Raw genomic sequence first — 72,089 nt, forward strand, 5'->3', positions numbered from 1 at the left:
GCTGTTTTGGTGGGGCGGTGCTGGGGAAGGAGGGTTTGTTTCCGCAGGGCTGGGCGGCTCTGGGGCGGGGTGTTTCTGCGGGGCCGGGAAGTTTTGGCCCTCAGCTGTTTTCTTTGGAGGAATGTGGCCCTCACCGCTTTACGAGTTGTGCAGGCCTGCTCTACAGCATCAAATATTATAAGCTACTTGACTCTACCTTAACATCAGCCCTTCATGGCCTAGCCCCACTCTATCATCTCTCATTTACTCTCAGGCTATTGACTCCCACCACCAATCAGCCAATGATGCCAGCCTCTACCACCCACTGGTGGAGAAAAGCACTTTTGTGGTTTCTCCAATGCCATCCTTCGTGCTTGGGAGGAGCTCCCCATATACATCCACAAAACTACCTTTTCCTCCTTCAAATCTCTTCTTAAAACTCTTCTGTGCTATGATGCCTACAAAATATTTGACTATAGTTAGGGAGCAGGTGTGCTAAGACTACTTCCTACTACTGCCAATGTATCCTCATTGTTTCCTTGTATTCTGCTGTCTATTATCCACCTATTAGATAGCAAGCTCCTTGGGGGTATGGAGTATCTTTTTGTTCTGTTTGTACAGTGCCTGGCCCAATGGGGTCCCTGGTCCATAAATGGGGCTTCTAGGTACTACCACAACACAAAGAAATATTCATAATAATAAAATAAATAAATAAATAGTATGTTTAACTGTGAATTTCTTGGCTTTGTAATGCTCTGTCTAGGGATAATTACAACATCATTATAATGTATTTTACTCAAAACGACTGATATGTGCTCTTATCTGCAACTCTATGTTAATATAGTTATTATGCGATAAGGCTTAGTCCCTACTCTCCCCCAGCATCTTGAAATGTACTGTCCTTCCCCTGAAGTATATATGCTGGGGGAACAAGATGTCCATGATTTCCATCTTCTCTGAGCTCCATCCAGCAGGAAAACCAGGGCAAGACACGATTGCTCACAGGTGGCTAATCTTGACAGATCCTGCTTTGCTTCCCTATCAGGCTCTGCAGTGTTCTACAGCCCTTGCCCACTGTCTGGTATGCCACTCCTGTGTACATCCAGACTGACCAACATTGTCTAATTAATTTTGGGAGGTTTGTGGTAGAATGAGGCATATAACACTAACCTCCCTGATGCATCTCTGCTGGATGTCCACAGCAACTATGGTCCTGGCTGGGAGCAGCAAGGAGATGTCCAACACCACTTTGAAGCCTATCAACATCCCCCTCACTCATCCAGCTGCAGCAGACGAGGAGGGAGACAGACCGAATGGCCAGTGCATAGGCACATCTGGTGCAAGGGGCAGGACTAGCTGCATGGGCCAGGTGTGTGTGCTAACAAATTCAACAAACAGGGCACATAGCACATCCACTCCTCCATCCCAGCCAAAGAATAGACACCAAAGAAAGGGATTGGAGTGGCTGGGGCGGAGCAGGAGAGGAAGCATTGCTATGATGGGAGATAACATTATTATCTAACAGGAGTCCGGAGTTTTTGCTTGTAAATGGGAGTCTCCCTGACATACCAGGAGAATTGGTCAGTCTCTTGAAACTCCCCATTAGTCCCGCCCCTCACATGCTGGTGTATGATGTCACATGCTGAGAGGTGGGGCCTTTGGAATACCTGCATGTGTTAGAACCACTGTGTTGGATCACACTGAAATCCCGTGGGGTGCGGGGGTGGCATCTGTTGGAATCAGCAGGCATGTGCTCCCATTGTGGGCAGGATCATTGATGCTCAGCCAAAACATCACACAGGAGAAACCTGAAGGCTGGTGGTGGGAGCTGGAGCCATACCTCACAGTGATTCTAACTCAGGTTTGCTGCTACTCCCCTCCTTCCCTGTCTCCTGTGCTTGCACTCCCACCAGAGCCCAGGCCCCAGAGAGCTTTATTTCCCATTTGTTGGATTATGCCAGGTGGGGTCTCACAGGTGCAGGGGTGGGGGATGGTCCCTGACTCTGGCACTTCCAGTGGCCCTTCTCTGAAAGATAGTAGAGCCTATACTGAGGAATATAACTAGGGTGACCAGATATCCCAATTTTATAGGGACAGTCTCGATATTCAGGGCTTTGTCTCATATAGGCCCCTGTTACCCCCCACCCTTAGTCTCTATTTTTCACATTTGCTATTTGGTTACCCTAAATATAACATGAGCCTGGTCTCGCCTGCACCTTGGGATGGCCCTTTCTCGCCTGTGGTGATGAAGGGACCAGAGTCGGACGCTTAGGAAAAGGATTCAAGTTCCAGTCACACACAGCCAGGGGCAGCTCTAGACATTTTGCCGCCCCAAGCATGGAGGGTCCGCTGGTCCCGTGGCTTTGGCGGACCTCCCGCAGTCCGCCAAAGCCACGGGACCAGCAGACCCTCCGCAGGCACCCTAGCGGCGACCAGCAGAGCGCCCCCCGTGGCTTGCCGCCCCAGGCACGCGCTTGGAGCGCTGGTGCCTGGAGCCGCCCCTGCACACAGCTCTCACTTTCTCCCCACCATTCAGTGCACATATCCAAAAGTCCTGGGTCCTCTCTCCTATTTCCATCCCTTGCTCCAGGAAGGGCAGGTGTAGGAGTGATCAATTAACCCTCCCCACAGGATTGGAGGAGCTCAGGGTCAATGCAGACATCCTATTTCACCCCTTCCCCTTAATATAGCTTTTGTCTAGGAATACACACACACTATACGTAGGTTTGGAAGGATAAGATTTGTATTGGTAAATGTCAGCAAACGTTGATTTCATTGTATGCATACAAACTGACAAAAATATTTCCATAAAAATAATTTAAATTTACAGATAGGCAAAGTAAGAAAAATGCTGCTTGGTAACTTAGATTTTGGTTTAAGAATATTTACTTTGTATATTTTGACATATGATGGTGACAATTTATGTTTTAACAGTTACAAAGCTTTAATTTTTTGAATCTCAGTATCTACTACCATTAAATAATTATTGTCTTATCCCCCCCATTATTTCCCACAACTGAAAATGTAAAGAAAAAAATGCTGAAAAATAAACAATATTATCCATCAAAATTATAAAAAAATAAAAATTAAATTCTGCCAAGCCTAACTATATATTCAATATAAGTTTAACACACACACACACAGCTTAAACAATAAGAATTATCTGAAAAAGAAGTTTTCTTTTGGACTGTGAAGTTTGAGGTTGAAAGCAGATTATTTGCAAGCTATTTACAGAGGCAATATTCAATCAAAACAACTACTATCAACCATAAAATACAGCATCGGCTATCTACCAGGGGTAATAACTCTTGCATATTATTGCTGGGAATTCCTTCAATGCCCAAACCATTTTTAGTTTGCAAGGCTGCTTAATTTGTTTGACATGGTTGGGAAGAATCTGCTGCTCATTCAAAAATATGTAGTTTTACCCCCCATTATCTCTGCACATAAAGAGTCGTGGAGCTTCAGGCTAGAATTAACACAAGATAGGCTATTATGATTGTAAGAGCATTTAGCAGCAGTCCCTGTTGATTTTGCAGTTTGTAATAATAAATATCCCCCACATAATCTCGCTCTCTTTTTTTAAACTCGATGCCTTAAGGAGTTCTTGAAGCTTGTGATAAAATACTAACAGCATTCGCCTATTTAAGGTGATACCCTTGATTTCCATTTCTCCTTGGGCAAAGTCATTTAAAGACATAGTGTTTGCAAGTAAATGCCTTTAAAAATATAACTCTTGATTTTGTAAGTGCCCTACAGGCACTTATAAAATCCCCTATATGATTTCCTACTGTACCTGGTTGCTGAAGCTAAACTAAATCTCCTTTTTCAGAACAATGGAGTACTTTAAAAAGGATTTTTTCTTCTTTTTACTCTTTTAGAATGGAAGAAACTTGTAATCAAATTGATGGTTACAGAAAGTGCACTTTACAACCTGAGAGTTACTCTTTCTTATTAATATTAAAAGAGGCAAGTATTAAAATGAACTACTACACAGTGGACTGGGCAGTTAAACTGTTAATAAGGACTGCACTGTGCACATACCATAAACAATGAGAAAATATTATTTTTTCACTAAGGAAAGCTGTTGACAGACTTTTGAAACCAAGGTCCCATTCCTGCAGAGACTTATACACGAGTAACTCTATGCAATTGAACAGTCCAATGAGTTCATCAGAACTACTCACAGGCATAAAGATTTGCAGAAGTGAGGCCCAAAGGAACAGGGGAGTCATACATTAAAAAAAGACTAGAGATCACAGATTGTTGTTCACAGACCACATTAACTGAAATATCTGTATTAAACCATCAAGGTATTTTTCATATTTGTCGTAAAGACCACTTTTTTACTCACTCGGAAGCTTTTCAAGTGAATTTAGTGGATCTCACACCAGTTTCTAGTGGATACATGTCCACATTAGAGAAAACACCATCACAACTAGCTGTGTATAAAGAGAAGACTTCAGTCTCCACAGATGTCAAATCAGTAACTATCACAAGTATTGCAGTCACTGAAAACAATTTAAAAAAAAAATGCTTTTTACCCAATATTTCCCCCCCTCCATTCTGCACATCTTGCTTTGTTATTATAGGGCTGCTAATGAATGCTGGACTCATGACAGTGATTCCTTTTTAGAAAGAAAAAAAGGAGCAATTAAGCATTTATCACAAATACCTACAGTACGCACGCACACACATATTATAAATTCCATTGACTTGCTAATAGAGATCATTAAAACAATCAAATTTCAAACTCAACAACCTTACCGTGTCTCTTTAAATTACTAAAACAATCATTTAAAATGCTATTTTTCAGATAAACCAAAATTAGTTTGAAATTCTATGTAATTTCCAAATAGATAAACTCCAGATTATTGGGCCCAAATCCCATCTCATACTGGTTTTACATTGCTGTTACTCCTGCGTGACACCACTGAGCGTGAGAAAAGAATCAGGTCCTGTGATCCTAAGTATTTATCTTTATAACTGAAGTTTACTTTTTAAGAATGGTTTAATGTCTGAGTATTTGGTGACCCTAACATTTGACTAAATATTTTCTTTCTTTGGTAGCTTTCGGTTCTTATGAGCTTTCACCAGTTCTTAGATACTGTAAATTTCTTTTCTGGGAAGCTGTCCAATCTGTAAAATGAGAAGGTGATGAACTGCTCACAACACTATTTGAGTTCTTAGAAGACAGATGGGAGCCACTTTGCTTAATTTTAAGCAAAGTAGGGGAAGCTTTGAAACAATACCAAGCAAGCAGTAAATATTATATTAGTGACAAGACTTTGGTATTTTTCTGTTAAATAAATTCAGTAATCTATCTTTTATCATCCTTTTCTCCCTCTCACAAATCTTCATCTCTCCCTGAGCCTCCCCTGGTTTCTCTTCCGACGTGGTGCTGACCCCGCCGTCTTCATCCTGGCACTCAAACATACCTACATTCTCCTCTCCAACTCCTTCCAATCCCCCAAACTTTAGCCCCTCTAAATGTATTCCCATCTCCTCCCCACTCTGGAACACCCACTCCATCTTAAAGTAAATAAGTAAATTAAACAGTGGTTAAACCTCATCCAGACATTCATATGGGCCCCAGTTCAGCAAAGCACCTAAGCATGTGCTTAACTTTTTAGCACATGCCTATGTACATTATTGAGCAAAAGCAGTCAAAAATAAGCACATACTTAAGTGCTTTGCTGAACTGGGGCCTGACCACATATCACTGTCACCTCTGTCTCCCTTTCCTTTCTCTCTCCCGCTCTCATTGTGCCACTGTTTGTTATCACCAGTTACGAAGCCCTAACTAGCATTAGATCACGATCCAGCAAACATGCAAGTGCTTAACTGTATTACCGCTTGCAGTTAGACAACTCATGGTAGCAAATTAAGCACATACATAAGTATTTGCAGGCTCAGTGACTCGGGCTGTAAGCTATTCGGGACAGGGACCACGTCTTTTTATTTCTTAACTTCAGGCACTGTATAAATAATACATAAAATATTTATTTCACTCTCTAATCTTTTCTTTCATTCCACATCCCCTGATTTTCTATTTCCTCTTTCTCTACCTCTCTTACGTATGTGGGCAAGAAGCTTAAAATAGCCAGTGCAGAACCTATAGTATGAACAGAAAAAAACCTTGTGTTTGCCTCATGGTAACTCATGTGGTCTCCCCTCTTCAGTCTGCCTCAGCTTGTTAGCTAAGGTTCACATCTCTCATCTCGATCTATGTACCAATGCATATAGGGCTTCATCACGACAAGGGACTCAGCACTCTGGCCTTGATCCATCCAAGCACTTGAGCACATACTTAGCTACAGACATGTGAGTGGTTTTACTGAAATCAGTAGGAGTACTCATGTGTTTAAAGCTAAGCATGAGCTTCAGTGCTTGGGTGGATCAGAGCAAAGTACTCAGCACTTGGCAGAATAAAGTCCTTTTAAGGTACAAGTCACTGTGATATGTAGATGCCTCTCTGGGAGGTACAGCTGGCTCAATGGCCAGCAAAATCTCTGCCTTTCATAGCCACCACCTTCTTTTTATAATAGGCTGATTCACAAGTGTTCAATCTCAATTTAGCATGTGGACATTGCATCATCTTCCCAAACCCGTTTGGGTGACTCATTTTTACGTTGCATCCAACAAATAAGGAATATAAACAATCTCTGCTTTCTCTTTTACTGAAACTCAGATATAGAGCCATCAGGTGGGTTATTGCTCTCTGAGTGACTTTAAAGGTGACCTTCAATGGGCACGGAGAGGGTGAAAGTATCCTTTTTTGTCTTTATGATTTATAAAGAAATCATTAAAGGGTTTTGGGTTGGGGTTTTTTCCCCTCCTCCTGCTTTTTTTACATTACAAATTCATATCTTGTTTATGATATAAAAAGAAAATAAAAGGTGAGCTACTGAGTGTGGAAGTAAATTTTAGTTTAAAACTCTAGTTTTTATTAACAAGTATTTAACTCAAATACCTCACAAAGATGGGAGAAATGTTCTCTTTGTGTGAGAGTCAACACAATTACACCTTCATGTGACAGCTGAGAAAGCTTATGATCCAGTTCTGGGGTCTTCAAATAAGTCCTCCAGCATGGATACAATATTCCTAACAAAAACACAAAAAACAAGAATTTAGCATATAACTGTGTGCCCAGAAGGAGCTCTCTTACTATAAAGCACTGAATAAGCAGTTACCCCTTAATGTTAACCACATACTTAAGTGCTTTTTTGAGCTGGGGCCTATATTTACAAAATGGAGCTGGTGTTTTAAACCCATTATTTGTGTTCCTTATATCTAGATTCCATATGTGTGAACAAAGCATGTGACAACATACTACCACTAGCCTTGTGGCATGAATAAGTCAGTGGTTAGCCATAGATACTTTAAACATTGCAGCCACCTCAAGAATCCTAAAGCCTCTTTCTTCACCTTAGCACAGCAGGACAATAGGTCTGTTGTGCCAAAGAAATATAGTTTGCCTGCCTTTTTCCTTTAGTTAATTTGTTTAGTTTAAAAATACCCAGTGAAAAAGATACACAGCTGCAGAGAACCCAACTGTGTAGACAGATGAATGTCAATAGAAAAAAAGGAGAGAAAATAGCTAGCTGGCTGTTGATATATTAGAGAAATTTAAACACTGAATCCAAACAGGAAATGTGGATTTGAATCCAAATTATGAGCCCCCCCTAATCCTCGAGTGTTCAAAACCTAGGTATTGGTTTTACTCATTACAGTGATGTGGAAATTTGAAATCAAATTCTGTTTTTTCTTTCAGGCCCAATATACTGGTTAGTTATTTTTGTTGTCTCATAACCAGCATGCAAATACTGATAAACATTTAGTGGAAAAACTCCTGTATCTCCGCTTCTACTCTAAGTATTGGAAGGATATTAGCAGGGGTTGAGCAAGAAATTTGAAATGTGGACGTACATTGGATGATCCATTTTACCCCTCTCATAGTATATCCCTAATTTTCCAAGGAGGTTATGACATTACACACAATCGAAACCCTAGCCTAGTGAAAGCTGTTAAAGATACCTTGTAGTGTATTAATAAAAGGCCATGTGAAGAACAATGAAAACTTGTCAGTTGTAATAAAAAAATTATTTCCAGGAAATTAAACATATTTCATAAAGTAAATAGCATGTCTGCCTTCATCCATGTGCATTGTTAGGATGTGATTAAAATGTGAAGTTGCAATAGAAAAATTATTTCTATGCAAGGTTATACAGGTCTGGTTGATTATGCTATTAGAAACAGAAAATTAGAAAATGAATTATAAATCTCTTTCAGCGCAAGTTTGGATCTAGTGATGGAATTCACTGCTGTATTATGATAATATGTTTCCTGTTTAGAAGCCTATGAAGAAACCACTATTTAAAAAAAAAAAAGAGGAATGAAGGAATGCTATTATTCAGATCGGTAGCTCAGCAGCCTGTACAGTAGCTCCAAAATCTTTTACTTTTATGTTGTATATTGAGAAGCTTGTCCATGATGGACACTAATCCTACATCATTAACTAGATTATTAAGAATTATGGATGTGAATTGACACTGAAAAACAAGAAAATTGTTACTAAGTACTCTATACTCATTTATTTTATATCTTGCAGTATGTATTGTCCTCAAATAGGAGTTCATCTCAGAAAATTAATAAATATATTAGGTATAGTAATGTCTGGGAGCAAGGTAACTTAAAATTACCTTGTGGTTGTAAAGATTTCACAGACTTTTAAGTTTGTTTCTTCCATTTATTTAATATTCATATGATGTTATATCTTATTACCTGAGAGTATGATCCGTATGCCAACATTACGGATTTTATAAATCATACACATGAAAGCTTTATACATGACAATATCTCAAATTTGCAACTCCCTTTTGAATTGTACACAGCTAAACCATTGAAAAGGTATACAGACAGAAATCTATAACATGTAAAATGTGAAAATCCACAAAGTACAATATTTGTGTTTTCATTATACAAATAGGTCCCAGTAGCTGACCCTTGACAAGTATGACAACCAGGACCATTTCTGATATATATACATATATAATGATGCATAGAGTGAAATGATGGAATGTGTTAAAAAATGTAACTCTAAGGTTTAAATCAAGATGTTGATAAGAAGCGTGATGGTGCCTCAAAACTTCATTTTGCAGCACTATGTCATTACAGTCAAGAAGCACTCTCCCCTTTATACTACTGTGAGAGATTTAGACATGGGGCCTTTTCCCCAGCCCTGAAATGATGTAGGGACTCATGAAGGTCCAGAAAGCTGTTTTTGTGGGTCGTGGGATGATTCTATCCAAAAGTTGAGATGATGCTAGAAAATATTAGGATGGGTGACAACCCTGTGTTAAAGAGAGAGTAGTGCTTGATAATTTTAGTGATGGTTCTAAAATTACCAGGGGGCAAGTCCCAGCTTCTTCAATTCTCCATCCTCCCTTTACAGCAACAGAGTGCTCCAACTGCTTCACCCACCTTTTGCCAGTGGGGCTCCTACATCTTCTTCCTAATTAACAAAGTAAATCAGATCGCTGCCTCTCACAGACATGTGTCAGCCACCAAGTGGTTTTTACATGATAGTCCACCCCCCCCACACATTTGTGAATGAAATAGTTGCACTTCCTTAGCCTCCCTTGATAGAGGCCATCCTCTGGTTACAGACCCACTCTAATGTCCGAGTACTAGAGAGACACTTCCCGTGTTTGAGCAGGGGAACAGTGTTATGGGAATGGCAGGCTGCATTTGTCTCTTGGGTCTGTCTGACCAGACAGAATCTGTTTTGTGTCACTGACTCCTCCTGCCCCCTTGTGCCCATCCTGCCAGGCGCTAGTGCACCCCTCTCCCTAACATTTACATTGTGCTGCTCACCACCAGGGGCTGATCAGCTGGGATCAGCGCTTCCCCCCGCCCTCTAGTGACTCCAGCAGCACCTGTCCTTTCCCAACATGCCCGGCTGCCCTTTTGCCCCCCATAACTCTCTGCTCTGCCCCAGCGGGTCTGTAGGGGCTCCTGTTAGCGAGAAGCTTTATCAGCACCACAGTATTTGTGGGGGCCTGGGGGGAATTTGGGGGGAGGGCCGGAGGGCAGAGGAGTTAGGACGGAGACGAGCGGGGCAGGGCAATGGGGAAAGGGAAGGGAGCTGGGGGGCGAGGGGGAATGAGGACGAGGGAGCTGGGGGAGGGATCGGGACCAGCAGCCGGAGGAGGGCGCCGGGCGCGCAGAGGAACCGGCGGGTGCTGCGGGGGCCGCTCCCCCCTCCCGGCCTGGAGGCGGAGCAGGGCCCGGCGGGGCGGGGCGGGTCTCTGCGTCGGGGCCGCGCCCGCCTCCCGGCGGCGACCGGAGAAGCCGGAAGGACGCGCGGAGCCGGGTGCGGCGGGGGGCTCCGAGTCCGGCTCTCGCTGCCCGCGGCCGCCGCCATGGCCTCGCTCTTCAAGAAGAAGACGGTGGATGGTGAGCGGGGCTGGGGGGTGTCAGTGTCCGCCCGCCCCTCGCCTCCCCCCCGGTCAGGAAGGGCCTTGATCCCGCGGGCCGCCTCCAGCGGAGCCTCCCGCGGGCCCATCCGTCTGCCCGTTCCCGCGGGGCGGGGGCCCTGAGCGCGACTCCCCCCCCCGGCCGGGTCACACGGACTCGGTCCCGGCTGTGTGTGTGTTGATCTGGGCTGGTCGGAAAACAAGGGAGAGGGAAGGTGCAACTGGCGTGACTCATCTATAGCCGGGTGTGTGGGTGTGAGACAGGGAGACACACGTACCCTCCTCCCCACCTATTGAAAGCGTCAGGGGCAGCTGATATGTCGGTTGCAGGAGGCAGGACGCGTGTAATAAAAGTGGAACTTTTTTTGCCCAGGACAGTTTGGGGAATATGTCTGCTCGGTCTCTAAGAACGCGGGGTGACCCTCCTTCAGGGCGGTGCCTCGAGATAATATAGTTGGGTCGAACCTAAAGAGAACCTGGTTTTTGAAGGGGGGTGGTTGGTTGGTTGGTTTGTTGTCTTTGTTTTTTAGACCAAATATATTTTTAGCTGTTCGAAGTGATACAAAAATATCTCTAACTTAAACAATCAGGGGAGCCATGGAAACAAGTCGCTCTGTTCTCCGAGAACACTTTTCTGTTTGGGTGAAGAGACGAGCAGATAAACATTGCTACAGGTTCAAAGAGACTGGTGTCTAGCTGTGAGCTCTTGGTGTTCTGCAGTTATCAAATCACGGTTTACTGTCTATTGTTTGTATATAGAGATTTAAAGTGTTAATCTTGCTATTTTGGGGGATAAGTTTTACCGACAAAGTATTAAATCCAATGCAGAAATAAGAACGTCCTTTTAAATACTTAAAAAAAAAAAAAGGGCAGCTTAATTCCCCTCATAAGAACATTTCTTTCCTCATTGTATATTCTCCAGTAGGCAGGTGGGCTTAACTGAAGGAGAGTTGCTTGCCTGTTATCAGCAAGAGTTTTGAAACTGATTATGCAAAATCACCTAGCAAACCATATGCAGTCTCACTCTAAAACAGGTCACAAAAAGTGATGCTTTGTGTATCAGCCAGTTGTATTTCATCAAGCAAAGATTAGTATTTTCCATTTTTGTCTGGAAGAGATTTTGGGTGCACAGCAGGGAGGAGTTCAGAAGTGAATTTTTTGCCACCTTTTTGTTTGCTTTGATCATGAGGGCCAGTTCAGCCCCCTTGGGACAGTTGCCAGCCTAGGGTTTCAGGAATGGAAAGTGCCTCAAACGTCTATGGAATGCACCATACATTGGGCATGAAGGTGATATGAGCAGGTGGTATGGAGTTGTCCCTTTGTGCTACCTGGTGATCTCCATATGCAAGGAGAGGGAAGTTTCTGCTGTTTAAAACCTTTTCATCCCTTTTGTGCTTCTGGAACAGGGCTAAGGATCTCACCCTTTGTTTTATTCCCCTGGGGCAGTTTGCTATTACAAGCTCTCATTTTCTATTGGATTCTTCATTTGCAGAAACAAATGGATGTGCCTCTAGTTACTGTTAATGCTAGTTACTATCAGTTGTCTATTGCTGTAGTTCTTTTAAAGTAGCTGAGAATCTCCTGTGGTGGCAGAAATATAAAGAAAATGAATCTGCTCACTTTTTCCCTGGCTTCTAACTTGTTTAAAATGCTAGTGCCTTTAATGGGTTCAGTTTCTACTCTGCAAGTTTTCTAACAAAAAGGAATATTTCCTGTAGAATAAAACTATCCATGCTAGTCTTATATATAAATATATTTCCATCACTATTTCTTCTCAGTGTTCTTAAACTCAACTATATATAGCATAGTTAAATTTCACCTCTCTCCCTCTCCCTCCGGTAAAGTCCTTTTTTAAAAGTCTTTTTGACAGAGCTCAAGCTTGATGCTTATCTCTTGAATTTCTTCCCTTGTTTCTCTGCTGGGCCAAAATACATTGTTTTTATTTTCAGTCTTTATTTTTCATATATTGGCTGTCTACTCAATGTCCATTGAAAAGTGTTTCTTGAAAATGTTACTTGTGGGGTCTTGGGAGCAGTAACATGACTAAAATGGCCCCTTTCAATATCATTTTTCTTTTCAGATAATTTATTCTTCGGCTTAAAACAATTATTGAGCAGGAGTTTTTTGTGCAGTGTGTGTTCCTCTTAAGATTCCATTAAGATATTTTGTTGGAGTCTATTACTGCTGAAATAATTTCAGACTTAGATGGCTTGCAGTGTCTTTGCACATCTGGGAAGGAAGAATCTGAATAGCTACTCTTCTTTTTCCAGGAAGATTGATGTATGCTTTAAAATGAAGACTGTGGCTGCAGTTTCTGCTTATTGTTCATGCTTTAGTCATCTGACAGTAATTGAGCCTGTCTAGATTGCATTTCACTTGTTACCCAAGTAAATGAGGAAAATAGCAGCATACTGAGACAAGTGTGTGTTTGCTTTTGTGGAATACAAAACCATGATGTAGACTTAATTATAGGAAAATTATTTCCTTTTCAGACTGTTTTAAACATACTTTTTTAATAGATGGAGGTTGCCCTGTCTTTACAATATAAACCTGAAAAGGGTTCCTGATTTCTCATCACAGCACAACTTTCAGTAACTTATTCATCTTTCTTTTTATGTTACATTTAAATGTTTGAGTGTGAAACAACACTCAAACTGTGTTATTTATTATGCGGTTAAATCAGATGAAAAGTCATGTAAAGGGGCATCATTTCTGAATATGTTTTCAAATCCAAACTTGTTTGCATGTCTTACAGTGCGAAAATCAGATAAGCATATAAATGTAATTCTTATAAAATAGACTAGAAGAAGCCTTCTAACCATACCAAAAATCAACTGCTATTGGTATTAAATCATTCTAATAATACACTATAGTATGTTTAGGTATACAAATTCAACTCTTGTGAATCTTGGTTCATATTCAAGCACTTTTTTTTCTCTGTTAGGAAACCCAATAGCATTAAACTCCAGTACTTGCTGACTTTTTTACTCTTTAGAATTCTGCAAAATTAGAGCAATATAGGAGGCTGCTTTGAGTATGCAGTCTATACTCAGGAGAACTATTTGTCCCTCCAACAGCGGAAAGGGAGTTCTGCTTTAGGAATAAATTCTTCTGTACATTTTAATATTCACTGTAAGGCCTACGCAGCCTAACAAATGAAGACAAATCTTTAATGGAAGCTGAAATGACTGGTTTTATATCATAAATTGAAATTTGCTTTTAATATATACACTTTATCAAGTAAATTCCATAAAGCTTCTATGTATACAATAGTATGAAGAAACTATTTTCTTGCACTCACTGAAAGCAATTTGCACTGTCCTGTAAGGAAGATAGTTAAGGAACTGTCTCTGCCCTCAGATGTCATTTTCTGTTGTTTGTAGGAGCGGTATACAAAGGTCATCAATAGAGCATTGTTCATATTTGTTTCATAAAGGTCTTATATTAAGTGTGATGTTTTGTTATAATGCTAACCTTCAGTTTCTGTATGCACATGCTAAAATTTCATGATCTGGGCTTAGGGAGCTTGTATATGATGATAAAGTATTTCTATGACATCACATATTGATAATCTGTTGGCGAATGGAATCATAGGACCCAATCTAGTGAGAGACTCACTGTGGAGTGCCTGCAACACCTTACAGGATTGGGCTTTTAATGATGAGTGGGGAAGATTGACTTAAGTGTGCTATTTGTCTAACTTTGAATGTGTAAAAATAGGCTTTTATTTTGTTGTGTATGACACTTCACTACTTTGTTCCTTTTCTGGCTATCCTAATGGCTGGGGAAAATTTTAGCTAAATTTTGTTAACTTTTGGTTAAGTGGTAGGCACATCCTTTAAGTACTGCTATATATTTGTTTAGATTGAATTACTACTTTGTTCCTACTTTGTTCCTTTTCTGGCTATCCTAATGGCTGGGGAAAATTTTAGCTAAATTTTGTTAACTTTTGGTTAAGTGGTAGGCACATCCTTTAAGTACTGCTATATATTTGTTTAGATTGAATTACTACCTTATAGAATTTATCCATTCCTGACACCCTCTTTGAGAGGAGCAAAGACTTGACTAGTTTTCAACCAATTCTTTGTCACATCTCTTGTGGCTTGACTTTTAGTTGAATAAGTGCAGCTTTGTTGCATATGGGGAAGGGCAGGATCTTGTGGTGGTCTCTATGCACCTCAGTGAATAAGGAAGGAAGCAGGGCCTGGGGATTCACATCTATCACATTTTTCCCTGCTCTATAGAGAAGGTGCAACAGGAACCAATACTATTGCTCTGTTAAAGCAGCTCTGGAGCAGTTATTTGGGGGGAGGGAGGATTCCTTCCCCCAACCCTATCATCCCAAACCTTATGGACCTCTCCACTGAATAGTTTGGCTACAGTGGCTGAGATAAGAGTACTTGGCTCACATTGCTGTGAAATAGGAGTTAGAGATATGGTTTTCTGCATGGGGAAGTTGTTCTTGACACTTCCTGCATGATTAAAAGAAACATGTTTATGGAATATAGAAGTCTATTGTGCCAAATGCTTCTCTGTTACACTGGTACAAACTCCATTGAAGCCACTTAAGTTTCACTAGTATAAAAGGAGAACTTGGCCTCTAGTGTTGAAATTTAAGATAGTATTTCAGACATGTAAATTTATATTCTAACATCATTGCATATATTTGATATTTATAGTCCCAGTAGGAGATGCATGCTTTACTCTTGTAATAAAAATTTGATTTTTATCATATGTTTCAATACTGTAAAGCACTGGGTCTGAAGAATTATTTTACCAACTATAAATATTTCCTTTCCAGATGTAATAAAGGAACAGAATCGAGAGTTAAGAGGTACACAGAGGACTATAACCAGAGATCGAGCAGCCTTGGAGAAACAGGAAAAACAGCTGGTAAGTAGAACAGAGAATTTTAGTTTACCTTTTTAAAACACACAAGTAAATGTTTGTTTGAAATTTAAATAAATGGCAAGAAAATGTCTCATACCTGAATATCAGAAGGGTAGCCGTGTTAGTCTGGATCTGTAAAAAGCAACAGAGTCCTGTGGCACCTTATAGACTAACAGAAGTATTGGAGCATAAGCTTTTGTGGGTGAATACCTGGTTCTGACGAAGTGGGTATTTACCCATGAAAGCTTATGCGCCAGTACTTCTGTTAGTCTATAAGGTGCCACAGGACTCTTTCTCCCTCAGACTTTGAAGACTGTCATTTAGGTATTTCTGACTTTCCCCACTATCTACATTAGTTAGCTTATAGTGTTTCACCATTATACTTTAGGAGAAAGCCCCTTTGAAATCAAAAACTAACTTTAAAAAATTAAGGAAATTAGTTCGGGAAGTGGATTGGACTGAAGATCTTGTGGATCTAAAAGTGGAGGAGTCCTGGAATTATTTCCAAGTCAAAGTTGCAGAAACTATCAGAAGCCTGCATCCCAAGAAAGGGGAAAAAATTCATAGGCAGGAGTTGTAGACCAAGCTGGATGAGCAGGCATCTCAGAGAGGTGATTAAGAAAAAGCAGAAAGCCTACAAGGAGTGAAAGATGGGAGGGATCAGCAAGGAAAGCTACCTTATTGAGATCAGAACATGTAGGGATAAAATGAGAGAGGCCAAAAGCCATGTAGAGTTGTACCTTGCAAAGGGAATTAAAACTAATAGTAAAAGGTTCTATAGCCATATAAATAAGAAGAAAACAAAGAAAGAAGTGGGACCGCTAAACACTGAGGATGGAATGGAGGTTAAGGATAATCTAGGCATAGCCCAATATCTAAACAAATACTTTGCCTCAGTCTTTAATGAGGCGCTTAGGGCTAATGGCAGGATGACAAATGGGAATGAGGATATGGAGGTAGATATTACCACATCTGAGGTAGAAGCCAAACTTGGACAGCTTAATGGTACTAAATCAGGGGTACTAGTCTTCATCCAAGAATATTAAAGGAACTGGCACATGAAATTGCAAGCCCATTAGTAAGCATTTTTAATGAATCAGTAACAAGGGTTGTTCTGTATGACTGGAGAATTGCTAACATAGTTCCTATTTTTAAGAAAGGAAAAAGTGATCCAGGTAACTACAGGCCTGTTAGTTTGACATCTGTAGTATGCAAGGTCTTGGGAAAAATTTTGAAATAGAAAGTATTTAAGGACAGAGGTCAATGGTAATTGGAACAAAATACAACATGGTTTTACAAAAGGTAGATCATGCCAAAGCAACATGATCTTTGAGACGGTAACAGATTTTTTAGACAAAGGAAATGCAGTAGATGTAATTTACCTCGATTTCAAGAAGGCATTTGATATGGTTCCACATGGGGAATTATTAGTTAAATTGGAAAAGATGGGGATAAATATGAAAACCGAAAGGTAGATAAGGAACTGGTATAAGGGTAGACTACAACGGGTCATACTGAAAGATGAACTGTCAGGCTGGAGGGAGGTCATTAGTGGAGTTCCTCAGGGATCGGTTGTGGGACCAATCTTATTTAATCTTTTTATTACAGACCTTCCCACAAAAAGTGGGAGTGTGATAATAAAGTTTGCGGATGACACAAAGCTGGGAGGTATTGCCAATACAGAGAAGGACCGGGATATCATACAGGAAGATCTGGATGACCTTGTAAACTGGAGTAATAGTAACAGGATGAAATTTAATAGTGAAAAGTGCAAGGTCCTGCATTTAGGGATTAATAAGAATTTTTGTTATCAACTGGGGATTTATCAGTTGGAAGTAACAGAGGAGGAGAAGGACCTCAGAGTATTGGTTGGTCACAGGATGACAATGAGCTTCCAATGTGATATGGCCGTGAAAAAAGCTAATGCTGTCTTGGGATGCATCAGGCGAGGTATTTCCAGTAGAGATAATGAGGTGTTAATACTATTATACAAGTCACTGGTGAGACCTCATCTAGAATACTGTGTGCAGTTCTGGTCTCCCATGTTTAAGACGCATGAATTCAAACTGGAACAGGTACAGAGAAGGCTTACTAAGATGATCCAAGTGTAGTGAAGTGAAGACTCACTGGCATGGCACCCCCTGCTGGTCATCTTGGGAATTAGCTCTTTCCAGCCTTCGGAGCTCCCTGTACCAGCGGGTGTCTCGCCTGTCTCAGGCCCTGTGTCCCTCCTGGACCCCTGTGTCCCTTTCCTCAGGGTTATACCCCCACATTCTGGGTCTCTCCTTCCAGGGGAACCCCCAATCCTCTAAACCCACCACTACTGCCAGTCATCATCTAGCCCCTCACTCACTGGGGCAGACAGCTGTCTGTAATGGCCACTCATCATTGGCAAGGGGGTTAGGACCAGCTGCTGCTATCTGTTCCCACGCTGCACCTCTGTAGCCCCAGTACCTTCCTTAGGCCTTGCACAAGGCCTGCAGCCTGGGGAGTTGCCAGGCTGGAGTTCCCCTAGCTCCTTTGCCCTATTCCTTCAGCTCCTGGCCCTCAGCCCTCTTATCAGGGCCAGCTGGGCCCTGAATAAGCTGGCCACAGCTGTGGCTGCTTTCCCAATCAGTCTAGCTTGCCTGCTTTTAACCCCTGTTCTCCAGGAGTGGGGCAGCTGCCCCACTACACCAAGGAGTGGAAAACCTGCCTTATGAAAGGAGGCTCAAAGAGCTTGGCTTGTTTAGCTTAACCAAAAGAAGGCTGAGGGGAGATAGGATTGCTCTCTATAAATATATCAGAGGGATAAATACCAGGGAGGGAGAGGAATTATTTAAGCTCAGTACCAATGTGGACACAAGAACAAATGGATATAAACTGGCCATCAGGAAGTTTAGACTTGAAATTAGATGAAGGTTTCTAAAGTTCTGGAACAGTCTTCCAAGGGGAGCAGTGTGGGGAAAAGACATATCTGGCTTCAAGACTAAGCTTGATAAGTTTATGGAGGGGATGGTATAATGGGATAGTCTAATTTTGGCAATTAATTAATCTTTGGTTATTAGTGGTAAATAGGCCCAGTGGCCTGTGATGGGATGTTAGATGGGGTGGGATCTGAGTTACTACAGAGAATTCTTTCCTGGGTGTCTGGCTGGTGAGTCTTGCCCATATGCTCAGGGTTTAGCTGATCACCATATTTGGGGTTGGAAAGAAATTTTCCTCCAGGGCAGATTGGCAGAGGCCCTGGGGGGTTTCGCCTTCCTCTGCAGTGTGGGACATGGGTCACTTGCTGCAGGATTCTCTGCACCTTGAAGTCTTTAAACCATGATTTGAGGACTTCAGTAGCTTAGACATAGGTTAGGGGTTTGATACAGGAGTGGGTTGGTGAGATTCTGTGGCCTGCATTGTGCAGGAGGTCAGACTAGATGCTCATATGGCCCCTTCTGACCTTAAAGTCTAAGTCTAAGGCCTTGTCTACACTACCACTTTACAGCGCTACAACTTTCTCGCTCAGGGGTGTGAAAAAACCCTGAGCGCTGCAAGTTTCAGCGCTATAAAGTGGCAGTATAGACAATGCACCAGCACTGGGAGCCGTGTTCCCAGCCCTGGTAGCTACTCCCTTCATGGGGGTGGGTCTTTTTTAAAGCAGCGCTTTAACGTTGCTAGTGAAGACATACCCTTAGTCTTCCTGACTCTCTAATAAGTGCAGAGTCAGAAGCTGTGCCGTTTTTCATGATATAACCTGATTCTTTTTTGTCCAGTAGCACTGGTAAATTTGGGCCAATGTTTCATAACCTGTTTTAAAATATTAAAACATCAATTGCCCTATGGATGAATTTGTCTTGCAGAGTTCTTTGGCAGCAAGTGAATATACTGTTGACTCAGTAGCCCAGCATTAGTGCTTTGCATTCCAATGTGAGTTGTTGGGAATTCTTTCCCAGACATGACCCTTCAGTTCTCGATAGTAAGGGCCATGAGCTTTGGGAAGCAGTGCTCTCAGTTCTTAGGTTTAAATGAACATCAGTGGTGAGGGTTTCAGAGAGAATATTAGGGCTTATCTTCCGTAGGACATTTCATCATCTCCAAACACAACATGACTTCACAGCAACTGTAGACAAAGTCTAACATTGTTACCTGGATGTAGTTATTCCTATGGTTTTTGTAGAATTTCCCTACAATCAGCTGACTTTATTAAACATAACTGGGATAACTCACTCATTGAACGCTTGATTGTTGGAACATGTCCTTTAGTTTTATGTTACCTCATACCTATACTGGTGGAGATGTACGTCAAATTACATGCCTTGATAGATGACACACAAACTGTGTAGAAAAACTAAGTGACAGTCCGTTCCCTGGTTTAATAGTTAATAAGACATTGCCTCCTATGGTGGCAGGTCTTGTATATATCAGTTTTGGCATGAGAAAAATTAGAGAGCCTCAAAGATGACTATTCTTGGAAATTTTATCCTTTGCTAGGGATTTAAGATATGTCTGATAGATTGTGTAGGTGGTTAAGATACCATTATTTCTTTTAGTGCCTTGATTTCCATAAAGAAATTCACCTTGAAGCTTTGAATGCACTCATGTCAGTAACTTGCTCCAGAAATATATTATTTGTGCATTTTTTTTCTCCTGTGAAGGAAGAGGTGAAGAGAACAAGTCTTTGAAAGACACAATCTTCTATTGTTATCCTTGCAGCTCAGACTCTAAGGAATCTGAATTTTCAAAGCCTGGTACGCTTGTCATTTGAAAAGAGCAGGAAATTGTCAGTGAATCAGAACATTGTCCTGTAACAATGGTCTTTTGCTGCTACTTAAATAGAGAGGCAAAGCAAATATTTTTTAAAGTAGATGTTGCTCTGTGATAGCATTGTTACGATTATTTACTATTTTTATATTTATGTCTTTACTTGGATAGTGTGGACAGTTCTGATGTCTGATCAGTATTGTATCCTGCTTACTATACTGTTGACTTGCTGAATTTTGAGAAGTAGTAACATGTGACTGGCTGTAATCAACTGGCTTAAAATTTCTTCATAAATACAAGAACTGTGGATTAATCTTGTCATTTACTTTCAGAATTAGTGTTAGTTATGAATACATCAGCCATATAGCAACTTGATTCCTTGGCACAGATTCAGTTTGTAATTAATAGTTTAGTAATACTTGGCATTTACAGTATATAATGTTTCATCTTGAAAGTGTGCTTTTCATACCATAATGAGATATGTGGGCTACAAGAACTGATGTATTTAACTGGGAAAACTAGTGCTTCCTAACATTTGCTATTATAACACTTGGAAATCTGTGTCCAAAATATGCATTCCCATGTCACTCTTATCTTAAACACATAATACTGGAGTTGTATTTAAAAAGCATGATAGTTTCAGTGACATTTTTAGCACTCTGTAAAGTGCACTCATCTCTTATATGTAGGCTACAAAAACAGGATTACCATTCCATTTCATGCCCACAGTACTTTTCTATTGATCTCATGTACTTCACTTGCACACTTGTATTTTCTTTGGTAAAATTGCAAATATCTCATGAAATTTAGTTTTGTCAAAAAAAAAGGGGGGGGAGGTTATATGAAGCAATTTCTGCCAAGCTATTGTACCAGTTTCAAAATATTATCTTCCTATAATACTTCAGTATTTATAGTTATTTCTTACACATGAGGTATCTCTTATGGCCGCAGGATGTTGTCTCTGCTGTAGTGATAAAACCAAAGCAATTAATCAGTTAACATTTGTTTTGGAGCATCTCCGGCAGCTTTGTGTATCTCTTGCTGTTGGTTCTTTAGTGTCTATATGCTGTAGTCTGGTGGCCACTATTTACTATCGCAGAGCAACTGGCTATGCTTCATAGCAGCCTCTTAGACATCTGTTGCATTCAGGGGAGGGTAAAGCACCTCTCTTTTTCTGGCAGGTGCTTTCCCACCAAGAGCTGGGATGCTGTTATTACACATAGTTTTACTTATTGCCAATTCCCTGAGGAAAAAGTTGTCACAGTTGTGACACGTTAATTGTATATGTTCAGTCAGTAACATTATGGCAAATTAGAGATGAGCCCTATTTTTTTTCTCTTCAATAAAATGCTTGGTATGAGGATTTTATATAGTGATCAAATTGATCACCATGTTCTGTGAAGAACTCTTAAGTCGGGGTGCAAAACTTTCCTTGCCTCCATTAGATTAATTAGTCTTGTATCCGCTCCCTATATTGCTTATAGAGTTATCTGGGCATAGGCTTTGCCTAGACTAGGATTTAGGGTGTGATGTTAGCTTGTGGCAGTGTAGACAAGGCACACTGCATTTATTACACGCTAAAATGATTGAGTTAAATCCTGAGGGGCAAGGGAAAGTTTGGACTTCAACTGTTTCACGGGTTACTTCATGCAGTCTGCCTTCCAAGAAAATAAAACTCCATAATCTTTAAGGAGAGATGCTAAAGGGTAAAGTTTTTCTGGGACCTACAACCTGTTCAAGAATGCTCTGTTGCTTATGTGGCCACTAGGTTGCAGCAGGCGAATGCAAGAGGAGGGTCTAAGGGTATGTCTACACTGAAATTAAACACCTGCAGCTGACCTGTGTCAGCTGGCTCAGGCTCAGAATACAGGTCTGTTTGATTGCGGTGTAGATGTTGGGGCTCAGGCTGGAGCCTGGGGTCTGGGATCCTCTCCCCTTGCAGGGTCCCAGAGCTCTAGCTCCAGCCTGAACATCTACCGTAACTCCTCAATGAATGTTGTAGTTATGTTCCTGAAAAATGTGACTTTAAGTGAAACGATGTTAAGCAAATCCAATTTCCCCATAAGAATTAATGTAAATGAGGGGTTGGGTTCCAGGATAATTTTTTTTGCCGTACAGTACTGTAGTTGGGAGGTGCCCCCGCCTTACCCCACACGGGCACTGCAGACAATGAGGCAGGCAAGGAGGCTGAAGGTGCTGTAGGCTAGGAGAATCATGTTGCACAGCAGCAGCTGCAGCTTCCCCTACTCCGCAACCCTCGGCCTGCCCACACCACCCCTTCCCTAAAGCCCCCACCCTTAACCTGCCTCTTCTCTTCCCCTCCTCCCCCTTTACTCCACATGCCACATACTTGCTCCTTCCCCCTCCCTCCCCTGTCTCCTGCCCTCAGCAATCAGCTGGCTTGTAGCGTTCAGGGGGCAGGAGGGAGGGGGCAGGAGCGAGGACACGGTGCGCAGACTCGCCCCCCCCCCTCCTGCCACGGCAATCAGCTGGCTTGCGGTGTTCGGGAGGGAGGGGAACATAGGGTGCTGACTCTGTGGGTGCTCTGGGGCTGGAGCACCTATGGAAAAAATCAGTGGGTGCTGGCAGCTCCCTGTCCCCCCTGCTCCAGCTTACCTCCTCCATGAGCGTGCTGCTGCGTCCTGCTTTTTCCCTCTCCCTCTCAGCACTTGTGCCGCAAAACAGCTGATTCGCGGGGCAGGGAGGGAGAAGGGGCAGGGATTTGGAGAAGGGATCCAATGGGGGCGGGGAGGGGGTGGGGACCTTGGGATGGGGTTGGAATGGGGGCGGGGGCACCCACTGGTGCTGAAGAAAATTGGTACCTATGGAGGGGAAGCCTGCATGCTGTGTCCTTGCTCCTCCGCCCTCCCTCCTGAACACCGCAAGCCAGCTGATTGCTGTGGGCAGGTGGCGGGGGGGCAGGAGGGGGAATGTCCTGATCCGTGGGGTCTGCCAGCGGGAGGGAGGCATAGGGGAGCTGATGGGGGGGGCTGCAAGCTGTGGACAAAGCAGGTGGCCAAGCAACATTATAGCGAAGTATTGCACAACTTTAAATGGAGCATGTTCTGTAATTGAACAGGGACGCAAGATCGAAACAATGTTAAGTGAGAGGACGTTAAGTGGGGAGTTACTGTACAATGCAGTTAAACAGCTCCATAGTCCAAGTCAGCTATCATGGGCCAGCCTCACGTGTCTAGATGCAGTGGAGGCTTACCTTTAGACTCTCCCACCCCTAGCATCCCAGAGCCCAGGCTCCAGCCCAAGCCTGCAGTTTTACACAACAATGAAACAGCTCCATAGCCTGAGCTCTGCAAGCCCAAGTTGGCTTCATGGGCCAGCCGTGGATTCCTCTTTGCTGTGTAGATATACGCTAAAAGACCAAGGAGGAGATGAATTGGCAGTGGCGCTGGTCACCGTTAGTTCTTAACATGTATATTTATCAGCCTGTAAACTAAAGGATCTCTTAAAGTACACTTTAACTCTCTGTATATGACACCATGTCAGAATTGCACAAGTAATATCTCCCTCTATGTAAAAAATGGTATGTCAGAGAAGTGCATATTCCCACAGTATAACGCAAGTCATTCTTTTAGTGATAGAGTATTGTCATCTATTAACTTTTTTTCTTACTATAGACTTCTGCTAGAAAGGGAAAGGGAAATATTCTTGCATCATTTATCAATTCCTTCATTCTCAAAGAAGAGGTTTGTGAATGTGTGGTTAATTTATCCAATCTAGCACTTATTAAAAAGTGTCTAGTTGTATAACTACAGAATTCTTGTTCACGTAATGTGAATCTAAAAGCTACTGTCCTTTCTAAAAATAGGAACTGGAAATAAAGAAAATGGCGAAGACTGGTAACAAAGAAGCCTGCAAGGTTCTAGCAAAACAGCTGGTGCAACTGCGAAAACAGAAAACTCGAACCTATGCTGTTAGTTCAAAAGTCACCTCCATGTCAACTCAAACGAAAGTGATGAATTCCCAGATGAAGATGGCAGGAGCTATGTCAACCACAGCAAAAGTGAGCAGTTAAATCAATATAAATGTCTAAATGTAATTCATGTTCATGGACACTTTCATACTGAAACTCAAATACAATAGGTAGCTTGCAAAAGTCTTTACAAGTTGAATGTTACCTTGGAAAAATTAGCTGGAAATAAATGTATTGTGTAATGCTACATTTAGCAGTGAGATGTTTACAGGACAAATATTAATTCTTTTTTGAAAAACACTAAATTAGCCATTCATATCTTGCTGGTCAATATCTGCTATTTAAACTAGCAGGCTCTCACACAGTTGACTTATAAAATCTTTGTCATAGCCCAGAAAGCTGTTCAGTGTTAGTGCCTGGGTAATGATTAAAATGGATCCTGTAAGTCTTGGTACAGAGGCTAATTAAGTAGACTAACAAACAAATAGCTTTTCATTATGCAATGTCTTGCCTGTAAATTTTGTCTGTTATGTAACTGCTTCTAGTGGATAAAGCCAAAGTAGGGCAGACTGATTCTAAAAATCAAGGCAGTATGTCACCCAGCTTTATGACTTGTGTGAAAATGAGGCATTACTTTCTGGCTGACACTTCTAAATGGCTCAGTGATCTAGAATTCTCCTTCCTCTTCACCCTCTGCACACCAAGGAAATTGTGTTAAATTGTTTTGCTTCTTGTCTCATAAAACTAATGCACTGTAATTTTATTTGATGCAAGAAGTAGCTGCTAGGACAACTTTGCTCTTAAAGGGCCACTATGAACAATGTGTTTTTACAAAAATAAAGTTTTAAAAAAAAAAATCAGGTTCAACCATCTAAAGCAGTGGCTGTGCAGTAGGCCTTTTTTCCTCCAAGAGATGGTACAGCTGACTCCTTGATCAAGTTAAACAAGACAGTTTATGCTAGCATGCACCTTCTTTCTCTCCTGTGACCTCCTTGCTCGTCGTTCAGAAAACAGCTTCACATATGTGAGGAAGTTAATCTTGCTTTTTAGAACTACCACATCTCTCTCTAGCTGAGCGTTCTTCTCTCTGGGCTCTTTATCCTTGGAATGTTTTAGATTAAACTTCTTAAAGCAAACATAGTGGTATAATCACAGTGGTGGAACAAAATCAGTAGAAATGTCAATAAATACAGATCTTAACAGATTTGAAGAAAAATGAAGCAGGTTCATCAGTGAGCTATGCCACATTATGGGGATTGGAGGAGAATTGTTATTTTGGCCACCTAATGGTTAACTTTTTCAGTTAATGCAGTAAAAAATACAGAACTAAAAACACTGACTTAATTTTGGAGCCATAGTGTTCTCTAACCCATACCAAGATCTGCAGGCATACAACATTCCATTAAAATCAGATGCAACTCACTGTCTAGCTGCCTCAACAAATGAGGTGAGTTAGCAATTTCCAATATCTTGTCCATAAATGTATCTGTAAATAGAACACTGAATTTTACTGTCTATAAAACTAAAGCACACACTTCTCTGATTGGAGAATATTCCCCCCCCAGAAAAAATGTATTTATATCCACTGACAACCCTTGAATTGGAAAAGGAGAACAAAAAGCTTTGTTTTCTCAAGTTAAACAAAATTAGAAATGAAGGCAGACACGTTTCCCTTAAAGACTTCAGTTTTAAGTTTCTAATATATCAATTATTTAATGTATCCTTTTAAACTAGTTGTCCATCTGTTCCTAAAGTGTATATGGCACTTTCTACGAAGAGGCTACTTCCTTTATTTTTTGCACATACAGAGTATCACAATTTAGTGTTTGACATGGAAGCTGCTTTGTGGTGACACAATACCATAGCTTTATATTAATGAATCAAAAAGGAAGTAGTATTGGATGAATGTGGTTTTTACACACCTCTGGTAATCAATGCCATGGAGTTTTTGGTAAAATATTATGTTGTGTAAGGTTTAGTAGTGTGTAGCGGAGGTTTTCCTAAGTGATACCAAGTGTTCAACCTGTACTATTGACTTTTGAACACCCTGGTGTTTGCTATTAGGAGAAACTTCATATTTGCTACTACATTATCCTATATGGAGAAACATCATAATGACTTCATGCCTTCTTCCTAGTGGTGACTGATGAAAGTGTTCTTAACTTGCTTTAAACATTATTGCCATTTCCATCTGTCTGATAACAATTAGTTACCTAATTATGGAACTTTTCTCCTCCTCCCCTATGCTCATCCTGCAAGCCAGAAAAGTGACCTTAAATTAAGAAAAAAGTCTAGCTTGTTGTTTATACTGCGCTAGTCACAGTAGTAGATTTTATTAATTACTAGACAAGGGACCAATTGAGGATTCCATATGCACCCAAAGCTCCCACTAAAGTGGGAATCTAAATGTGCAAAGCATGCAGAACCTGACCCCAGGTTTGTTAGACTAGAAATCACTTAACTTTGCATATTCTGTGTACTGCACAAATTTGTGCAATTTTATGATTAATATTCTTTAATATTAGACAATGCAATCTGTTAACAAGAAGATGGACCCTCAAAAGACATTACAAACTATGCAGAATTTCCAGAAGGAAAACATGAAGATGGAAATGACTGAGGAAATGAGTAAGTTATGCGTTCTAGTAAATAATTTCAGCAAGCATTGACACTATCAGACAACTAAACCGGGTAGGCACACCTTAATGCCACTTCTGAGAATTACTAACAACACATGCGATTACTATCAATAAGCGATGATTAAAGGGAAAAATGTTTCACTTTCTGCATGGTTACTCTGGGTATTTGACAGTACTGTGTGTATAGTTGTATGAAAGACCTGTAAAAAATGAGAACAGAAAAATTGAAAGAGGCACTGAGTGAGAGAGCTGTAGAAGAGGTGTAATATCTACTACTTGAATCAACTAAACCGAGGGAATATCCTTTTAACCTAACAATTAGAAATTCAGACCCTGGGGAATAACCGAGATGGCATACTGTTTTTCACAGATAGTAGAAATTTCATGTCAGCAAGTGACATGGGGAGTTGCTGCTCTTGTGCAAGGAGAGAGAAGCAATAGCACAAGCTCTTCTGCTTTTTGAGAAGGAACGAAAGACTAGAGTGCAATAGTAATATGTAGTTAACAAATATATTTGCTCTTGTTTACAAAGAAGAATATGTACTGGCTATGGGAATTCTGGAAATGAAGAAGACTTCAGTATTGGTATACAGCTAAGCAACTCCGCCATCTAGTCTGGAGTTATGACTGAGCTTTAGGATTAATTTTAAAGTTTGGGAGTTGCCTGTAGATGTTGGTGTACACACTGATCTGTAAATGAGAATAGTTGAAGGCCTCTCACTTGTAGCAATCAGGGTTATGTAGAACTTGTAAAGTGTTTTGGGTAGAAGGGCAGGAGTCCTTAGAACTATCCTTCCAGCAACTGACTTCTACATATAAAACAATAATGGACAAAATAGTGGTACAAAGCAGTCAAACACAGCCTGGAACCCTATCCGCCCACTTACACTGGATATGAGGAGCCACCCTTTTCTCTGTATTACCACAATGGCTTATTAATTTATCTGTAATTGTAAGTGTCAGTGATGCCACACTGGTCTTGCTACTGGCTACTGTTGACACAGCATTCTTCTCATCATAAAATCTGCCACTGCTTTGCCTCTGCTGGGGGAAATGGGCAGAATTTTAAAATTTATACTATGGTGGTAGGCATCGATGCACCAACCCCTTAGTTAGATTTCTGCAATTTGGGGGAGCGGGGAGAGAAACAAGGTCTTTCAGCGGGATGTGGAGGGTTTTTTTTAATTGGTTTGCTTTTTAAATCTAACAAAGAATTCTGAAACGAAATCCTTTCTGAACAATGGTGAAATCAAACCTCTGTGTAAAGTGCTGGCACATTAATGCCTAGTGCAATTGTTAGCACTACTTCAGGGGCAAGATTTAAAGTGCAGAGGTAGGCAGAGTACTCCTAGGTTGCCAGCATGTGGTGCTAGATGATGCAGTGCTGTTCTGCAAATGCACACAGTGTATGTTCCTTTCTCTTGCCGTCTCACTTAGTGATACTACTGCTGCATGGTAGGACTGTAGAAGAACAGTGGGTTTTAGTTATTCTCCCACTTATTCTGTGAACACTAATCTTTCTGTACTAATGCAGCTCTGGCTTTTATTTTCCTTCCTAGTTAATGATACCTTGGATGATATCTTTGAGGGCTCTGATGAAGAAGAAGAAAGCCAGGATATTGTGAACCAAGTGCTTGATGAAATTGGAATTGAAATCTCAGGAAAGGTATGGAGAAATGTTCTTTAGGGTAGGGTCAAACACCTTCCTTTATTTTTATTTTTTTAAATATGTCATCCTAACAGCTTTCATTTTGTAGTTCTGTGCTAGAAGTCAAATGGTCACAGTGCATATTGTTTTTACTAAGTGAAGTTTGTGTGTTTCTTTAATAGATGGCCAAAGCACCATCTGCTGCCAGAGGCTTACCATCTGCATCAGCATCAAAAACTACCACCATTTCAGATGAAGAGATTGAACGGCAGCTCAAAGCTTTGGGAGTAGATTAGCCTGATGACAATATACAGCCTGCCTTCTAACAATTATTCAACTACAGACAGATGTAAAATGTACACATTTTCAATACAACTAATGTACTTTAGCTTAAAAGGAGAACGGAAGGCTTCAGAAATAAGCTGATTCATGCCAAAAAAAAGCTTATTTCTTGCTAGAGAACCATTATCAGTGGCACTGAATTCCTGAAATTGTTTGAAAAACTGCTTTATCAGATGACATGAATAGATAACTTGCATGTGGGATTCTTTTGAACACCAGATTGAGATTTAGGATAAACGAGTACATCCATTTACACCAGGTCTGAATTTGGGTTGTGTTGCATTCAAGATTTATCCCCACAACTTAGTTGCTTGAGCAGCACTGGCGTTTTTTAATTTGCAGATTGTTGGCTGGCGAGCAGACTTGGAAAAATAACAATTATAATATAAGATCATCTGTTTAGCTTTTTTGAAATTGTCATCCTATGATTGTTGACAGCATTTCTCTGGCTAATATTTGGAGTGTTTATAAAATCACTACACATGGAAAGTTCTTAGTATATTTTATGATCTTGTCTTTACACTTGCTTTCAGTTTGAAAAGGGATAACCTTTTTCTTTTGGTGAGAGAGAACCTTGACACTAGTAAGTGTAGGCAATTATAGCTTTGTTTTTCCGTTGTCTTTAGTAAATTTGAGTTGATTCATTCTTAGACAATTTTACTACTTACTGAAGGGTATGGGTGCAATCCAGCTCTTAGTGACTTCAGTGGAAGAGGCTTGAACTAAATATTTTTAGTGAATATTTTGCATGAAAGGCACTGAATAAACTGTATTGTACTGTAACATAGCTAACTTCAACAGATTGTTGTGCCTTTGTGTATATAAAACCTTGCTTATACCCTCTTGATTTTTCAAAATTGTATTAATCGTTAATGGGTGAAGTAACTACTGTTAAGGCAGTTATTGCCAGGTACAAAATATTCTGAAAAGTCCATCTACACTTGATAGTAGTCCATGCTGAAGTTCATATATAAAGTACTTCAGCACTTGGAAAAGGAATCTTGCCTGAAATCTCATGTGTATATATTTTACAGTACTTGTCCCCTAATAACAACTGTTTAAAGATACAGTATTGTTTACAAAGGTACATATGATTGCATATTGGCAGGTGAAATCTAAATCTTATCATAATAACTTGGCTGCCTTATGCCTATAATTACTCCTTTTAGGTTAAAAAAAAATGCTGGGCATTACATTGTACAATAGAAGGTATGGTTAGACAAGTGATTTGGATAATAGTATAATAGGACAGGCTCAGATTCTAAGGTTTTCCACGGTCTCTGATCTGTATCATCATCAGGTCCATAGAATAGCACTGGCTTTAAGGGGAAGCCGTTTAATCAGAGTGCTAAGTGGGGAAGCAAGTCCTGAGTGGAATTGCTATTGTTACATCTGCCAATGCAGGACTGAGCAGGGAAATAAGTTATAATCATCAGTTTGTGAGCCCAGGTCTAGGTTTTGGTGTAGAAATACAGAATGCTGTTTTCACTAGAAAACATGGGGCCAAACCATGCATTTGGAACGTGCAAGTGTACATAATACACACATACACCCCTGACATTGGGGGTGAATTTTCTTTTACAATTTATTTTGTAAAAATCTAATAAAAGCTTTTATTCCCACAATGGCTGTCCTGATGGTGGGGTCTTGCATGTAAGTTTATCTAATAATGGACTTCATAATCTTTTGTGATGTTATCACTTAGTAGGGATATTAGTTGTGAATTCCATCAGTTTTTTTTAAATTTGATTGTTACTATTGCTGGTAGAATGGGGAGGTTTCTGCACACACTGAACCTTAGCACTAGCTTGTTGGGCTTAGGTTGACCAGATGTCCTGTTTTTATAGGGCCAGTCCTAGTTTTTGGGACTTTCTTATATAGGTGCCTATAACCCCCCACCTGCTGTCCCGTTTTTTCCACAGTTGCTATCTGGTCGCCCTAGTTGAGCTTTAAAAAAAAAAAGTAGCTGAAAACTGCTGACCCTACTCTAGTCCCACTCCCCTCTTCACTGTTTCACCTTCCTCCTCCCCGCTCAATTTATTTTTGCTGCAATCAGAGCAAAGATTATGGCTGTAAGTATTAGATACTGTGCACTTAAATACAATTGAAACAGCAGTGAAATGGTCATTTCGCAAAGCAAAAACGAGTATTTCTTGCTTTGGGCTTGATATTGCTATGTGCCCCATATTTCATCAACCATTTGTCTACAATGCTCCTTCACTGTTTAAAACAGTCTCTCAAATTGTTTAATTCAAAGCTCAGTTGCTTTTATCATTAGTCAGACAAAGTGGGTGAGGTAATATATTTTATTGGTAGTGGCACCCTACTACAGCTTAGTGGAGAACTTCTGTCCCACCACAAAGTTTAATATAAATGTTAAAAGGCATCACCTTCCAAAGGGAAATATTAGGAGCCAAGAATACATATGACCTGCAAAGGGTGGGGCGGGGGGAAGAGGAGGGTAAGATACAGCCTGCAGAAGTCAAATGCATATGGCTACCTTAAGACTGCAGCTGCTTGTCCCCCAGGTTTAAAGGATCAGGTGTCAGAAGAGCATTCTCAGAAGGATGCCTGGAAGAGGGTGAAACCAGTCAGGAGTGATCAGTCGCTTCTAGAGATAGGGTTGAACTCCCCAGCTTCTGGAGGGCCAGGGATCTAGGTGTAGGACATCTAGGCTGTCAGTCTGGTGGTCTGAGGTGTGCCCTGTTGTGTTAGTGTTTCTGTAACCCAGATGTTTTCAGACAAGCTGCTTGCTGTAGTTAACTGCTCACTATTCCGTTATGTGACAATGGCACAGTGCCTGGCTTCATTCGTTTTGCCATGCTTTTGAAAGTGTCCTTTACTCATAAACAATTTTGGAGGACAAGAGCATGGAGGTAATGACTGCTGATGCATTTACTGTAGCATGCAAAAAAGATTAGGTAGCAACAGAGTGGAGCAGCTAAAGTAAAATCAAAATACTATCACAACCAAACAAATGTGGACAGTTACATTTGGTATTAGGGGTTATTCGAACAATGCTTTTATTTTTGGCAAAATAATAGGGTTACAGTTTTTCATAATACCCCTTTTTAAACAGGCAAATAATTTAGAAAATAAATAAAATCTAAAACTATACCATATTGCAAATTTGACTACATGTGCATAGTACACCACAAGAAACTTCAAACAAAGAAACAAAGTAGCCAAGGGAAAAAATTACAAGTCATCACCTTCATTTCTCTACTCTTTCCAGTTTTTTTTTTGTTTTTTTTTGTTTTTTTTTTACAAAGTGCAGTTCTGTCAGTACAGCGCTTGTGGTTGGTGGTAAAGGCTGAGGCTTAATCCCAGAAAGTGAACTCTTGCTTTGTAAAGTAGTGACCGATCTGTGTTTGTGTTGTGACAGTCTGGGGGTTAGAATAGTTCAAATCCTGTATAAAATGTGCATTAGCAAGGGGGAAAGGGATTCTCTCCCCCTCCCCCCCCACCTGAGTTTTAATTTAGAATCCTCTCCTAAGAAGAAAAATAAAAGCAATAATGCAGTTTGTTCATAAAAATATATTTTCTTAATACAGGAGACTATATTCCTTAGTTTAACATGCCTAGGGCCCCTTCTCGGCTGGGCTTATGTATTATTTAAAACACACCAACATAGAAATGTTCTACTTGATATACACTCATGTTAGTGACCTCAAATATTATAACCTCTTTCTGGATCTATTATCTAGTCATTTTCTAAATCACCATCATGCCTGCTTCATAAAAAATTAGTTTTGTATTTACCATTACCACTAATGTGCATTTCTGTAATTGTAGTCCTGGGAAAAAGCTTGAAATATGTACACATTAATTAGTATCATTGTAACAAATAATGGGAGCAATGTTGCTGCAGTGATCACTGGACTACCCGTCCCTTGAGTGCTGAAGTCACATTATTCCAACTCCCCTCAATCCCTGGCTCCTGGGGGTGGAGCTATGAAATCATTTTGTCAGCTCTGCAGGACAGGAGAAGAGAGGACTAGAAATAATGATTTCTGCCTGTTCTTTTTCTAAACCTCATTCTCCCCAGGGGAAAATGAGGTTATATTTGAGTTTTGATTTAACTAGGTTTAGAAAGTCAGCAAGACTTTCTGTAGTCTTTGGCGATCAGTGTAAAGGAAATGCCATTTCTGCTCAGCACCTGTCTAAATGGATTGGCTGTGTATTGAGAAATGTTACACATTAGCAAAGGTGTCATACCTCCAGGGTCTTAAAGCTCATTCCACCAGGGCTAAGGCAGCAGCCAGAATGCCTCTGTAATGTTTCCATCCTAGAAATCTGCCAAGTTGCTACCTGGAGTCCTGGCCTCACAATTACATAGCAGTTCTTTTGACCAAGCAGCTACATTCGATGCTCCCTTTGGGAGGGCAGTTCTGCAGTCCTTGCTTAATAGAACTCAGCCCACCTTCATGGGGTTGTATTACCAGCTAGACTCCACAAGAGGGAAGCTGTAGAGGCTGCTTTAAAGAAGAAAGACTGTTTGCCAGTAAGCAGTTTTTTTAAGACAGGCAACTGCCTTAATTACCAGGTCACTTTCCACAGAGTTCAATGATGCTGAAGTTTAGCATGAGGACCAGCCACTGATCACACAGCCTCCTCCCTCGGCTCTAAATGTTTGGTGCTGGGAAGGGGCACTTCAGTGATCCCAACAGCTGTAGCTTTTCTAAAAGGTTTGTGAAGCTCATTTGCTGTTGGGGGAGTGAGGAGCACATCACACACGTGTGCATGTGCAGTCAACATTTTCACATACAGTAAGTAAGTAACTTCTTTGTAATTAACACAAATGATATCATTCCAGATCTTTTGGGCAAAATTCACATTAACTAGTGAGTGTATTGTACTTAGGGTGCAATTTGTAACACATTAATCAACTAATGCACATTGAATAGTTGACAGCTAAGCAACTGTCTCCCCTGCACAAATACATATAGTAACAATGTTTTCCAATCTTTTACATTAAGATAAAGCCCACCGAAGATATTACAATTAAAATAGACTAACTTGAAAAGGAAACGTGTTTCTGTTCAGACTGACAAAATACTTAAAAAAAAAAAAATCCTATATGCCCAGAAATCCTCAACTATGCACAGGAAACTTTACCGGCACTCGTGATGCTCCTTCATAATGGAACTAAAGGTGTTCTGGTGTAAACTTGTCTTCACTCTCTTTTCCCTTTGTCTTCGGTTGCAAAACCAAACTCTCACAACTTCCTTCTCAAGGTTAAGCCCCTCAGCCATCCTCATAATCTCTTGAGAAGAAGGCTTACTTTGTTCCCCAAAGTTTCTCTCTAGAGCTTCTTTAGCAGCAATGCTGGAAGAAGGGATAAATAAAAATGCCCCTTTTATTGACTTTAGACATACTCAGGTCATGGCTGCTATTTTAGACTAAGCTGCAATGATATGAACATTAAAAATATTGCACTAAAAAGGCATGAAACTGCTTTGCTCTCAGTAAAAACCTGAGTTTAAAGGGCATTATGGTTCCATGCTGCCATGAGCTGCAAAAATCTGATAGTATTTTTACCTTCAATCCACGCTGCTAATAATAATGACTTTATTATTTTAGGGGTAACCCATTAAATGTAGTTCATGCAAGTTATATAGCACATGGCAGGCAACCTATCCCAAGAACCATCACACTCTCCCCAAAAGTCAGTTTTAGCCAACTATTTGCATTGAAGTAGAACCCAAAGATGTGCTATGGTTGAGCTGGTACAGCATAAAAGTTAAGTGCTATTTTCCTCCCATATTCAGACAGTGAGGCTGAATATAGGTGAAATCTGGCTTTTTTTTTGTGTGCTGTTTATTCTCCCAAAAGAATAAGTGCCTGAAACGTGCTTGTAAAAAAGCAATTAGGATGAGAAGCTTGGTCTCGTCACACCTAGTTTTAGCATTAGCTGTATTTTTTTTTTGTCCACAAGAGGTCACTGTACACTTGATTCTAGATATGAAGCGTGTTTATTTCTGTTAGGTTCAAGACACTTCAGAAATTCTAGTACTGGTGAATAATGTTGCATGTAACTTTAGAGTGCCCTTAGTGTAATTTCATTAGTAATACATTTTCTTTTTAATGTTGGGCTATTGATGAATATAAAATATATTTTATAGCTGAAAATAAAATATAATTTCCCATATCCATATTATGGATAGTTTGATCAGGTCATACAAAGCTCCTGCACTGGAGTAGGCTAACTCACTTACTGTTTTTCATCTCCAGCTTCTATTTTATCCTCAAGAAACCTACCTAACAATTCTCCCTGTCTTCAGTGAGAGCGAAGTGCAGATAAGGTACTCTTCCAGCTCATTCTTAAAGAGGTTCCCAGACTGGGGTCCCATGCTCCCCAAGGGATCAGGGAAGATTTTCTTATTGTTTCCACAGAATGCCCCTTGCACTGTTTGTATACAAAACTGATCATTTATAGTTTGTAAGGAACCACTTAGTTTTACTGGCTTGCAAATCACAGATGTTTCATGGATGCCAGCATAGCACTGATGCATCAGGAGTGTGATAGCTAAGCAGCAGCATGCCGTGTAGAATTGGAGATGACATGGCTCCTGTGAAGAGGTGTCTCATATTGGGACTATGACCTCTTCAGTAATTAGAAAAAGGGTCTTTGACTCCAAACACTAGACACCACAGATCTCTGAAGATTATTCCTCCTAACATAGAAATCTAGAGTCAAGCTGGTTTTAACAAAATTTTGTGCAAAGCTCTTTGCAATGACACTGGGATTGTATACATGCTAATACAGGCATTGGGACAGATCTGTGCACTGGAGCCATTCCTGGGTGTTATCATCATAGTTTGGAACAACCTAGCAGAGAGGTTTCATCATGGTTTAGCTAATAATTGGTTCAAAATACATAATTTTAATGATGTATTATTATCCCATCTGGTTTTGCTTATTTATGTATGTAAATACTTTTTATTAATGGGCTTTGCTTCCACAGGCAGAGGGAGCTGAACTCCATAGATGTGGGCCACCAAAGGTCCAAGGGACATTGTCCCCATATTCTACCCTAAACCACACTCCTCATACAGGGAACACACGCTACACCCTCGACGTCCACCAAGCGCTTGCCTTTTATCTGCACCCGCACTTGGGCCTTCTGAGCTTCATCCTGCCTCTTCCTTACCATTGCAGAATGCTGCTGGGACCACACCCTCTCTTCACAACCTCTCTCTCCCTGGATCTCCCTCTCTGTATCGGACTGCTACACTCTCACATTGTCTTCCCCCCTCCCTCCATCAAGGGTCATAGCCTACTCCATGCGTGCGTAAACCATCACGTCGGCCTTCCATACGGATGTTCCATGGCAGGACATTTGTTGGAAGGCCACTTGGTCCTCTGTCCACACTTTTACTGCCCCCTATGCCCTCGCCCCTGCTGCAGTGGCGGATGCAGCAGTTGACTGAGCTGTCCTGCAGCCTGTCACTTCTGGTGAGCCCTCACACCCACCTCTGCAGTGAGTCCTGCTCCCTACTCTCCCACATTTGGAATCCACATACAGACCATCACTTGAAGAAAAGATTGTTTCCTGTAACTGGAGGTTCTCTAAGATATGTGGTCCCCATTTGGATTCCAATATCCACCCTCCGCTCCAGGCTCCGTTGCTTACTGGTGCGAGGGAATTGAAGCAGTGTCAATCCTCACAGCCTCTTAAAGCCTCGGACGTGCCACGCAGTTGATGCACAATGCATGTGTGGGTCAATGGACACAATTATGAACAGTTCTGACGCACAGTGTGCATGCGCACCCACATTTGGAATCCAGATAGGGACCACACATCTCAAAGAACCTCCAGTTACAGTAAATAACCTCTTCTGCCAACAGGAGCTCTAGTCAAATCCCACTGTGACTCTCAGCACAAGAAGCCCTGGAATGCACTTCAAAACTCTAACAAACACCTGTTAGAATATGACCTACAGTCTAAACACATTTTCAGTGATTAGTGTATATAGAAATTCTATAATGTATTATTTCACTGTTATGTTCAATGCAAATTTATAGTGTGTGTGTGTGTGTGTGTAATATAGATAGATAGATATAAAATACACACAAAATTCTTTGTTGAATTCTGTGGAAATGTTATTTAATGACATTTTTGGCGCATTTTTGAATGCTTATATAGCAGCATCTAGTGACTTTTCAGGGTTTCTCGGACAACTTCCTGCTATGTGAAGTTGGCACCCTGCACTCCCCTCCCTCCTTTCTTTACAGCCTGTGAAAGCCACTCTGCAGAAGCTCCACAGTATCCAGATCCCTGGCTGAGGGAGGGGAAGATGCTCTTTGCAGCAAGCTTTTCCCCAGACCCACCAGGACTAACCACCACAAGTTATAGCAGAAGTAGTGCAATTGCTCCTGTATCATCACACCTCCCACAAAGGAAGTTCAGAGGCTGTATAAGCAGCCAGTGGGGTACAGAAGCTTATTACTGAGTTGGACATCTAAAGGATGGGATTACCAGGGGTCATAAATGGGTATGTTTTTTACAAACAAAAAGTGTATGGGGGGGGGGAGGGTGTTTGTTGGAAAAAAATTAAAAGGCTGAAAGTTTTGGTGCAGCTCCTTAGTTGGTTGATAAATGGTATGAAATTTTTTGTGAAAATTTTCCACACAATTTGTCCGTTTTTCAAATTTTGATTTATTTTTTCAACCAGCTCTAGATAGGGCTTCTAAGGAAAAGTATAACTTAGATTTCAAACCTAATAAGGATCTGGAAAAAAAAAAAAGACTTCCAATACATACTTTTCTGAAGCATTGTATTACCTTATGGTGGTTCTGCGCTTTCTTTTCCGCTCATTCACGCCAACTTTTTCATTGTATAAAGCTATATTAAAAAAGGGGGAGTTACCTTCCATACAAGATTAAAACAAGTACAAAAATTTCTAGAAACCATTGTTACCAGTCATGTTTTAATACCAGGAATGCATGCCAGATATGGTTGCTGAATGGTCTGCTTTGAAACATTTCTCTGTGGGACATCTGGTGGCTGAATAAGCAGTCAAGAGTCCTGTGGCACCTTATAGACTAACAAACATTGGAGCATGAGCTTTCGTGGGTGAATACCCACTTCGCCTGACGGTGGCTGAATGTTGTAATTGCACTTGCAGGAGTAAGTAAAGCAGGGGTTCTCAGACTTTTGTACTGGTGACCCCTTTCACACAGCAAGCCTCTGAGTGCGACTCCCCTTATACATTAAAAACACTTTTTAATATATTTAACACCATTATAAATGCCGGGGACAAAGCAGGGTTTGGGGTGGAGGCTGACAGTTCGCACCCCCCCATGCAATAACCTCATGACCCCCTGAGGGATTCTGACCCCCAGTTTGAGAACCCCTGAAGTAAAGGTTTATGTTGTGAACAGTGCTGAAGGAACCTATCTATGTTGGTTCAAAGCCGATTCATTTTTTGAGTGTGTCAGAATCAGTCTGTACATTAAAATATTTCCTGTCCAACCCCAAGTAATGTTTCCCAGGGCTGAATCTTGTTGCAAACTCATAGGCCTGGTTTGGGTTTGATCAGAGGTGGTTATTATTATTTTTTTTTTTTTTGCAGTTTTGTGCCAGTGGGTTTAATGGTCAAAGTGGGAAATGTTGATGTAAGTTGTTGCAAGAGATGCAGTTCATTTTCAAAATGCACTGGAGAAACACCAAGTCTGTTGGCCTGGATATCCACACACAGGGCAAAAGAATTTATATTCCAAGCAGCCATTGCTGGCTCATAAATGCAGGCTGAGCTCACACAAGTGCTGATTTTGGGTGCATCTGAGATTGCATCATTGGCTTCCTCAACCATGGGATGCTGTTCCGCGAAGGATTGCTGGGAAGAGATGGGGTCCGCTTGACCAAGAAGGGCCAGAGTATCTTCGCATACTGATTCACCAACCTAGTGAGGGCTTTATACTAGATTCAAAGGGGCAGTTGACAAATGCCCGCCATTAAACAGAAAAAAGCTAGATGTTGTGCAGGACATGGAAAATTACAATAGGCTCACAGGAGCAACAAGAGGAAATTAATGGGGGAATCTGCTCAACATATTAAATGCCTATACACAAATGGAAGGAGTATGGGGAATAAACAGGAAAAACTGAAAGTGTTAGTACATAAGCTAAATGATGACAATTGGTACCACAGAGATTGGTGGGCTAAATCTCATGACTGGAATATTAGGTATAGGGGGTATAGCTTGTTCAGGAAGGACAGTTAGTGAAAAAGGAGGTGGTATTGTGTTGTACATCAGGAATATATACCCATTTATCTGAGGTTCAGAAGTAGATGAGAGGCTGACCATTTGAAAGTCTCTGGGAAAGATAAAAGGAATAAAATAAGGGTGACATGATGATATGGAATCTACTATAGACCATCAAATCAAGAAGAGGAGGTGGAGGATGCTTTTATAGAACAAATAACAGGCAAAAGGGGCAGCTGCCCCGGGGCCCAGTGATTTAAAAAGCCCTGGGGCTTTTGGCGGCAGCGGCCGCCACGGCTACTACAGCAGCAGCCGGAGCCCCGGGCCCTTTAAATCGCCACCGGAGCCCCAGGTGGCGCGGGCCAGGCAGTGCTGAAGGGCTGGCTGGGGGAGGCTGACCCCCAGCCTTGCCCCTTCCGCCCAAGGCCCTGCCCCATCATTTGTGGTTTGGAGAAGGAAAAACAGGAGTTAACCAAACAGATAAAAATGTAGGAGTTAAATAACAGTGGTAAAAACTACCATAACAATGGAAGTATCTTCTTTCTTACACATCATTTCTCTTTTCTTAATGATCAGTAGAGTCATTCTGACAGTGATAAAACATACATGATCCAATCTAGTGTGCACTAGATCCTCTGTCAGTGGCACTCCAGAACATATTGTATGCCTCTGAAAGGAGAAGCTTTGACTGTGAGATTAGAAAGGATCAGGCATCCTGGGGCCCGGATGAGAAATTCTGTCAAAGCCGAGTTGGATCCTCAATAGGAAGGAGTCAGCTTTACTGTATATAAAAGAGCCACATGCTCACCTGTTTTGGTCTTTGGATCTGGACCTGCTTTCTTCTAACCCCCAGCATAGCACCTGCTGACGTGCAGAACCTCAGCTACATTGTAGCTCAGATCGTTGATTAAGGCCAAGGACCACACACTGCCAGGGGCTCTCCTCATCCTGAGCCAGTTATGTGCTGGGCAGGTTTTCCAATGTAATTTACAATAGCTAACCTATTCTAAATCATGTCCTAAATCATGCCTCTGCCACAGAATCCCAGGGGCTCGTCCAGCAGCTGGGGTTTTGCAGGGCATAGGGAAGGGGATCCTTCAATGGCAAAGAGCAGATGTCAACATGCCCATGATAGCCCCCACCCTACTACTGTTATAGGCGGGGTGGTGTTGGCTAGTCACATTCCTTTTCCCATTGCCACATCCCTTACACCTGTAGTAGGGAGCAACATCGGTGCTCTGCCATTGGAAGATCTCCTTATACCAGTGATTCTTCCACAGCCAGCTATGCTGTCTTTTGGACTAGAATTCAGTGGTAGTGCATCAAAAAACAGCTGCCCTGCACCTCAAGATCTGGGCTTGAGGGAAATGAGGAACATAAGAGAGAGTCACATCTCTCTAATTTGTGCCGGCCACACGTTTCTGGCAGGTTTGCTTCCCTCTACCCACGACACAGGCATCGGTCCTACTGAATTTAATGCATGTACTGATCCTACAATATTTATATTCAACTTACCCACCTGAATAAACAAAAAGCGGGACCAGTGGAAGTTATACACTACTAGCCATCTTATACATTAAAGAACTTCTTATAGGGGTAAGACTAAATTCTAGGGGTATTATAAATATCTACCTCCTATTTGTTCTGCTTCTTCCAGCCACTTGGATAATATCAATTTCAGTTTGCAGGCATTCTTGAAGCTTAGCTGCAAATTTTCAAATCGGCAAATAGTTGTTTGACTGAACTCAGAGCCATGCACAGCCGCCAGGGCTTCTCCAACGTTTGTTTGTGTATAGCCTGTCAAAAAGCAATAAAGAGAAAAAAAAACTTGAGTAACCTAACCTGGTTTATTTACATTCAGACACATTCTGCCTTGGTCACTGCCCCCAAAACACACTTTTGGCAAGATGCCTTAAGCATTTTCTTTGACTGTTTTTGATCTGACATCAGTCTTACTCTGCTGTAACTTTCTTGACTTCAGTGGATTTCACAAGTGTAAACAGGTGAGATGAGCATCCATCCCCATGTCTATCATGAGACATATGCAATTTGACCAGTATGATAATACAGGCAAGAAGCAACAGCAAATGATCATGCAGTAATTCTGAACACAGAATTACAAGTTTATTTTAATGTTATGGGTCCGATTTAAACCCAGAAAAGAAGAACAATTCAGAGTTAAGACTTAAAAAATCTAAGAATATACTCTGATTTTTACTCACACCATTGTAATTTCTGTGACTGCTGCTTCTCACAGTAATCATTATTGTCCTGTTAAATCTCATTTACCCTCAGTTTGTTGTGTCCACCTGCTGATTCTCCTCGTATACTTGGATTGTAAGCTCTATGGGGGAGGTTCTGTCTTTTCATTATGTATCTGTACAGTGCCTAGGTCAATGGGGCCCTGATCTGTGAGCAGAGGCTCTAGGCACTACCATTATGCAAAGAAGAATGGAAACAACAAAATAAAATACAATTTCCGATCCCATTTGCTGGGTTGGTCCTTTCTCTCACAGGCCTGGGCCACACCTCAAAAATTCTATCGACCCAGCTATGTTGCTCAGGGCTTGAGAAAAATGTCATTCAGTGAGTGCCTTAGTTAGGTCAGCCTAATGCCCATTGTAGACACAGCTAAGGCTTCTTCTACCTCCTCCCCATAACGGGCATAATCCTCAAGGTGCTGAGTGTCTTCCCCTCCTATTGACGTTAGAAGGTAGTCAGGGTGCAAAGTGCCTCACAGTATCAGACCCTCTGTCTGTATTAACGTTAACATTTTGCCCTAGCAGGGCACTGTCCACTTCAGTTTAGGCTGTTGGTACATCCCATTTTTATTAATGGCACTAAGACCAGTCCTGCAGTCTCTATTCAGTCACATCTAGGATCATACCACTGTAAATAATTACTACTGAAGTACTCTTGGGCATAGGTAATCTTGCCCTTTCTATGACTGACAGTTAAATAGTCACGATATACAACAAAACAGCACAGGTCATAAACACTGTTTCAGACAGCATACCCTTGCTCTAGCCTTTATTTCTGTACTGTAAATGGATGGTAATATCCCTGTAGCTGTAGAGATAATACAGATGACTGTTACAGCCATATAAATTACATGCTTTTATAGAGCTGTGTTTTACAGTGGAGTCTTGCCATATTCTGTAATGATACAATCTATTGTTATAGGAGATAATGTAAAAATGACAACTCTTAATTCACAAAGTAAATTTAGTACCTATGAAGAGGCTGGATTTGCAGTGTTTGACACACACAACATCATTTTTTTCAGTGCAGCACAGACAGGACCAAGCTTCCTCACTCTACCCCACCAGTGTGCTGCCATCTTGTCATGGACGGAACTCTATAGGGGTGATAGGGATAATCCAGCACCAGTGCCCATTTAATCTTTGTACGGTACTGAGGCTGCCAGTGAGTGTGATCATCTGTCCACCAGAAACCAAGCTGAGATCATCCACACATTTCACATCATCCTCAAGTAGTTCTCAGATGGTAACAAACTGGTCACCACGATACTCAACAGTGGTTAAAATAAATCTAAAACTGGAGGGGGAGCGCCTCAGTTTTGGTTGTTGTATGTTGTACATTGAGATCATTTAGTGAAATGAAATTGCATCATCATGTGTGATTGGACATGGCCCGGGGACAAGGGAATACATGAATCTGAGAGAAGTCCAGGTTCCCAAAGAGCGAAACCGAAGTGCATGTATGTGTGAGAAATAGGGCATGGAGCTGTCCCACCATCTCCCCCCCACTCACCCACACCACACACTATGGAGTTCCAGGCAGAGAGAAGGAACTGGCAGGACCACTCTGTGCCCCCAGGGTTCCAGCTAAGGAAGGGGAAGCAGCTGGCAGGCCAGCCTGTATTTCCCACAAGAGGCAGGAGAGTTTGAGGCAGGAGGCCCTCTCCCTTTCCTTCTCTGCCTCCCAAAGGAGGGGAGGGAACTAGCAAGGGGTCAGGTGTGAAGAATCAGGCAGATGCTGATAGGGGTCTCTGAGACTGAACAATTATTCTCCTCCTGGCAAGTGCTTACTGACAAAAGGGCTTGGAGAAAGTCACCATCTCCTCCCAGACTCTGAATTCAGATTTTTCTGCTTGAAACATGATCATTTCACTAGCCAGCAAAGAGGCAGGAGAAGGGAGACCTCAGTTCCCCCAAGAAGTAGGGGCCTCTCCCTCAAAATAGGGTGACCAGGTGTCTGGTTTTCGACTGGAACACCCAGTCGAAAAAGGACTCTGATGGCTCTAGTCAGTACTGCTGACTGGACCGTAAAAAGTTAGTTTGGTGATGCTGCGGAGCTAAAGCAGGCTAGTGCATACCTGTCCTGGCTCTGCGCTGTGCCCTGGAAGCTGCCAGCAGGTCCAGCTTCTAGGCGGAGGGGCCATGGGACTCTGCGCACTGCTCTCACGCCGAGCACCAGCTCTGCACTCCCACTGGCCGGGAACTGTGGCCAATGGGAACTGCGGGGGCAGTGCCTACAGGCAAGAGCAGTGTGCAGAGCCACCTGGCGTGCCTCTGCCTAAGAGCTGGACCTGCTGCCTATTTCTGGGGCATGCATAGCATGGAGTCAGGACAAGCAGGAAGCTTGCCTTAGCCCCCCCGCTGCACCACTGACCAGAATCCACCTGATTAAGCCCATGCCCCAAACCTGAGCCCCACTCCCCAAACATGGACCACCCCTCCTTCACCCCAACCCCCAACCCAGAGACCCTTCCCACACCCTGAACCCCTCTGCCCCACCCCTCATCCTGGAGCCCCCTCCTGCACCCCAACCCCCTGCCCCAGCCCAGATCACCCTTCCACACCCTGAACCCCTCATTTCTGGCTGTACCCTGGAGGCCACACCCCTAGTTAAAGCCCTTACCCCCTCCTGCACCCCAACCCCCTGCCCTTGCCCAGTGAAAGTGAGTGAGGGTGGGGGGAGAGCGAGCCACTGAGGGAGGGGGAAATGTATGAGTGGGGGGCATGGTTTTGGGGAAGGGGTCGGGCTCTGGTGTTTGGTTTTGTGCGATTAGAATGTTGGCAACCCTAGTTTTCAGCTGTGTTCTCCCATGCTTTTTCCAAGGCCTTATCTACACGCAGTTACACTGATTTAACTAAGTCCTGAGTACACACAAGATTTGTACTGATTTAACTAAATCTGTGTAGAAATTCTTGTAGTTAAGGCTATATCTATGCTACAGAGACTATGCTGACATAGCGCCATAGTGTAGATGCATTGTACGCTAGACCGAGTTTTTCTGCCAATGCAGTAACACTTCCCCAAACAAAGTTATGCTGCCAAAAGCCCTCTTTCATAAGTACAGCTGTATCTACAGTAGGGGGTTGTTGGCACACTACATTGCTCAAGGGTGTGGTTTTTTTCACATCCCTAAGGTAGCTCTGCCAATATAAGTTTTAAGTGTAGATCAAGTCCTAATCACTGCAACCCCCCCACTTCAATTAAGAATGAAGTATCAATTTTGTTTGTCAGCATGGAATTGATTTCAGCTATACTGATATAAGCCGAGGTTAAATCCATTTCAGTGTCACACAGGGGTTTTGCCTCAGTTTAAATAAATCTGTTTTAAAACCAATTTGAGTTAAACAAATGCAACTGTGTGTGTAAACAAGTCTTTACTTTAATTCCTGTATACTCCTGAGGGGGTCACACTATATGTATCAATTGGATATTTAAAGGAAAAAACTTGGAGTACAATTTTAAAGGAAGGGTTGAAGACTAGAGCTGGATGGAAATTTTCCATCTAAAATGAAAATGGCTTTTTGACTAAATGGAAATGTATTGCTACAACAGCTGCTTTCTTTCTTAAAAATGGGTTTTATAAAAAAATAAATAAAATGCATTTTTTACTATTTTGGGCAGCCAACTTGGTGAAAATGAATAAAATTTCACTTTCATCAATTTTTCACAGGATAAAAATAATTTCCTGTTCAACTCAATTGAAATCACTTTAAAATGTATCATTTTGAATCTAAATCATACCTTAAATCAGCCTTACAACTTGTACAACTGCCTTAGTGAATAATTTTTGACAGGCAAAGTATCTTTAGGTTTTTCACTATCATAGTAACAAGTAAATTTTGTATCCAGTTTGGCAAATTTCCATGACAATCCTGAAAGGCTGAATTAAATGCAAATTTACAGTATGATTTGTGTAATTAATCACACTTTCCCCTATAATACAGCTAGTCCAGGTAACAATAATTTGCTCTCAGAGGCAGACAGAAGTAGTAGATACTGCCAGGGCTGCCCAGAGGATTCAGGGGCCTGGGGCAAATTTGGAGCGCTGCAGCGCTTGTACTCACCCGGCGGTGGTCCGGGTCTTCGGTGGCATTTCGGCGATGGGGGGCCCTTCAGTCGCTCCACATCTTCAGCGGCACTGAAGGGCCCCCCGCCGCCAAAATGCCGCTGAAGACCTGGACCGCCTCTGGGCCAGGGCTCGCAGGGCCCCTGCGAGGCCTGGGGCAAATTTCCCCAATTGGCCCCCCCAAACCCCGGGCGGCCCTGGATACTGCAGAAAGTTTTAAAATCACTTACTGTTCTTGCAAAAAGTTGCAAAAAGCTTGAGGTAATTATTTCTAAACAAGTATTCTAGAAATGGAGAAAGCTTGGTAAATGTTAGGCAGATTTTAAATTATAAAGCATGTCACATGGACTAGAATATAAAACATACAGAAATAATTGAGCTTTCATTTGGATCTTCAGACTATAATTGGCTGGTAGAAAGCACATACCTAGCTTAATTCTCCTCAGTTTGAACTCATTGGCAAACTTTTCCAGTTCTCTGATTTCAGGGGAATCCATGTCTATTGGCTCTTCAACAGACTTGGTTTTTCTGCGGAATTCCTGCTTGAAGTCAGCGGCTGCGGGATCATCTCCAAGGATAGACTGGTGCATGGGAGTGAAGCCATGCCCCAGAGCACAGGAACTGGCACTCAGTGCATGTTCAGGGAATTTATAAAGGCAAGGGGTCAGGCCACCTGCATGAAGCCAAAAAACACAATTTGATATAATCATTCTCCAGCATTGCATAATAAACCTTTGTGCCAACTACCAACTGTTAAGCTTTGTAATATTACATTCTATAGAGAAGGACTATCCAGTGGTTAGGGCATCAGCCTGGCACTGAGGAGGCCAAGGCTCAGTTCCCTGAACTGTCATGCTTTGCCTCAGTTCCTTATCTGTGAAATGTGAATAATAGTACTACGTGCTATGAAGTGTTCAAATACTATGAGAAGGAGGGCCATATAAGTACCTTAGATAGGGACAGGTACTCAACCGGTGCAAATTAGCATCACTTGCATTGAAGTAAATGGACCTATGTCAGTTTACACCAGCTGAGGATCTGGCCCATAGTCTGTGTTAGCTTTCAGGTACCAACAATACTACTTTATAAACTACATGTGATATGCAGATTCGGGACTATATCCAACCAATTTCAATGGGACATTTCCTTGAGTAAAGGCTACAGGATGAAGCCCAATGAGTGATAAGATCATCACTTTATAATTTTAGAGATTAAAGTAATTGCACAAAGATGAACTACTTTATGCTAAATGTTATTCATTATTGGACTACACAGTTCCATTTAATCAAGATCAGGTGCCCTTTGTGCTGGGCACTGAACAAACAGAGAGACTCCCTGACCTGAACAGACAAAATCTGATATCTTCCACTGCTGCTTGCATTGTTGTTGTAGTGGTGTCAGTCCCAGAATTTTAGAGAGACAATGTAGGTGAGGTAACATCTTTTATTGAACAACAAAAGTGGGTCTGATAAAAGATATCACTCACCTTGTCTCTCTGAAGTGACAAGGCAGACAAAGCACGGGAGAAAAGAAAAATTCTTACCCTCATTTTAGAGCTGGGGAATCAAGAGAGTAATTGACATGCCCAGTCATGCAGTCTGTAGTCTAGTCTGGAAGTGAACCCACATCTCCAGCCCAGCATCTAAACCACAAGACCATCCATCCTTTCTCTTCCTTCTCTTCTGTTCTTTTGTCTTGTTCACTGCCTAGATTACATCCTCCAGAGAGTTGGGAATACAATGGAGGTTCTAACCCTAGTGATATACTAAGTCGCATGCAGTATGACTGTGAAAAGGGGGAGGGAGTTGTTAAATGTCTGAAGGGAAAAAGGCTAAACAAGAGAAGGACTTGCCTTGCAGAGTGCTGACTCCATTCACCACATTGGGATGGGGCATGCTGCAGGTCTGTAAAATGCGACTCTGGGAGAGACTTGCTGATAACATCTCTGGGGTTGCAGGCTTGATGCCTAAAAGGAAGTGGAAAAAACGAGAGACTGCAGCAACATGGAATTCTTTTGTTGTAGAAATAGGTTGATATTTCTGAATAGAAACCCTCCTCATCTAATGATTCTTCTTCGGTGGACTTCCCATAGAGATCTGAGCAAGAATTTCTGTACCAGAGACACAAGAGGAGACAGAGAAGCAGGTGCATTTGGCCATGTGAACAAAGAAAGAGTCTTACTTGCTGTCCCAGAAAAGTCTACATGAGGAAACATTCACCTGTGCTGATTTATTTTTACATTTCCCTCCTCCTCAATTGAAATAAAATGCTGTGTTTGATTTTGGATTAGTTTTGAGCCATGATTATTTCCTGCCAAGTCTCTTCCCCTGGCATCATTACATTATTTTGCTGGTTGATACTTGACTTGAACACCTTTACATTGAACAAATTCTCTTCTCTCTTCAGTGTGGTATCTAGAGAACTGCACTGGCTGCTAAAACATCTTTACAAGTTGCATCATAAACTCTATTGATCTTCTGTGTGAAAACAGTTCATATTGTTGCATGAGATTTGGAAAAGCATAAATTGAATTAAGTGATTTCTCTTTGGCCTCCACACACATTTCCTTTCACTCTGAAGGACTGACATTTCTACATGTCAGCTACAGTATCCCTGATGTGTTCACTCTGGTTGAAAGCATGTTGTTATTACTCAACATAAGTACATATTTCAAAGCTTGGCAGCCTGTTATTAATCATAAAGCCTGCAGTAGTCTGTGCAAGACTAATGCTTTTATACCTACTAAACCATGTCAGGCACCGGACACTTCCCTTGATGTTTCATAACATGGTATAGTGGTGTCACACATATAGTAACCCCACTATCACATAACAATGTGATTTTCATTGAGATTCTAAGGGACAGTCCTAATCACCTACAGCTATCAGCTGTTAAGGTGTGACCTCAAACGTTTTGTTTTGTATCACTAGATACTGGGAGGGAAGAACAACATGGGGGTAGGTGGAATCCAGAATATGCCTTTTTCCTTCCCTACCTGCTCCAAGTCAGCTTAGAATCATAGAATATCAGGGCTGGAAGAGACCTCAGGAGGTCATCTGGTCCAACCCCCTGCTCAAAGCAGGACCAAACCCCAGACAGATTTTTGCCCCAGATCCCTAAGTGGCCCCCTCAAGGATTGAATTCACAACCCTGAGATTAGCAAAGCCAATGCTCAAACCACTGAGCTATCCAGCTTTGGAGAAAGGAGTGGGGACTCTGGATTGAGAAATAGAATGTTCACAAGCCAAAATCTGAGTCACAATTAACTGGATGTTTGATATCTTGTCACAAGTTTTATGAGCACCAAAAATGGCACTACATTTATTTTTGTTTCTTTAATCGATCTCACCCTGGGTGGATGATTCTGAAGCAGCTCCGTCCTGTGCTGAATTCAATAAAAATTCCATAATCAGTCATAATTTTTATGATTTCTACTGCATAGGGCCCCGAGGCCCCAACTGAGATTGGGGCCCAGTGCACTGTACACACATACAGTAATGGCAGAAGACAGTCCCTGCCCCAAAAGAGCTTCCAATCTAAGTGCACAAGACACACAATGGGTGAGAGAAAGGAAGCATTATCCCAGTGTCACAGACAGGGAAGTGAGGCAGAGAAAGTAAGTGATTTGCTCAGGATCCCCAGATAGAGGCTGAGAGAGAGGATGAAACTGAACCCAGTTCTCTGGAGTCCCAGTCCAGTGCCTTAACCATAAGGCTATTCTTCCTCTCATTAACCTCCATTTCCTCAGCCCCTCTGAAGGAAAATTCCCCTCAAATAATTAGGCCAATAACTAACCCGCTAGAGTGAATCTCTCTTACCTGCCATCACCCCATAGGTAGACTGTTGGTTTCCATAATGACAGGAAGGGACAGAATAATGAAGACCTGTAGATGCGTTTCCCAAAGTCGCCATGGAGAAGTGCACGTGGGAACATTTAGGAGTATGGACCAAAGACAAAACAGACGAGACTGGTAAGAAAATGTATGAGGATTCAAGATACATCCTTTTAGTCCAGAGATAGAGAATATCTTTGTACTTTGTTTTTGTCTGTATGCTAACCATTCTACACTGCTTTTTAACTCTCAAGGTAATTCTGTAGGAAACAGCCTACAGTAGGTGCTCATGCCTCAGCAGAAAACAGACTAGCTCACTTTTAGCCAAGAGCAATGATTTATCTCACCAAGTCTTAATTTATTATCTCAAGTGTAATAATTTAGGCATCCTGAAAAGCTCTCCTCTTTACATGTCTATGGAGATCAGGCCTGTAATATTGTTCCATCTATTTTTACTTTAATATTTTCTAAGTTCTTGAAAAGCCCATCAGCCCCTAAAATGAAAACCCTAAAAGAAGCATATATAACCAAGAGGACAATTTTCTATGTAGGCTAAAGCCTACATTTGCGCATGCAGTGATTTGGGGCACTCACCTGAAGACACTTTAAAAGGGCCTGATTTTTAGACGTGCTGAGCACCCACCCTCTGAAAACCAGGGCCCTTTAAGGTGTCTCCAGATGATCATTCAAAAGTACAGACATGCAAAACTTCGAAAATTTAGGCCTAACAACATTTTGCAATAGCAGCAGCAATAGAGCCACAAGCATGTTGTCTAAATAGTTTGCGCAGGAGTCTGGCAGGCAGTAGGATGGCTGGCAGAGGTTTGAAGAAGAGAACAAGGAAATAGATTCCGTTGTCTGCTTGGCTACACTATTATGTATCAGGCATCTCAGGAAATCAGGTAAGGGTTTAAGAAGCAGCATGACCCTCAATAATAAAATTATTGGCCATGTAGGGCAGCATTTCACACTGACAAAATATTCTGTAAAGTTTTCTGTATCCCCAAATGTTGGGCTATTGCTGGTCAATTCTGTGAATAAAAATATTAATAATTTTGGCTGACTCTAATGAAGAGATTGAAGGTCAGATCTCTGCTCCGTAATGTCTAGTGTCAGCATCCCAAAAATCTGTAATGCATTTCTGCATGCAAGCAAAACAGGAAGTCTGGTTTTTGAAGATGTTGTATATTAAAGATACGTGGAGATGTGCTAAATCACACAGAATGAGAATATATTGTCTTCCTCTAATGTCTGATACATGAAAGAACGTTATGAGTCTGCTGTTGCTTCCAAATAATAGATTTAGTCCTCTCCCTCATACAATAGAGAGGCCATGCTTTTGACCTTTTCAGAAATTTACCTTGCTTCCAAATGGCCCCAGCAACACTGAATCCTACATCAGGGCTCGTTCAGGAACTTATGACAACTCAGACTGGATAGCCCTAACTGTAATTTCAATATTGGTTAGTGGGATGGCAATTCAGTGGGCTGAGTTAATTGAGTTTGTGGTATTTGTTCACGTCTTGTTGGACATGTGTCCACATCACAGAAAACCTAGTCACAAATCGGCTCCTGTGTTGGCAGCCACAGTAGAGAAAACAAGGAAAGGTAGACATGAGAACTGAACGTAGGGTGACCAGATGTTCCGATTTTATAGGGACAGGCCCAATTTTTGGGTCTTTTTCTTACATAGGCTCCTATTACCCCCCACCCCCATCCCAATTTTTCACACTTGCTGTCTGGTCACCCTAACTGTTACTATTCATAGCTAATCCTTCTATATCAAAGCTGAAGCATGTTGCTAGAACAGTCTGGAGAAATGTGCACTGCTTTCACCCTTGCTCTGGGACTAAAAGGAAAAATAGATACAAACAAGTGGATATTTTTAAAGTACTGAATTGTATATGAATTGTCTCTAAGACTACAGAACTATGTTGGTTTCTTTGATTCTTCTGAATTGTATAAATGCACAGAAGGATTTCTGCAGTGTAACAAAAATGCTAACAATGATCTATGAAATTTTAATAGTTTACAACATTGTTATTATCCTGGTAATCAAAGTTCAGATATTTAGAACTACACTAATATAGTTTACATACACGTTTTGCACTAGTTAACACTAGTATAACAATGTTAGCTGAGGGAGGAGGTGGCATGATTTTTACCACCAATATATTTATACCAGTACAGCGGCTACTGTTGACACAATTATACTGGTATAAGGGGACCTTAGATAGATATTGCTTATTCTCCTTTCCATACGGGAATAAACTATACTGGTAAAGCACATTCATACCAGCATAACTGCATCCACACTAGGGACTACTATACTGCTTTAACTACACCAGTATAGATAAAGCTGTACCACTTTTGTGCTTAGACAAAGTCTTATTTTGAATTACTTGTTTACTGTTGAATTTTGCCAATCTGCAATTTCCTAATCCACACATTCCATGATTTTCAGATATAAAACACTGACATTTCCAACTTCCTGGCAATATTTTAATAGCAGATGCTGGAGTGAAGTCTTACATTGCTAAGATATTTTTTAAAATAAAATCTATTCCAGAACATATCTCTAATAATATATATAGCATACAGATAACATATACTTGTCAAAGTTTATGATGCAGTATCTTTGCTTTTGTGTGTGTTCACTTACTTGCCGATTAGCAAAATTAATTCATATGCAATGGAACTACAAGGCCCATATGCATTGTGAGGGATTTTGTCATTTAAAAAAAATAATTAAATAATGATTCAGTGTAAAAATCCATATACATTTCTTTTTTGCACAAGTTCTTTATACGGACTCACCATAGCACTGTGTATTACAGTTCTTATCATCTGTATTAAAAACTTAGAACCTTTCCCCTAATACTAATAAATGTTCTCTCTATTATTGCTTTCTTTATTCTATGCAGTGTTGTAGCTGTGTTGGGTCCAGGATATTAGAGAGACCAGGTGGGTGAGGTAATATCTTTTATTGGATCAATTTGTGTTGGTGAAAGAGACAACCTTTCAAGTTATAGAAGAGTTCTTCTTCATTTCCCCCTTTCCTGAACCTGAAGAGTTCTGTGTAGCTCAAAAGCTTGTCTCTTTCACCAAAAGAAGTTGGTCCACTAAAAGAAATTTCCTCACCCGCTTTGTCTTTCTTTGTTCTAGGACTGTATACCGGCATTCTTGCTATGGATAATAATACAATAAAATAGAATGTGATTCTGCATTTCTTATTAGGCAAAATTTCCATTTACTTCAGTGGGATTTGTGCTTTAGGAAGGACTGCAGACTTGGGCCTATGATTATTAAACAGTAAAGCATAGACTTAGTAAAAGGCTGTGGTGATATTTTCTTTACTTTGGAGCATGTCAGAAAAGAAACAATTCAGAAAGTGCTACCATAAAATGGATATAGAAATTTGTCCTCTTTTCTATAATTTAAGTTGTCCTATGTTTTTCTAACAAGCACTATGAAACATTTTGAGCCCCCTATTTAATATGCAATCATGTTGTCATCAATACTCTCAATTTTCTGTGGAGTGTGCTGTACGTAGGTGATTCATTTTTCTTCCAACTGAAAGATGTTACTTCCAGTATGCTTAACAAGAGATCATCGTTTTACTGAAGACATCAAGTAAAATTCTCCCCTCCACGCAATTCAATTTGAGTCATTGAGTTAGCTGAGATTAATATTCAAGTTCTCACTGTTTCTGAACTTTTATTTTCATTCATTCGAAAGAACAGAAAGGCCAATGAGATAAAACTCCAGTTCTGTATATTTTCAGGTAGCAAGCACATTTTATGTCTCTTAGGAAACATTTGATTTTTATTCAGTTTTAACATATAGTTGAAGTTAATCATACTAAAATTCCTAGTCAGATAAAGGTGCCAACTTCAAAACCACAGAAGGATGGGTCCGATGCACTTAAGTAACTGTGGCGCTTTTGAAAATCTCACCCAAATCCTAGTATCTTTACTCAGTATTTATTATATTTAATAAAATGTTAATTTTCCCATTAATGGGGTATTTTCCCCAGCTAATGCCATCAGCATCTGCCTCATTTTAAGTATATCACCCATTTGAAATCATACATTTATATATTTATAAACTGCAGTTTCATAGGCAAAATATAATTTGGTTTATTTCAGAAGACGTTTGTCACTGAAGACTATTTTGCATTACAAAAGTTTGATAGTATTTGTAGCCAGTACATCACTGTGCTGGTAAAATACCTCAACCTAATCCTATAACAATTTTAGAGAGAGCTACAAACTTGGCTAAAATGAAAAAACATTTTAGTCACACTAGATGTATTCATTTTCACATAGCCTTGTGAAAACTTTCCTGCTTCAAGGTAGTCCCTAGTCACTGCAGAGCTGATATGAAATAGCTGTTCCTGTGTTTCCCTATCTCTATGTTAAGTTTGGCAACATTTACAGAAAGAGGGTAAAGCATTTAAAAAGAAAGTTAACAAGAGCATAATTGTTCTAGTAAAAAAGTACCTGTAGATACGACATTGGTAGTATGGTTGGAGACGGGCAAGCATTCTGCAGCGCTATGATGCATTATCAGAGGCAGAGCGGGAGAAGAGTCAGAATTCAAGGGGACGAAGGTGTCGGCTGAAGTAAATGCTTGGCAACTCATTCCCACAAAAGGAGAAAAGACAAAGAAACACCTTCCCCTATTTTCTAACAAAATATATCCTTATTGATTAACAGCAGTCAAACTCTATTCCAGTTGTCTTAACTTGCATATATACATAAACAAGGGCTCCAGAGCCCAGGGAGGTCGTGTGCAGGTATTTATACCACTAGGAAATCCCTTTATCCATGTTAATGTTCTTTTCCCAGCAGTATTGCTATATCAGCCTAGAGCCTCCTTCCTTCTCACCCAAACATAATAGATGCCCAATTAATGGGGGGAGAAGAGGGAAACCAGAGACGTGATTTGACAGATACTTTAAATCTGGCCTTTTGTGAAAGAACAGTAATCAGGGGGGAAAAAAGGTGTCTCCAAAGTTTGTAGAGGTGAGGCAGGTACGGTTAATACTGAATAGCTTTCCATAGCTAACACCTGCTTCAAAAATCTCACTCGGGAATTGTTTTGATGGCTAATTGGCAGAGAAATCAAATGAAAATCTATGAAAGAATGTATAAAAAAATTAATCTAAATTAATCTAATGCCAAGAATTTGCACAAATGTCAGCTGACTCATCACATTTGCTTAAATCAGTGCTATACACCATAGAACGAATATATCTAGCAAAGAGGCTCTGAACTTTACATAAGTAAGCATAAACTGCTAAATGTTTATCTAAGCTAATTTATGTATACTCTTGAAAACCTATGTACACAATATTTTAAGATTCTGAAAGAAAACAACAAATACTAGAAATTTAAGCACTCATACATTTATTATTATTGTTACTATTTATTTGTACTATCATAGCGCCTACAAGCCGTAGTCAAGGACCTGGACCCCGTTGCACTAGGCTCTGTACAAACACAAAACAAAAAGATGACCCTTGCCCCAACCATTGCCTTTGCAATCTAAGTGTTTCATTAGCATGAAATTGCAATGGCCACATTACTCAGGAGTAGTAAGTCCCCCAGGGAGTTCTGCAGACCATCCCAGAAAAAGTGTGGGGAAAATCCTTATACCATACTACACAATCCTATATTCTGTAATTTTTTATAGAAAACACACTGAAATCAATGCAGCTATGCAGAGTGCCCTAATCCAATAGTACAGGGCTCAGAGATGCATCAAAATGTCTTTAAAAAAAATCACTTAAAGTAGATTTGTGGCATCTTAAAATGCCATGACTTTAAAGACTGTTTCCTTAAGCTCCTCTAGGGCTAGAATAAGTAAGTGTGTCCCACTGGGAAGCTGTGTCCCTCTCTATTTCTGAAGAGATGAGATCTAACTCTGACTTTAGGAAGCTTTTACTTTTTTAAAACACATGGATAATCTTTGGTTGCTACACTTAAAAAAATTAGATATGGGTGGGTCAGATCTTTCATATTGTTTTTATATGTGTTATGTCAATTTGCCAGGATATATTTGTAAGATTGATATTAAGCCAAATAGCCAATCTGTTGAACACTTGATATCACCCCTGAAAGCGCCTCTTTCAGCAGTGTAGCTGTAGTGATGCCATTAAGAATTAGAGTATGTACCAATTCAGAGGAAGACCATGTGAACAAAATCCCCAAAGTCCTCCAAACAATTTTACATCTGGAGGTATCCATAGTTCACATTTTCTCATAAGTGTGTCTTTAGTACTTAGGCATTTCAAAAGAATTATAGCATAAAGGATGATTACTAATGGGATTAAGCTAAGGTACAGAGCCATGCCCATAACTTCTTAAGTATAAATCTAAGCTTAAGCATTGCAGTAAATATCAAAATTTTAAGGACAAGTGTTGCAATATTGCAGGAAACATTTAAATTTAATGTATTGCCATCTAAGTTTATTCATTCTGGGCTTGTTCCAACTTACAATTAGTCAGTGGAGAACCATCCATTGACTGACAGGTGATGGATCAGAATGTATGCATTTTATTTAACTGCTTTTTAAAAAAAGCAATTTCCATGATCCACACAGACACTGGATCAGAGCATGGTGTGGTAGGAAGCTGAGACAGAGGATAGTTTACATCCCACGGACATGGCTTTAATTCTTAAAGTGGTGTTAACTGCATCAGGGGGCATCTGTCATATGCAAAGTAGTTTTGACCGACTTTTCACTGCTCAGCAGTGGATGTGTAATATCCTGACTCATTAAAACTGTTACCATCAGAGTTAATGAGGCTCTAAACCAATGTATTGAATAATGGAGAATTTATAAAATACTCTTTGATTTTATAATCATCTAGCTGCAATTCTGCTGCTCCTGTTCTCACTGACCAGCATTCATTTCAATATTTTATTCACTAAGCAGAAATTAACTCCATGAACAGAAAAGCCTGAATGTTTGGGCTCCATAGAGATGGACTGCAAAGAGATGGAGAGGTGAAATCCACTTCTCCTGACCCAAGTCTTCAATGGCTGTGACTCTAGCACATGGGCTGGAACAGCAGCCACAACCCCTCTATGCCATATATAGAACAATATAGAACTGGAAGGGACGTCAACAGGTCATTTAATCCAGTCCCCTGCACTGAGGCAGGACTAAGTATTATCTAGACCATCCGTGACAGATGTTTGTCTAACCTGGTCTTAAAAACCTCCAATGGCAGAGATTCCAGAGATTACCTCCGTAGGTAATTTGTTCCAGTGCTTAACTATCCTTACAGTTAGGAAGTTTTTCCTAATGTCTAACCTGCAATTTAAGACCATTACTTCTCATCTTGTCTCAGGGGATAAGAAGAACAATGTATCACCCTCCTCTTTATAACCACATACTTAAAGACTATTATCATGCCCCCCCCCCCACACACACACACAGAGTCTTTTCTTCTCCAGACTAAACAAACCCAGTGCTTTCAATCTTTCGTCATAGGACATGTTTTCTTGATTTTGAATCATTTTTGTTGCTCTCCTCTGGACTTTCTTCAATTTGTCCACATCTTTCTCAAAGTGTAGTGCTCAGAACTGGACTCCCGTTGAGGTCTTTTCAGTCTTGAATTACTTCTCATGTCTTGCTTACAACACTCCTGCTAATACTTCTGGGAATGATGTTCACTTTTTTTGCAACAATATTACATTGTTGACTCATATTTAGCTTGTGATGCACTAGAACCCCCAGATCCTTTTCTTCAGTACCCCTTTCTAGGCAATCATTTCCTATTTTGTATTTGTGCCTCTGATTATTCCTTCTTAAGTGTAGTATTTTGCATTTCTTCTTATTAACTTTCATCCTGTTTATTTCAGGCCATTTCTTCAATTCATCAAGATCATTTTGAATGTAATCCTCCAAAGTGCTTGCAATCTCTCCCAGCTTGGTATCGTCCACAAACTTGATAAGTGTACTCTCTATGCCATTATCCAAATCATTTATGAAGATAGTGAATACAACCAGACCCAGGACAGATACCTGCAGGACTCTACTAGATATACTCTTTCAATTAAATTAAGAATCACTGATAACTACTCTCTCAATAGGGTTTTCCAATCAGTTGTGCACCCACCTTATAGTAGGTTCATCTAGGCTACGTTTTCCTAGTTTCCTTATGAGAAGGTCATGTGAGACAGTATCAAAAGCCTTACTAAAGTCGAAATATATCACATCTACTGCTTTTCCCCTACCGCAAGATTGGTTAATCTATCAAAGGAGGATACACCTCTACCTCGATATAACGCGACCCAATATAACACGAATTCGGATATAACATGGTAAAGCAGTGCTCCGGGGTGGGGGTGGGGACGGGACTGCGCACTCCGGTGGATCAAAGCAAGTTTGATATAACACGGTTTCACCTATAACGCGGTAAAAATTTTTGGCTCCCGAGGACAGCGTTATATTGAGGTAGAGGTGTATTAGATTGATCTGATATGATTTGCTCTTGACAAATCCACACTGACTGTTACTTAATCACCTTATAATCTTCTAAGTGTTTACAAACTGATTCTTTGATTATTTGTTTCATTATCTTTCCAGATATTGAAGTTAAGACGACTGGTCTGTAATTCCCTGAGTTAGTCATATAGTACCTATCTATAAAAAGGGGAATATTTGCCTTTTTCTAGTCTTTTGGGATCTCTCCTGTCCTTCACAAGTTCTCAAAGATAATTGCTAATGGCTCAGAGATCGCTTCAGCCAATTCCTTAAATATTCTAGGATGAATTTCATCAAGCCCTGCTGACTTGAAGACATTTAACTTGTCTAAGTAATTCTTAACTTGTTTTTTCCATATTTTAGCCTCGGATCCTATCCCATTTACACTAATGTTCACTATGTTAGTTGTCCAATTACTGCTTTTTTTTCTTTCTTTTTTTTTTGGTGAAAACAAAGAAAAAAAGGCATTTAATAGTTCGGCCATTGCTGTGTTTTCTGTTATTGTCTTTCTCTCCTACTCTGTCTTTGGTCTTCCTTTTGCTTCTAATGTATTTGTAAAATGTTTTCTTGTTACCATTTATGTTCAGAACTAGTTTAATCTCATTTTGTGCCTTAGCTTTCTAATTTTGTCCCTACATGCTTGTGTTTTTGAGTTTCAGATCATTGAAGATCTCCTACTTTAGCCAGAGTGATCTGTTGCCATACTTCCTATCTTTCTTATGCATTAGGAACATTTGCTCTTGTGCCTTAATAATGTCTCTTTAAAAAACTGCCAACTCTCCTGAATTCTTTTTTCCCTTAGACTTGCTTCCCATGGGATCTTACCTAACAATTCTCTGAGTTTGCTAAAGTCTGCTGTCTTGAACCCCATTGTCTTTATTCTGCTGTTTTCCCTTCTACCATTCCTTAGAATCATGAACTATCATTTCATGATCACTTTCACCCAAGCTGGTTTCCACCTTCAAATCCTCAACCAGTTCCTCCCTGTTTGTCAGAATCAAATTTAGAACAGTGTCTCCCCATAGTCATTTTCTCTAGCTTTTCTAACAAACAGTTGTGTCCAATGCATTCCAAGAACTTGTTGGATAACCTATGCCCCATTGTATTATTTTCATAGCAGATGTGGGTAGCTGTAGCTTCCCATTACCATTAAAGCCTGTGCTTTGGATACTTTTGTTAGTTTTTTAAAAAGCAAAACGAGCAGACAGAACTCATCCATCTCTTCTTCCTGGTTAAAATGTCTATCGTAGACCTGTACCATTATATCCTTGTTTTTTATCCAGCCCACAAAGAGACTTACTCTACCAGCCCTTCATAGGTGACCAGGCCTGTGCAGTACAGACAGTGCACATGCATCCCTATGTGGCTACTCAGCCAGCCAACTCCAAGCAGAACCGCTACGCAGGCTTGGTGCTTCTTAAGTGGAGGGCCTTGTTCTGGCTCTCGGTGCCATAAGTGAATTTCATTCTTACAGGTCTTATTTTCAGAGCTGCCACAAATGCAACTTATGTCAGTGAGAGCTGCAAGTATTCAGCACCACTGAAAAATCAAGCATGTAGTAGATTTCACTGTACCTTGAAGGAACAACATTAAAGAGGTCATGATAATTACTCAAGCCTGATGATATTGGTAGAACTGAACATTACTAACACCAGATGCTATACATATGCTGTTTCTATAGTCTACACTCTACAGTTGTGCAATACTGCTTTGGGACAATTTCTGCTATTTATGAATAGCTGCAGAAAATGTAACTCTACTAATTCAGGGCATGTCTACACTTACATCCGGAGCGATTGATCCAGTGCGGGGTCGATAGATGTGATAAACCAACCACCGAGCACTCTTCCATTGACTCCGGTACTCCACCAGGGCGAGAGGCACAGGCGGAGTCGATGGGAAAGCGTTAGCAGTCTACTTAGTGCAGTGAAGACATCACAGTAAGTAGCTCTAAGTATGTCGACGTCAGCTACACTATTTTCGTAGCTGAAGTTGGGTAACTTAGACCGACTTATCTTGTCCCCTCACCCGCAGTGTAGACTAGGTGTCAGTGAGTTACATTAGGGACATAATTGGCTTATGCATTTAATTCCACTCTTGGAAAACCTGTACAGATCTTACCTTGTTAAACAATAATTCCATTGGTTTCCTCCAACCTCTTCAAGGTCATAAATTTAATATTTGTATTTGTAATATACTCCATGTGGGAGAAGAGAAAGTAACAGCACTAATATAGGACTGTGATTTCATTTCACAAGAGGTAGAAGTGGTGAAAAACCTTTGCAAGAAGTAGGTCTCAGAGAAATACAGATTTGCTGGAATATGTTTTAAACGAGTGTTTGTGGCAGGAATAATAACCGCATATGATAATTTAGAATAATATACCCTATCTTAAATCAATACATCTTGGAGGAGAATCCAAACAAGATGATCCAAAATAGGTGTCTAAAATTATGCTTCCACATCCACATATAGATAAGTGGCCTGACGGTCAAAATTTCGGAGCAATCAGCAGCTCCAATTTACTTCAATGGAACTGCTGAGTGCCTGGCAAACTTGAAAATCAGGCCACTTATCTGGGTACATTAACATGGAGTGAGGGCTTATCTTTAGGTCTTATTTTTTTCTGAATGTTCTGAACATTATGAGCCAAATTCTGAAAGGTGCTAAGAGCCTCCTGAATTATACTGAGTGTCCTAGACTCCTAGACTTTAAGACCAGAAAGTACCAGCATGATCATCTAGTCTGACCTCCTGCATATTGCAGGCACTAGAACCTCACCCACCCTCTCCTGTAATAGGTCCATAACTTCTGGTTGAGTTACTGAAGTCCTCAAATCATGATTTAAAGAATTCAAGTTATAGAGAATCCACCATTTACTATTGTTCACACCAGCAAGTGACTTGGGTCCCACGCTTCAGAAAAAGGCAAAAAAACCCAAAATAAAACCGGGTGTCTGACAAGCTGACTGGGGGGAAATTCCTTTCTGACCCCAAATATGGTGGTCAGTTAGATCCTGAGTATGTGGGCGACACCCACCAGCCAGACACCTGGGAAGGAATTCTCTGTAGTAACTCAGAGCCCTCCCCAGCCATTAGACATATTTGCTATTAGCAGTCTTGGATGCGCCATATGCCATTGTAGGCAATCTCATCATATCATTCCCTTTCAGTCTTGAAACAAGATAGGTTTTTTTTTTTACCCCCACTCCTCCCCTTGCAAGGCTGTTCTAGAATTTCACTCCTCTGATAGTTAGAAACCTTCATCTGATTTCAAGCCTAAACTTATTGATGGCCAGTTTATATCTATTTGTCCTTGTGCCAGCACTGACTCCTAATGTAAATAACTCCTTCCCTCCCCCTGGGGTTTATCCCTCTGATGTATTTATAGAGAGCAATCATATCTCCCCTCATCAAAAAGCTCTTTATAACTCAATTGAAATCACCGAGATACACATTTCTATTTACAGTATATTAATGAAACCATGAGATCCATAATATCTTTACTATAAGTAAACAGCAGCCTCTTTTTAGTATATTATACTTATGTATGGGATAAGAGTACACTTCTTACTAGATGTGTGACATACAGATTAACTCCCTGTCAGTATATACCATAGATGGTCACAGCTACTGTAGCATACACAAATGAAGAGGAGAAAAGGATTAAGAGATTTTAAAGGAAGACACTTTCCCATGGACCAACACAATGTGGTTTGCCTTTTAAAACATATAGGAGGCTTATTAGGTCTTGCTGCCAAAGTCTGGTTCACTGAGGTTTGAACAAAAACAAGCATAATTGCATTAAAGCTGACAATAGCCTTAAATCCAGATTCAAAAAAGTAGGGCTACTTGAAAAAGGCTAAAGAGAAAATGTAAAATAATTTGTTTCCTTGAACCACCTGTCCTTGCACTAGATTATCTCTGCTGAAAAACAGCCACTGAATGTACATCACAGACAAGATCTATCATCCGAACAGAAAACATGGTGTTCCCACGGTTCTCAGAGAACAACGTAGTGACAGGTATGGGGTGAGCAACTAGTTCTCCACTCTAATTCTGAATGGTAAATATTATAAAATATGTTTGAGATGATAGGTAGGATTTTCAAAAGAGCCTAAATGACTTAGGAGTGATCTGATTTCTATAACATGTGCTCTTAAAGCAGTAAGGTGCTTTTCAAAATTTCACCCATTCTCCTTAAAGCATAAACTGAAATGCAGTGGTGTACCAGTCCCAAAAGGTATTTCGGGCCTAGCCAGTAGACCTACACCTGGGATGAATTGTGCACACTCTATCTAAAAATTATAATTCAATACTCTGCACCATTAAGGAGAATAAATAATAATTAGATGCTAGTGCTAAAGGGCAGATTTAAAAGTATTGATGCATTATGGTTCACTCACTTTAAGTTGATTCAGGGCCAAATCTGCAGGCCTTATACAGGAAAAATTCATACTAAAATCAAGGACACTTCGCATGAGAAAGGACTGCAGGATCAACTTTGGGGAAATTAGGCCTTGTCTACACAGGAAAAGTTTTTGTTATATTTTTATATAATCTAAGCTGTGAATGTAAACCGATATAGTGGTTAGGGTGACCAGGTGTCCAGTTTTCGACCGGAACACCCAGTTGGAAAGGGATCCTGGAGGCTCCGGTCAGCACCGCTGACTGGGCCATTGATTGTCTGGTTGGCGGTGCCATGCAGCAGGGCTGGCAGGCTCCCTGCTAACCTCCACACTGCACGGCTCCCGGGAAGCAGCCAGCATGTCCCCGCTCCGGCTCCTACATGTAGGGGCAGCCAGGGGGATCCACACACTGCCCCCACAGCTCCCATTGTCCAGGAACCATGGCCAATGGGAGCTGTGGGGGCGGCGCCTGCAGACAGGGCAACACGCAGAGCCGCCTGGCCCCACCTCAGTGTAGGAGCCAGAGGGGAGACATGCCACTGCTTCCGGGAGCTGCTTGAGGTAAGCACCACTCAGAGCCTACACCCCTGAGCCCCCCCCCCCATGCCCCAACCCCCAGCCCCAATCCCCCTCCTACCTTCCAAACCCCTCAATCCCAGCCCAGAGCACCCTCCTGCACCCCAAACCCCTCATCTCCAGCCCCACCCCAGAGCCCACATCCCCAGCCAGAGCCCTCAAATTGTTACTTATATCTAGTTACATTATCCTTGTGCACTGATGCTAACTGAACTGCTGAATACAAATGAAACTTGAAGCAGGAATTTGAGCTTGGATCTTTCACATCCTAAGAGAGTGCCCAAACCACCAGGATATAGAGTCTCATTCTGGGCCAAAGGCTATTCAAATATTTTATACAAAGTGCGATGGCTTCAACAGGAGAGACTGGGACAGCCCCACACCAGCATCTCTCATAGCCTACTGGCTAGGGCACTCTCCTGCAGTGGGGGAGACCCAGGCTCAGATCCCTTCTCTACATCAGGCAGATGGGGAATAGAACCTGGGTGTCCCATAACCCAGGAGGGTGCCCAAGTTGCTGGGTTAAAAGTAATAAGGAGGTCCCAACCTCCTCTTTTGTGAATAGTGTCTAAGTCAGGGGTGGGGAGGGGAAATTGACCAGAACTATTCAGGAAATTCATGTTGTATTTGTGAATCATTTCAGGTTGACCCAAACTGCACTTTTTAAGGAATAAACTATTTGTCTGAACAATATTGTCCAATTCTACATTTGAGACTACACAAAGTTATGCATGTATGTGTGTCCAAAATATCAAGAAAGAATCGTGTGTCCAATATCATATCCTATCATCCTAAACATAATCAACGGACTTCGGGGTACTTATTTCTTCCTTCAAGATGGTTGTAAACTACATTCATGATGACACGCAGCCGAATTACATTTTAGCACACTGGATTTCATAACGAACATTATTAGGGCTGTACATATCTCTAGATGCATCTGCAACAAAAGGCAATGGACGAGGTCATCTCTGTAAAATAGCTACAGAATAAAACTCACAAAAGATATGCACATTAGTTCAAATATAGTCTAACTTAACTACAGCATATGGTTAAAAAGAAAAATCAAAATAACTTTGTTTAGTGTCAAATGCTGTGAAATAGAAACACTTGACAAAATTCTTTTTCCTGAATAGATTCTTCACCAGAGAGTAGTCGAGAACTATGCAGTCAAATAGTAACACGGTGGTTGTACAACATAATCCGTGATTAGGCTGTTTATAGGCCTAATTGAAACAATATGGAACACATGGGAAAACACTGAGGTTTAAAAGGGGCCTTAAAATGGAAGTACGTTACATTTACATCCACTTTAAGTCCAGAGCGGAGTAAAACTGCTTTTTGGTAAATGAGAAGCTGGTCTTGGCTCATGCTTCTGTGGTTCATACTCCTGAGGCCAACTAGGAATTGAATACAACTTGCCAAGAAATTATATTTTATCTTCCTAAAATTTGACAAAAATGAAAAATTTAATTTGGTCAAAATCCCTGAGCTAGTGAAAGTCTACCCAGAAAATGTCTGGGAACTCTAATCAATATCCACACCCCAAATAGCCAGTGGTGCTCATCTTTGAAATTCACTAATATATTTTTATAACCTAATAATGTGCAATGTAACTTCTCCAGTTACACTATAAATCACGGGTAATTTATTTGATATTAAAGATGACACAATCTGACATTTGAATCATAAGATGATCTGCCAGAATGGGTCAGAGGCTGATCATGCAATACAGACTTATGTGTAAAGGTCTCTCCTATACAAAAGTGAATAAATCCACTGAATATATCTTTCATAAACTCTCACTGTATACATAACTATTTAACATTAGAGATAAGAAGGCACTGAAATATTTTCTCTCAATAGCTCCTCAGGTTCCAAAAAGAAAAATATTTTTTTTTCAATTCCCAAAGTGGGAATTAAAGTGATTTCAGAGGACAAGTCCCAGTGAAGTTAGGGATGTGTATACATTTCAAGTGATGGAAAAATGTTTTGAATAATGAAGATTCTGATTTAAGGCAAGTTTTCTGTGGCAGAATGAATTGAAAGTCAGTCACATTCACCTTTTGATGTACTTGGCTGCTTCTCTCCTCTTCTCCCAATATCCAGGAAAAAAGAAACAAGTTGATATATTCCCTACCATATTTATATTTAAATTTAGGACAGTAGAAAAAACACTGGGTAAAATCATGGCCTTGAAATGGCAAAGCTCCCATTGACTTCAGTGGGGCCAGGATTTCTCCCAGAATACTCAAGTGTCCACAGTTTGCCTTAGCCCGCAATAAATTCACTCTGGAACAGAGTTTGCTTACCCTAAACACGTTTAGTAGTACCTTACTATCTATTATCAGGGGGTAGCCATGTTAGGCTGTATCCACAAAAACAATGAGGAGTCTGGTGTCACCTTAATGACTAACAGATTTATTTGGGCAAAAGGTTTCATGGGTAAAAAACCCACTCCATGCATCTGAAGAAGTGGGGGGTTTTACCCACAAAAGCTTATGCTCAAATAAATCTCTTAGTCTTTAAGGTGCCACCAGACTCCTCATTGTTTTTCTTGCTATCAGGGTACTAAGTGTACTCAGCATGAGAACGGAGGGTTGGCCAAAGCTGGCCTCTTATAATTTAAATAAACAATGTAAAAATGAATTATATAAATAAAAATTTATATTATTTATTATTTGTAGAGCTGATCAAAAGTGTTCAAATGGATAACTTTTCTGCTGAAAAATGCTGTTTCATCTAACTCAAAACTTTCCTTGGGACCATGTTGATTTTGATGAAATTTTGTTTGTGTTTTTTAAATCGAAACAAAGCATTTCAATAAAATAAAAGCAGCCCATCTCAACATGTCCAGATAAAACATTTTTAGTTTTCATTTTGATATTATGTTTTGAACTTTATTTTAGATGAAAAAAATTAAAAAAAAGAGCCAAAGTTAAAATGAAACATTTTGATTGACCCAACATGATTTTTTTTTCCTGGAAAAAATACCATTTCACAGGAATTTTCAAAATTCAACATTCATTGTGATTCAGAACGGAAGCAAATTTTCTAATCACAGAATTTCCCATGAAAGGAAAATTCTAGTTCCCACACAGCGCTATTTATTTATATTGCAGTAGTAGCTAGAAGGCTTCAACCAGGAACTGAGGCTCACTGGTTGCTGTACAAACATATTAATAAAAAGATAGTCCCCATTAATTTATTTACTTTGATTTTCACAAACTATAATAAGAGGGTACCCATCCAGTGCTCTGGGCACCCTTTATAATCTTTTATAATTATACTAAATAAGTAGATTATTCAGTTCATCCAGATCATTTTAGGCCAAATATCCCAAGAAGTTGCAATCTGTAGCCTCACTAGTGTTGTTTAAAGTATAGGCAGGTTTTAAAGAACAAATGTGCGAATAAATGCTTTGACCCCAAAGTGATGGTATTTTATAGGATTATAATGCCCAGTTTAGTTCACATTAATAAGATTTACAATGGTAAATGACACAAGATCAAAGTAAAAATGAGATATGCAAGATTTTTATTAAGTGTGAACATCCGTTGGTTGCATCTATTCTTATAAACCTAATATCTCAAACAACAGATTGTAAAAGCAAATTCCCTTCTTTTGAATAGAAGATCACGTAACTTGTTAGGTTCTGTACTTCACACCAAAAAAAAAATGTTGCATATGTTCATCTAAGACTATTTAAAATGACAGTGCCAAGAAAATCTGTAAAGCAAATTTGTTTCCTAAATCTGGACCTTCCTATAAACTCAGTACATTAAGGACCAGATTTTGATATTCTAACTCACACTGAGTAATACCTGTGAATAGTCACATTGATTTTGATGAGCTTACTTACTGAATAAGACACTACTCAGTGTGAAGAAGGCTGACAAAATTTTGTCCTAAATGAGAATTTCTAATTTGATAAAATGGCTAGTGATGAGAATTTAATTGCTTCAGCATTCATAGTGCAGAATGATGAAATATTGCTTTTTCCTTCCAATATCAATGAAATTAAAGGTCATGATGCTGCTAAAGAAAATCAAGACCTAATGGAGATAATCATATGAGGTCCTGGAAAATCCTTGTCTTCATCTATATTCATACCTGAACTTTCCTCACACACATTGCATTGATGAATATTAGTGTATTAGACAGAAAAACATCATCTGTTCAGCATGGTTGGTAGTTTTGAGTTTCATTACCAAACAAAACATCTTGCAACCAAAGTGATTTCATCAGCATATTCAAACCAGAGACCGGCTTAGTCTGAAGGTCATTTAAAAATCTTTGAAACATGAGACAAAGTTTTAAGTTCTTAATCTCAAATAACATTTAAATGTATTATTCATTAGGAAAGTCTTCCATAACTTATACTAAAAAATTAAATCCACAAAGCTCGAATAATCATTCTCAAATGACATTAAATGTGAAAAAGTATACTGTAGGATAGGAAGAAGAATAATTATGGTATAATTATCCATGAAGAGCTCCTCTCAGAGGATATCACAGGGCTTTTCAAAGATATCATCATCAGTTTATGGATGAGGAAACTGAAGCATGAAGTGGTTAAGTGGCTCACCCAAGTAACCCAAAAAGTCAGTGGTGGAGATGGGAATAGTACTCAGGTGTTTCTACAGACACCCAGATTCTTGCTCAAAGCACAAAACTATGCAACTTTCTGAATCCATCCCTGTATCATAGAAGGAGGCTGAGACTGAAATACTGAGTGGACATTAATAAACAGACAACACTACCTACACTTTCTGGGGGACCGTATGGGCCAGCGGAGTCTGTATGCTGTTCAGAATCCAAATTAACTACCTAAGAATTGGAGCAAGTTAATATAGTATCAATACAACTTGGCAAGAAAGAGGTTGTTCTTCACCCCATGTAAAACATGCAAAATTGAGAGAAGATTTTTAAGAAGGCAGTGAGAAGAGAAAAGAAGGTATTCTGAACTGACTTTAAAAAAAATATCTGGGGAAAAAAATAAAGCAGCAACTACTGATATGCAAAATGCACAACAATCTCCAAAATGGCCATTGACTGAGCATTTTCACATGTCGTCTATGTGAGCATGTGAGAATTTGTTAAATGTTAAAGTGTTCAAATATGCTGTTTCCTCCCCAAACCAACCATTTTAATGTCTCTGACTGGACTGGCTGACACTGCCTTTTTAGGCATCATTACTCCAGAGATTATCCTTTTAAAACCGCCTAACACATACTGTGTTTTTGAAAGCCATGCTGGGAGGCAGGCACAAGAGAACTTTGAAACTTTCCTCCCCACCGCACCCCATCCCCTTTAAAACCACAATGGCAAATTTTAACCTGCCAACAGGCATATATACCACGAGAATGAAGACTTCCTACAATACTGGAAGGTGTTTGGCCTGTGGGATAGGGATGTTTTTAAAATGGCAGCACTGTGATATTTCCCATGAATTAACCTACAGTGGGTTGGGCATCATTAACATCTGAGTCTGGTATGCTTCTCCCTGCAAGAATAACCAAATAGAGGAGAAGAAACTCCTCAGTTTAAACTCACGTTATTTCTTAGGAATTCTCCTTCAAGGTGGGATTTGCTCCCCTGAAAGAGCAGTCAAGGGTCTCAGCCCCTGAACCCACAGGTCCTGGGGCATCCTGCATAGGCAAGGAGGATCCATGCAGATGATTCCTTTCTCCTCTGTCCTTCTGTATGGCCCCACAAGTCCCGTTAACCCTTGGACTGCAACCAGGAACTGTGCTTGTAGGAGGTCCCCATGATAGCCTTACTTCCAGAACACGTGCCATGGTGGATGGGGACTTCCAGAGCACAGAGTGCAACATGTATAGCCTCAGGCTATACTAACGTGTGCTGTGTTTTCCCCATCAGTTTGGAGGAAGGACCCAGAGGAAACAGCTCCACATCCCTGCACTCACAAATCCCTCACAGAAGGGCAGCATGTCACAGAGGTGAAATTTCCTCTCTTCCCCAGGGGCAGACTCCGCTCCACAGTGAAGGGAAGGCCTGGGGGTGCTTGACAACTATTTCCTGCAGCAGTTACATTTAGATCATAAACACTGCAGTAAATACCCCTTTCCCCACCCCTCCCCATCACTATAATGCCAAGGAATATGAATAACTTTCTTCTTAAAAAGCCATCATTACATCAAGAGATTCTGGTTTCCTTATATAAGGATACTTTAAGAGCAGTGTTCTGTACAGTTGATGATATGGAGGACTAGACATGGACTATGACATGGTCTGGAGATGAAGGCATAAGGAGCTACTCAACCACTTTCTCTCTCTGGAAGAGGGAGACAAAAATTGGATGTGTAGAGGTGGGGAATAGATACAAACTTGGCTCAGCTTCTCTGTCCTAGTCACTGGCCAGGATATAGGCCAATAGTACATTACTACCCCCTGGGAGTGAAGAGGAAGCAGGGGAGGAATTGTGGCTCAGAGGAGTGTCTCTGAGTTAATTCTCCCTGGGTCCACTCCAAAGATGGTGCAGCACACACACCAGTCCTTGCTCAGGGATGTCCCTAAAGCCAAACGCAGTCTATAATATAATATAATATAATATAATATAATATAATATAATATAATATAATAAGCATACCAGTGGATGTGAGTAACATAATAGGCCAGAAGAGTGAAGCTTAAGTACTTTGAGAGGTCATCTGGGCCATGATATGTAGTCATAGCTATAACTGCAAAGTAACAAAACAGTTGAAGTAAATTATAAGATGAGCCACATGTACTGACCCTTTAATGCCACAGCACCTTACAAGCCATGGGCCATATCCTCAGATCAGGTTACACAGTGTAGAAAAGCCACAGCAGACCACAAACTGACTGTGTGAACACCACCACCACGTTCTGGGGTGGTTAGACGGAATGTGTGAGGAGATTTCTCTCTCACACTTCTTGCAATCAATTTGCAAACCTCTAGAGGATAATAAGATGATAAGTAACAGTCAGGATGGATTTGTCAGGAACAAATTATGTCAGACCAACCTGATCGCTTTCTTTGACAGGGTAAGAAGCCTTGTGAATGTGGGGGAAGCGGTAGACATGATATATCTATGACCTTCTCATAAACAAACCTAGATGGATAAGGTGGGTGTAAAACCGTTGGAAAACCATTCCCAGAGAGTAGTTATCAGTGGTTCACAGGGCATAACGAGTGGGGTACCGCAGGGATCAGTTCTGGGTCCAGTTCTGTTCAATATCTTCATCAATGATTTAGATAATGGCATACAGAGTACACTTATAAAGTTTGCAGATGATACCAAGCTGGGAGGGATTGCAAGTGCTTTGGAGGATAGGATTAAAATTCAAAATGATCTGGACAAACTGGAGAAATGGTCTGAAGTAAATAGGATGAAGCTCAATAAGGACAAATGCAAAGTACTCCTTTTAGGAAGGAACAATCAGTTGCACACATACAAAATGAGAAATGACTGCCAAGAAGGAGTACAGCAGAAAGGGATCTGGGGGTCATAGTGGACCACAAGCTAAATATGAGTCAACAGTGTAATGCTGTTGCAAAAAAAGTGAACATCATTCTGGGATGTATTAGCAGAAGTGTTGTAAGCAAGACACAAGAAGTAATTCTTCCACTCTACTCTGTGCTCATTAGGCTTCAGCTGGAGTAGTGTGTCCAGTTCTGGGTGCCACATTTCAAGAAAATGTGAACAAATTGGAGAAAGTCAAGAGAAGAGTGACAAAAATGATTAAAGATCTAGAAAGCATGACCTATGAGAGAAGATTGAAAAAACTGGGTTTGTTTAGTCAGGAAAAGAGAAGACAGAGGGGACGACATAACAGTTTTCAAGTATGTAAAAGATTGTTACAAGGAGGAGGGAGAAAAATTGTTCTTCTTAACCTCTGAGGATAGGACAAGAAGCAATGGGCTTAAATTGCAGCGAAGGAGGTTTAGGTTGGACATTAGGAAAAACTTCCTGTCAGGGTGGTTAAGCACTGGAATAAATTGCCTAGGGAGGTTGTGGAATCTTCATCATTGGAGACTTTTAAGAGCAGGTTAGACAAACACCTGTCAGGGATGGTCTAGATAATACTTAGTTCTGCCATGAGTGCAAGGGACTGGACTAGATGACCTCTCCATGTCCCTTCCAGTCCTATGATTCTTTCTCACATTCCCTTGTCCTCTCATCCTCCTTTCAGATCCCTAATGCTTATCAGCCTAGAAAAGGGCAGCAGTTATCTTTTTAAATCACTCCTCATTTTAGTTGGCTAGTCACATCTTGCAATGGTACTTGCCCACGGCTATGTTCCAGTTTTATTAGTGTTGTCTTCTACAATATAAAACAAAACTAAATGCAGTAAAAACCCCTGATTTAAAAAAAAATGTAAAAAGTTGGTGTGGCTGGAAAGTAGACATGGTTTTACCAGGATTTCTTAGCAGCTCAGTCTCTTCACGTATATTACCTACTACATTTTACTTTCAATGAGAAACAAAATTGTGAGGAATATAATTTGCAATCTCTTTTCTTAATGAAAACTGGAAATTAAAAAATAAAAACTGCATGCCCAGCTGTGGAGCTGTAGTGAAACCTGGAAGCCATCAACACTATGAGCTCTGTCAGTTAGCATTCATTTAATAGGTTAAGGACACTCTCATTGTATTCTAATTATTATTATATAGTACTGATTATATAAACAACAATTTGCACTTCTAAAGCACTTTTCATCTGATTGTCTCAAAGTGCTTTAAAAACATTAAATTTTCACCACTCCCTAGGAAGGTTGGTTATATTAGACCAAATTGCTGCTAATTCTGTTTCCAGTCATGTTAGAATTGTCATCGTTCATTGGCTTTTTAAAAATCTGTTACCCAGCTCTTTGTATAATGCACAGAGACTGGATGCATGTTCACAGTATATTCATCACACAGAATATATAAACAGAACACAAAATTAGACACACTTTTCACTACTCCAGAATACTTAACAGTATGTATGTGATGAATTTTCAAGTGCCCAATGAAATCACATTTGATTACTCTTTTTATATCATCTACTTCATGTGGTTCATGGTTATCATTACTTATCTTACTCTACTCTACAGCTATTACACAGAGCATCAAATTCAGGAAAGCAATTCTGCTGCATGAATTAAGTCTTTACAATGAGATTCAATCAAGTTGCTGGTGCATGTTTTACAACTGAGTTAAAACAAATTATATTACCTTTGTGTTCACAAAAGCCTTAACAAAGAAAGCTTACTAAGAAATGTGGTGTTATAGGAAAAACATGTGTCACTGGTAATGCCGAGAATATCCTACTGTCTGTACATAGCAAACACAGTACCTGAGTGGAAGATTTCTCCAAAGCCATCCCTTAATCTTTTTCTTAATCCAGCACTCAACAGACTCATCTTCGTGTTTGCAAAACATCACCATTTTATCCTTCTTCCTAAAATTGTTTAGAGCATATCCTTGGTACGCCAGCCATAGCGTATTTATTCTTCCATATGTACAGCACGATATATTCCAATAGCATGCCACTTTTTTTTTTGATAGGCAGCAACTTTATATAGAGAATAAATAAATTTATCAAATGAATACTTCATATTTAA

The 72,089-nt window shown here is 40.6% G+C and overlaps 2 protein-coding genes across 3 annotated transcripts; one reads left to right on the forward strand and one right to left on the reverse strand.

Annotated features, from left to right (window-relative positions):
- Positions 1-10,279: 10,279 nt before the first annotated feature.
- CHMP2B (charged multivesicular body protein 2B) lies at positions 10,280-30,263 on the forward strand. Its single transcript, XM_039520057.1, has 6 exons — positions 10,280-10,437; positions 15,259-15,350; positions 23,905-24,099; positions 26,535-26,637; positions 28,208-28,314; positions 28,479-30,263. Exons 1-6 carry the CDS (start codon positions 10,404-10,406, stop codon positions 28,590-28,592), a joined length of 645 nt encoding a protein of 214 aa, XP_039375991.1. The 5' UTR covers positions 10,280-10,403; the 3' UTR covers positions 28,593-30,263.
- Positions 30,264-31,943: 1,680 nt separating this feature from the next.
- POU1F1 (POU class 1 homeobox 1) lies at positions 31,944-53,655 on the reverse strand. Of its 2 annotated transcripts, none has more exons than XM_039520809.1 (6): positions 53,514-53,655; positions 48,997-49,068; positions 45,606-45,851; positions 40,483-40,647; positions 37,427-37,487; positions 31,944-33,966 (listed from the first exon to the last, which is right to left on the reverse strand). In XM_039520809.1, the coding sequence occupies exons 1-6, from the start codon at positions 53,653-53,655 to the stop codon at positions 33,753-33,755; spliced, it is 900 nt and encodes a 299-aa protein (XP_039376743.1). In that variant the 3' UTR covers positions 31,944-33,752. The 2 variants fall into 2 exon arrangements, with proteins under 2 accessions (XP_039376743.1, XP_039376742.1); XM_039520808.1 differs by having other exon boundaries at positions 48,997-49,146.
- Between the last annotated feature and the right edge of the window lie 18,434 nt (positions 53,656-72,089).

This window comes from Mauremys reevesii, linkage group 1, assembly GCF_016161935.1.
Source record: "Mauremys reevesii isolate NIE-2019 linkage group 1, ASM1616193v1, whole genome shotgun sequence".
Classification (NCBI taxonomy): domain Eukaryota; kingdom Metazoa; phylum Chordata; order Testudines; family Geoemydidae; genus Mauremys; species Mauremys reevesii.

Excerpts from the sequence above, each read along its gene's own strand:
- POU1F1 (XM_039520808.1), bottom strand. The coding sequence starts at position 53,655 with ATGAGTTGCCAAGCATTTACTTCAGCCGACACCTTCGTCCCCTTGAAT. Across the intron at positions 45,852-48,996 it reads TACCTATGGGGTGATGGCAG|GTGGCCTGACCCCTTGCCTT; the intron begins GTAAGAGAGATT and ends GGCTTCATGCAG. Across the intron at positions 40,648-45,605 it reads ACTGAGGAGAATTAAGCTAG|GCTATACACAAACAAACGTT; the intron begins GTATGTGCTTTC and ends GCTTTTTGACAG.
- CHMP2B (XM_039520057.1), top strand. The coding sequence starts at position 10,404 with ATGGCCTCGCTCTTCAAGAAGAAGACGGTGGATG. Across the intron at positions 15,351-23,904 it reads AGAAACAGGAAAAACAGCTG|GAACTGGAAATAAAGAAAAT; the intron begins GTAAGTAGAACA and ends TTCTAAAAATAG. Across the intron at positions 24,100-26,534 it reads CTATGTCAACCACAGCAAAA|ACAATGCAATCTGTTAACAA; the intron begins GTGAGCAGTTAA and ends CTTTAATATTAG.